Below are 72089 nucleotides of genomic sequence, written 5' to 3' on the forward strand. Positions count from 1 at the left end.
GATAAAACTTGGTATTGTTATTGATAGTTTTATGTCAAGATAAAACTAAAACGTTATATGTTGTTATTATTGGTTTTAGGTCAAGATAATACCTGGTTTTACTTCAAGATATAGCTGTTATACTACCTAAATATTATGAAGTTATGAGTAATGTTTAAAATCATAGTCTAGTAACTTAGGGTCTTAGACATGAAGATTCTTTTGTTGTTAGAGCTATAGGAAGCCATCAATGTCTACATGAGTAATTGTATTCATCAACTAAGATTGGGGATCTTAGCGGAAATCCTCTGAACTGTAACCGTTAATCCTGTGTGAGCGAGGAAGTCGTGTATAATTAGTATACAGGTTGACCACCCCACTTGTGACTGTTGGCTACAGTCAACCAAAAGCAAGTGATGAACTATCCTTTTATTTTTTATTATTCCGGCGTCGATGAAGCGTACGGTGTTGTTTCTCATGGTAAATCATGAGTGTGTTTGTTTCTCATGGTAAATCATGAGTGTGTTCTATCAGAGGTATTATGTCATAGTAGCGGTTACAGGCTCATAGTAGCAAATTGTTAGAAACATTATACCTTGTCATATACAAGTATTAATGTTAAGTATAAGTTTTCCCCTACTTATACCTTAGGATTAAGAAATGTTTAGGTATAACACTTAATTGATAAGTATACTATTATACCTAATATACATACTAAATGTTGGAGAGTCAAAATAATACTTTCAAAACTATACTTTTGAACTTGGAAAATATATTATTTTTATATGGAGTCAAAACCTGTGAACTCACCAACTTTATGTTGACGTATTTTTAAAATGCATGTGTTTTTCAGGAACTTGAAAAGCTCGTATGTATTCGAACAGGAGAAGTTTTACTATTATCTTTCTGTTTATTAAGAAGTATGCCATAGTCAGATATTATGTAATAAATACTAGGAAAACAATAATGTAACTTTCAATTATCAATAAATGTATGTATTTTCTTTAGTATTGTTCAATGTATGTTATATAATTGTGATACGAAAAATGACGTTACACTACCCAGTATTTCCACCGACGGCCGGGGTGTGACATATAGTTTAGGGTTATACTACTTACTACTTCTAGCTCAATGAAACATACAAGAGTCGGTTCATTCATGAGTCATTACTTAGTACTTTAAGAGCATATACAACTATACTAGAAAGATAACATATACAACGATACTAGGATAAGTAACAATACATTACATATACATGAATATGTTAACATAAATGTGATCCACTGTATCGGAGCATGCCTTCAATGTCATGGCCCGAGTTGTAGCCAAAGTCTCTTGGAGGGAGAGCATGATTTTACGTATAGATCTATACTGGATTGACTATCCTACACCTTGATGCTAGCTACAGCCAGACCTGCAGGTCTGCAGGTGCCAAACGTCATACCTTTTTACGACCTACATTGTTGGGTTTCCAGTCGATAGTATGGTACAATTAATCACATAATACCTTAATATAAATCCGGTTTAAGGTAGTTAGTACAGCAGTAGTTCCTATAATACAACACTACAGTACTACATTAATTTACCCTTTACATTTATTTAGTGATCATTTCACTTAAACTTTAATGTACAAATTATATTTTGGTAATGATAGTTACACTTGGGAAAATTACACACTTTTACAAGAAACAAACATACAAAACAGTCATGCCTTGGGAGAAGGCTACTTTTAGTAGAAAATATAGGATTTTCTAGGAGTTACAAACTTTTACAAACACTTACAAACATTCACATACTTTTATTACAAACGTTTACAAACTCGTACTTCAAACCACGTTCAAACGTTTTTGATACAAACACCGACACTAAATACTTATGAACTCGCCAGCTTTAATGCTGATAAACTCTTTCAAAATAACTTGTATTCTCAGGTCATCAGTAGACAGGTACCGAGGCCAACTTTTAAGAAGATGGAGCGCATTCAAGACTCATCTTATATTTTGATTTACATTTTTGGTGTCTATAACTGTACAGAACACACTTGTATTAAAATTATATATTTAATGCAATGGATGATGTTGTTTACTTGTTTGCTATTATACTGTGTTGTGATACTTTACATGACGTCCTCCGCCCCATAACGTTTCCGCCGTTCTCGGTTTTGGGCTGTGACATAATTAAAACTTTATTTCCAATCCCTAGAATTTTAAAAGTTAAAATTCAACCCTTATACTTTATAACATTATAAGTTTAATAATATTTCTATATGTATAAGAACAAAAGTCGTCTTACCATTAGTAGGCCTCATTCACGAAGCCGGTCTATAAGGGGGTATAAGGTTACTGCCTATAAAATGGCATTTTAATGGGTGTCCACTCTCACCCACCACTTCCTTGACTGGTGGAGGGTCGTTAGCCGAACGGGTAGGACAAGGACTATAATTCTCCCTTCATTATAAGTATAATGATAAATACTAAGTAACTAAACACTTATAAATTACCAATCTTAGTTACCTAGGAAAATGTGAATAAGATGCTAATCCATGAAATTACACTTTACACTTTGTTTAAGCCGTTAGTGGAGCGTGTGTGGTTAACCGGCACACTAACCTAGATTTAACAAGGTAGGCAAAGGGTAACTTAATATTTATCATAGTATCGGTGGAGCGTGTGTGGTTATTTGGCACATCGATTGAGAGGTAAATATTAAGGGTACCAAGTATATTTGCATGGTTACTTAACACCTTGTTTTGTGATCCTCGACATCCCAGTCACAAAACCTGAAGGGCACACTCGAGATTGAAACATGTCATTGAAAAGTTTAATGAATCTCAAAAGAATCTAGGAGTTTCAAAACCAATTAAAACCTAATAATACATTTCGTTTATCTTGGTGGAAATTGGTGAATCATCATTCACCTACCTTCAAAAATACTTTATAGCTTGGATTACGGCATCCCTCTTCCAAGTTATAAAATAGTTTGTTGGGTCCTAGCCTTAATATTTCATATTGGGTGTTATATTAAGGACTTAAATCAAATTTACTTGAATTTCTCCCATTGTTGATGTATAGTTTAGGCAACAATGATCTTCCCAAATCAAGCTTTCCTAATGAATATGACTTCCCGAGTTTGGCTCATGGAAGTCATACTTTTCTTCCTCCACGTCCTCCAATAATTCTCCCTGACCCACAAGTTTAAGGACTTGAAAAGTTCAAGATCACTCAATCCCTACTCACAATAAAACATAAAATTGGAAGTCTTGTGTGCACTCATGTCTTAGAACTGAAGTCACACAGTGATAGGTTGAGAATGTTGGGTGTCGTTGTCCCAAGGAAGTTGGCTATTGACTAGGTCTTTTAGTCACTTCCTGAGTCATATAGAAAGACTACTATGTGACAGATCACGACATGACCCTAGTGGATCTTTCTTATTTGCTTATTGCTGCTGAATCAGAAATGATTTGGTGCAATAGTCAAGCAAATATGGATGGAAGGTCTATTTCTAAAACTTCCATGGACATGGACAATGGTGACATTGGAAGTTCAGAAAAACTTTCTCTTCCCAATGGAAAGGGATCGGCCTTGGTCAACCCGGTTGACCGGAAGGTAAAGAGAAAGTCTAAGTCTAGAATAGCCTGTGTACCATTCCCAAAGAGTCTATATGTTCTTAGTGTGAAGAAAAGGGGCATTGGAAGCGAAGCTGCCCAAGCTACCTGAAAGAAAGAAGAATCAAAAGTTTTACTCTGCTTTTGGTAAGTCCACTATCTAACTCTGTTAAGTTCCTAGTTGATGATTCTTAATACAAAATCTGACTCGGTTGCATTTTGATATTTAGCAGGATCAAGCAAAGGAAAGGAAACTTAAAGAAAGAGTATGTTGAATTTGATCGCGAAGATGGATTTCTTTCGCTTGGTTGAAGATTGAATTCTTGAGCTACTTCTTAGGAGTTATGATAGATTGCTAGGAAACATGTAATAGCATAGTTTTCATTTCAAGTTGCATTGTAAGGAAAAAAATTCCGCATTTTAAAATAAATAAAAGTTTGTTTTACTTTATTTTTATCTCCTTATAATGGCATTCATGAAAACTTGATGTTTGTATGTTTATAGCAATATTGGAAATATGAATTTGATTCTATCATTTGTGGTAGTGTCTAAATTTACCAAACAAGGAAAGATTCTCATCACCCAAGTTTCAATTGGACCGAAACTTGGAATCATACAAGGTGTTTAGTGTGATGTATGAGAATTTTCAACTTTGGAAAATTAAGACTAGTTCCGTGTTCACATGTATATGTGACTCAAGAGAAGGACTAAGGGATCAAGTACACATTCTTGTGCACTAGCCAAAGTTCACCACAAAAGATGGATAAGACTATTCGTCATGATTTACTAAGGTTTAGTAAATATGATTATACTTACAAGCTTAAGTATAATTCTGAGACATTGGAAAAGTTTCAACGTATGACAGAATGAATAAGAAGAATCAAATTAGGCAGGAGGATAAAAGTTTCTCAAATCTGAAAAGATGGGAGAGCACTTTAGTATCATGTTTTAAGATCATCTTAATGATTTTGAGACCTTATCACAATTCATCCTCTAAGTGCATTCTGATAGTTAAGAAGAGGAGTTATGAATTGTTGAAGTGGTTAAATCAAGAAGATGATTCATACATGGTTCCAAAAACAATTCTTAGAGTTATACTCTAAGATTTTAACTTGAGTGACATTTCTTAAAGAAGGTTTAAACCACTAGTAAAATGTAAGAGTAAAAGTTATCTACTCTTGTACATTTGAAATTGGTAAGTTGTGATGTTTTGGATAAAACAAAGACCAACTAAGGCCAATTGTGTTAAGTGTCTGTCTTGATTAGAATCCACACTATCTCTTGAATATTTGACAAGAAAGTCTTATAGGCCAAGGAGACAGTGGGAGTCTAAAAGATCCTGAAAGGGTTTCAAGAAGTAATCAAGAATAAAACATGTATTTCATCACTAGCACACAACTAGAGGTTTATAACCTACCGTATTGACATTTCTGTGCCCATTCCAGTTAAGTTGGCAATACATTTGAGTTCTACATGCTCTCAATTGTTTGCATAGCTACTTGGAAGCAATGACAGGCCCTTGAGATGCCAGGTGGCAAGAAGTTAAGATTGCACAAGTTCAATCCATATGAGTTAAGATTTGTCACTAACCTAGTCTTGTGACTATGGTTTGACAAATTCACATGGATAAGAACACATGCACCATAAAATCTAAGTCTCATAAGGTTTCTCTCCGATTCATGACAATGATGGTGAGGAAATTCTTTCACTAAGTAGATTTTAAGTAGATAGCAATTGTGATATTTACAGTTCTCAAAGTCGTTAGTGGAGCGTGCGTGGTTAACCGGCACACTAACATTGACTTATGAGAAATGGCAAAAGGTCTAAAAATTTGAGACTATGATTATGGCATCCATTTTCATAGTTCTGAAATTGTTTAGACACACCTGTGATCTATCTAAGATAAGGTGTATGATTTTGATAAAGTCTTATCAAAGCAATCTAGTATCAGAAATCTGAACTTTGGTAAGAATGTCAATAAAGTATTGACTTCTAGAGGTCCAACTATTTTCTAGATACATGTCAAATCTAGTAGGAGCATAAGTGTTATGCTAATAATCATCATGTTAGTGGGAGCATGATAATTATGATAAGTATTGCAAGTTATCAATGTTAATCATAAAAAACAAAAGTTTCAATTCCTGAGGTTGCAAGGGTTGAAAAAGTTATTTTGCTATAATTAAGGGAGAGGAAATTATACTTCATTTCAATTCTAAAAAGCTTAGATTGAGTTTATAATCATTTTAAAGAGCTTATATTGAGGTTTTAATCACCTTTAGTCATATATATATATATATATATATATATATATATGAATTTCATGTTGGATTGGTTCAACTTAAGAAAATTCTATACATTGCGTTCTCAAAATTCGATTATGATTACAGCATCCCTTTTCATAGTCAAATTTTGAGAATATGGCAAACAAAAATTATTATGGCAAAAGACTGGTCTAGAACCATGTCTTTATGTAAAACATCATGAATCGTGTCCCATTTATTTTGGGTACAAGATCGATTACATGTGCTATAATATTTATCCTTTATGAATTGTCCAAATACCTTGGGGCATTAAGGGGAACAATGTCTAGAATTGGATATGCTTAAAGTGAATAAGCAATTGTCAAGGACAATCTAAGGTTTACCAAAGATTGGTTGCTCAAGGACAGTTGAAAGTATACTGTTAATATTGGAAGGACCATATTGAGATAGTCTGAAAAGAGGCAACTCTTGTTCAGAAGTGGTAGTCAAAATGGGAATATAGAGTTGTCTTCATAGGTGGAAGCAATCTGTATAAGGTTAAAGAAACTTAATGCAAGAAGCATGTTCAAAGCAATACGCTTTGAATTTGAGACATCATTTCCATTGAATTGCTTTCCATTGGGATACTTTGTAATGATTATTGCCAAGTCTTTGTGGATTTGTGTATAATCATTACTAGAGGAACAGTGCATATAAGTTTAAAATCTAAACTGATTTTGATAAATGATAGGAATTTGGAATTCTTACATTTAAGACAAGGATTTGGGAGTGTGAAAAGAGAATCATTAAAATTATGTTCAATTGATCTAGTTCACAACGAAAAGGATCATAGACAAACATAGAGTTCATACTTGGTGTATGGCAAAGCTATTGTTTAGAAAACATACTGTACATGCTTGGAGCATAGGACACCTAGTGTGTTAATTCAAGTATAAATTTGATAAAACCGAAACAATGAATAATGAGTAATCAGTATGGTGATAAATAAAAAGTGTTTTATTTATATTCATAGGTTTTCATACCATATTAGATTCATTTATTCATGTGTTTCACTTTGCATGTTTTGACTTCCATAATAACTAGGTTATTCTTCCGGAATGACTAAGTTATTCAAACCATCCACAGTCGGTCATATGTTGGAAGTAGATATGAATCAAGACTATCATGGGTTGGCTTGTAGAGGTCCAAGTTGGTGGAAAAAGTTGCTCTACAACACTCATGAGTGCTCATAAGTTCTGAGTATTGGATTCAACCCACGCTCATTTGAATCACTTCATGGATTTTATCGCGAGTGATCATGACACGATAACATCTTATATTCTTCAAACCTAGAGATATGAGTTGTTACTATGAGTTGGTTGTACATTGATTGCATGAAAACGCATTCGGTAACTCGATGTTATAAAACATGCCTTTGTGTATGATTCAACAAGTAGTAGAACAAGCCATATGAGTCGAAGTTTATCCATTCCTTTTACCTTCGGGATAAAAGCGATATCTGTGGGGCCCTCGATGATTTAATGATGACACATGTGAGTGCTTGGCCAAGCCAGGACTGATTTGATTTGTTCAATCAGTCAGTCGTAATAAATCGGAAATCGGGAAACAACAAATGGACAGAGAGAATGATTGATAATCCATGTCTCAGTCCATATGATATCTAGAATGGAGGAATATATGATCCCTTATCTAATGGACAAGTCATTGAAAAAGGTCAGAGTTCGTTGACAAGGTCAGAGTTCGACAGCAGCTTTAAAGCTACGATTGCCAGCTAGGTTTTGAAGTCATACTCAATAACAGTTTTAGACTTATCCAAGTGGGATACTATTGGATTAATGTCTAAGTCCATAACTATATTTGGTATGTACTTGACCCGACTCGGCATGGTCCATCTGGGTTGCACTTCACCGACACAATTTATATGGATAGTCTTTTGAGAATAGTATATTTATGATTATATTAATATATTATAAGTTCTAATATATTAATATGGAATCATATTCTTTAATTAGTATTGATCAAGAATTAGTTTAGAATTAATTAAGTGATCAAAAGGAACTAATTAAATATGGACTCATATATATATATATATATATATATATATATATATATATATAGAATGGGCCAAGTTCATTTAGGTTGGGCTAAGCTATCATGGATAGTCCATGGAGTTTTAACTCATGGATCCTATGAAATGAAAGGTCATGGGTATTAGGGTTTACATGGATGTAACCCTAATCCTCCATACTATATAAAGAGGCCTTTGGCACAAGAAATGGCACTAGTGTGTAAGGACATAAGAGTGGGCCGATTTTAGTGTGCATACATATTCTCTCAAGTTCTTCCACGGTGTTTTGGTGATTTGTGATTCCACTTGAGGCTTCCACACTATTGGGGCTAAGCTCTTAAAGCTTGAAGACATCAAACTACATCAAAAGGTATGTAATCTAACTAGAACTTTGTAGTATAGGTGCTTCATAATATGCTAGTTAGGATGAAAGCTTGGAATATTTAATATTTGCATGTATAATAGAGAAAACATAGATCCAAGGTTTATAGGGTTGCATGTACACCATAGGAGTGCTAGAATGCTTAAAACCCATCACAAATAGCTAGGAAGAGGTATATGTTGGGGTTAATATGTTAACATAAGGAACTTACATAACCAATTTGTTGGAATTGTGTCACTTTTGTGAGAAATAAAAATGGAAGGACCAAATGTGACAAGTAAGGAAAAATAAAAGCTAGTTAGTGGGTCTCCTCTTTCATTTGGTTGAGATGAACGTTTTTAATAGGGGGGAGTGTGGTTTTGATGAATACGTAGTCATCTAGGGTTTCGAAATGAAGTGAACAACAAGCAATCCAATATAGGGGTCTCCATTAGTGAATTAAGGTATAAATCTCCCTCTCTTCTTTAGAATTTGGACCTAAGGTTTGGAGTTAAGCTTCAAATCCTATGATGGTGATTAATTTGATGACTAGATGATAGATTCATGATAGTTTTTGTTTTTTGTACTCCCATTATTCATTGTACCAAACTCTATTTGGTTCTGATGGAGATTTGGTATAGAATTAGAGCTTCAAGCTTCAATAATGGTGAAATCTTATAACTTTTGTTTCAAATGAGTTTTAAATGTGTGGAATACTCTCTATATCACCATGAGATTGTCAATTCATCATTTATTTATTACAATCAATCATCAATGGGTATTTCAAGCTCTAGTTTCATGATTGGGTTGTACAATGGCTATGATGAGTTATACTCTAGCCCCTATCCATAGTTTTAGAACCTTTAATAAAATCAAACACCTTGGAAAAGATTTATTTTAACCATAACTTTCAAAATTTAATTTGAAAACGAGTATACATATATAGTGACATTTGCATTTTCAGTATTTTTCCTTTTTAGCCCTCATTTAAAAATCCCTTGCAAAATTGGTCCCTAACTCAGTACATTGGGCGTACTCTAGGAGTACGTCGGGCGTACTGGCTTGATATCCGGATCGCAGAGGCACCCACATACATTGGGCGTACGTGTAGGTATGCGAGGAATACGGTCAGCAGGGCCAAACCCTAATTTTTATGGTTTATGCCCTATTTAAACATGTTACGCTGCTCATGCACTTTCTTATGACCAGTCTTCACCTCTCCAAACCCTAAGAACGAAACCCTAATTTCCTTTTGAGTGTTTTGAGCTTGGAAGTGAACTTTGAAGGTTTTTGTGGTGATCTTGAAGGAATAAGAACTCTTGGAAGTTGCATTGGTGTGGCTAGAGCTTGTAGATCCAGAATCATCACCAATTTGGAAAGCTTTTTGTGGTATAAAGCTCTTATATTGATGGTTCATTTTGATAGATCAAGTTAGGGCTAGTTTTTCTTCTTTTTATGGTCCTTTAAGTCATGCATGAGAGTATGAGCTATTCCAGAAGCTAATGATGGTAAATCTTAGCATTTTTTAAGTCCCTTGCTCATAAAAATGCAATCTTGGTAGGTTATATTGGACCATGCATGAGTTAGGGTTCTTATTATGGGTGTTATTGAGTAATGGGTCCCATTAAGACATGTAAAGGAGTAAAGTTGCCAACTTTACATGTTAAGACATCATTTAGGATCATATTGAGTATTGGACATAGTGTCTTAACCAATTAAGCTCTTAATGGCGAAGTTGTGCATGTTGTGGAGCACGATGGACGTACCCAGCTCGTACGCATCGCGTACTAGCCTAAAGAGGTGTACGTATGGCGTAAGTATGATTACGTCGGGTGTACTAAGTAGCCATTAACTTTTGTTGACTTTTGGGTTTTGAGTTATAATTGGACTACTAGGGTTTTGGGCCTTGTTGGGCCACTAGTCTTTCGGAATTTGGGTCATTGTTAGGCTTTCGGCCTTCTTGGATTTGGGCCCATAATGGGTTGTGGGCATCATTTTGGAATTTAGGCCATATTGAGCTTTTGGGTGTCATTGGGCGGAGCTCGGTTATGGATTGTGACCTAATTATTAATTAGGCTATTATTTGATGAAATTTAGTGTGGAGGTTTCCCGGATGAGCAGTCCGATCATTTATCTGGTTGTTCAGTAGTTTGCAGTGAGTCTCATCACTGTGTTTGGCTAGTCAAAGGCACCAATGTCGGCCTATGATTTATTATGATTACGATGCTAGTTGTTTGTGTGACTCTTGCATGTGTGGTATGTGATATGAATACCGGATGGGGTCCGATGTCAGTCGAGGCCTGATAAGTGTATTGTATGTTATTTATCTTAGTTATTCTTGCATGTATTTTATGTGTATGTATGAATGTCGGATGGGGACTGACGAATGTGATGGAGCGGGGCCCATCTCATATTACTAACATATCTGTTCCGAGAGGCGCTCGATGTCGAGTGGGTCCCGGTGGTTGTCGGGCATGGTACATCGTATGTTGATATGTATGGTATAAGGTGTTTTATGGAACTCACTAAGCTTCGTGCTTACGGTTTTCTGTTTATGTTTTATGTACTTCCGGATCAAAAGGGAAGCGCGGGGTGATCGCATCGCACACACACCAATACACCATGATTTCCGCATTATATGACTTTGATGTATTGAGATGATTGATTCGCTTACTCTTATTTTCCTTTATGTTTTATGAACTTGTTTGGTTGGTGGTTTTATTATTATGAAAAATGAAATTTTTTGTCTTGAATTTTGGGACGTTATATATATATATATATATATATATATATATATATATATATATATATATATATATATATATATATATATATACCATTAAATATCATTTATAAAGAAGAAATCATTAAAATCATTCTGCTAAAACTTTTAAAACATATTATTAGAGTTACTAAAAAAGTTTCATAAACCAAAATATGGAAGTCATGACCCCTTATTCATATATCAAAATATAATAGAAATACTAATAATGAAAATCCACAAGAATGCAAAATATTGTTTGCAGTCATGTTAGGTCCTTTATACTTCTACCTTGGAGGTTCCTAAAAGGATTAATAAACAATAGGTAAGTGAAAATTCTTAGTGAGCATACACAATATTCACTCATTATATTACTCATATACCATCACATAATACATATATTCACATAATCAAATAACACAAGTTCTAAAGACATATTGTTGGTACTAACTTCCTTCTTGTTCCGTCCCCCTTTTTTAGGAATAACCCATATTCCCCATTTCCCGGGAATAAGATAAAATTATACATAATTATATATTCAAGCAAAGTCACCATAATAAGTAAGTTAATGTAACTCACAAAACAGCATATGTGTTTGCCTCATCTATGGTTTTTGTGGCTATTTATGAATAAACCCTAATTTTTGGCTATTTTTTTCTAAGTCATTAAGATATTAGGCTATTTTTTTACATTTCTCTAATACATATTCTTTCAAGTGACAAAACTATCAAATGCATAATTTATAATTAACCCGACTAACCTGATTGACCCAACCCTATTAGCCCGAAACTTAATTGACCCGAACCCGACTAACCCATAGCTTAACAGGGTCGGGTTTTAGGTGAATTTCTTCCTCTAAAAACCGCTAATCCAACTTGAATAACCTTAAATCCGATCAATTGCACTCGATTAACACCCTTAGAAAAAAAAAAAAGTTAACTTAGGTGTAGTTTCTTCTAGTCTTGTAGGACCCGTACTACACCATCGTATTTTAAACTAATTTAGCAAATTAATCAAATCTTCTGTTGATTACCAAACCATATGTATCTCACTTTATCCATGCACGTTTATTACAATGTGAATGCAACAAATATTCAAGGATTTACAACAAATTCAATCATTTTCATCATTATAGTACAACATTATTGAATTTATATTGACTTAGAAACCAAAACATGGTATTACTAATTAGAATCAAGAGAGCGACATTCTATAAAATATGTACAAAATAAAACAATCGATCTGACTAGTTGTTCAAAAAACAATCAATCTCACTAAGATCAGAACCAAACATCCAAAAATAACAACAAATTTCACCACAAAACCAAATCATTTTCGCTCTCCTATTTCTTAATCTCAGTTTGATATGATTGGTATCAAATTTCAATTATAAAGTTGTAGGGCCCTCTGCCCGATTAGCCATTGTAGGCTCAATTAACTGTTTTAAAGAAAGTGAAGGAAAAGAATGCGTTTCAAGTGGTTGCAATTGAAAATGATCCCAGATTTTTTCGGGGTTTGTAGTCATTGATCCATCATAGCCTATGTGTGTGACATGCTTTACATCCGTTGGAAACCCTATTTCCATCTCGGTCTCAGTCTTTATGTCCTCGATATCTTTGTATGCTGAAAAGAAAAAAGTGTGAGATGTTGTTTTCTTTTTAACTTTGTGAATTTAACAAGGATATGACTTAATCTGGTAATATATTTTACCTATGTTCGAAAGAACTACTTAATAGATCAAATTGTGGATAAGAATATTTCCATATAATAGACCTGACCCTAACATTTTAGAAGCCATAAATCAAATTAAGGCCCCATAAAAAATTTCTTGTAAAGGGTTTTTAAGTAAATTCACTATTATTAAATTCAAAACTCAAAGTTTATAATAGTCATCTTGTAAATTTTCTACATGAGCACCATATGCAAGTCTTCACTCATTAACAGTAAATCAAAATTATTACAAGCAATTCGAAGATAAAAACCAACACACTACTATTTTCTAAACATCATCTTCTAGTATTTTTATAAACAAATTCATCTATCATAATTCCATAATCAATATTTTCAAGAAACTTGTTTTCAATTGGAATCAAAGTCAAAGCATTTAATATTTCTTGAGACATGGTACATTACAAATAATATTTTAAAAGTTTTAGTTTTAATAGCTTCTTTATGCAATTGTGATGGGAACAATCAATAATATTTTGCATGCTTGCCAAGAAACATGATAAGTGTTTACCTTTTTTAGGAATATTAGTATTATGCTAGATGTATTATGTTTAATTGATAAATTCTTTTGTAACAATTCCAACTAATTGAATAAATAATCATTATCGATGTTTCAGATATGTCAATTTGTAACCTCTTTTCAGGATTTTGCAATTTCTCTTTAGTTCATCAGTAGACTTAACATTTTCTAGTTGTGAATAGGAAACCAAAAATGTCACCATATTGTTTGTATTGCTCAAACCTTTGCACCAATGAACCAATAGCCTGACCGATTATGTAAACAAAAGACTGAAATCTTGAATTATTCTTGAGGCGAAAATCATATACTAGTTTCGGTGACTCAATGTCACTCTCTTCAAAAGATATTTGCTTAAAAATTGTTCTTTTATTATTTTTCTTTACAAATATCAAATCAATTCCTAAATCAAAGCTATAGATCTGACTCAATTTAAAGCCTTTTTCAACTCATGCTCTTGGTAGTGCCTTAGATATATAAATGCCTTTATAATATTTGTATTTAATTTCTACTTGATTTTAATAATATATCTAAAAACCTAATTTTTTTATTGTTAATAAAACATGAATTAGATTAGTAACATGCAACTATAGTTTAATAATGTATTTTTTTTGTCTTCTAAGTTTTTAGTAATATGTTACTAAAAGAAATTTTCCATAGGAAACACTTTCTAATTAGAGTCACTGTGACCGCACCACCACTATATGTTAAATCCTAACCTTTTACAAATTTTCCTATTTATTCCTTCCTTTTTCTCAATGTGTTTTAAATATTTTTTAAATATCATCTGAAAAGAAAACGACAGAAGAAAACGAACATGAGTATGGTACTATGGAAAGATAATGTGTAGCTATCCACATGATTTTTCTAAGGAAAGAAACAATGGTGAGAGTGAGGTTACATTTGATGGATGCTATAACTTTGCCACATTATCAAGATTGGGATTAAACCGCAACACTCTTACCTACCAAAGATTTGAGTAATGATTTTCAAGAAGCAACTCATGTTATGCTCGAAAGTTAAAAGTTGATTTCTATTTCCAAACATTAAAACAGATAATTTTTTGTCATATTGGACTAACATTTTTTTTTGTCAAAACAGCTTAACATGGACCTAGTAAACATCCCATTTAACAATACTTAAATAACTTGTGTTGAAGACTTAAAGTGCTAAAATCTTTATTTTTATTTCTTTTAATTTCTATTAATAAGTAATATAGTAGATATAATTATAGAAAATACTATTAAAATAATAATTTAATATTTTTAATAAAAGCAATTGAGGAGCTTGTAAACTGACCCGTTTTTCGATTTACCCATTTAACCTCTTGTGAGTAAAATTTCACTCGAAGTCACTTATTTTTCTGTTATACAAACACTCCATGAACCATTTGCGTATATTAATTATGGTGCACACCAGAAAACAAAGATTATAAAGAAATCATGGAACTTTTCACTTACCAAATACTCGAGCAAAGCTTCTGAACGTGAGTTTGACTAGCTTATCCATCACCGTGGTGATGTTAGATCTTCTTGGAGCCACATAACTCCAAGATCTCTTGAGTTTCACCATTGACGAACTGCTTTCTCCCTCCACCACCATGCTTGTTGCAACCTGGTTCGATTCCGCCATTGCTTTCGTCCTTGATTGGCTGGAATTCTTTTCACATGTAGTTATCTGAGACAAACATCCCATATAAAAAGGAAGAACAACAAAACTTGTTTTTTTCTCTTTCATGGCGACTAAGAATCTTTGTCACCAATCTAAACTTAATGGACCTAAGGGCTACAAAGAATAGATGAAGAGAAGGTTGTTGGCAGCTATATATATGACCTTTCTAATTGGCTATATTGACTTTGTAAGCAAGCTTCCATCATTTTTGAAGGCAAAACTTTTTCAATGGCAGAAATTGTTAAATCCAGAGGTGGAAAGGTATATTGAGTTGTGTATTGTGCAATGGAAGTTGTGGATTGATCTGGATTTGGGTGTGGAAAATCGAAAAAGGTGATGAATTGGCACTGGTAATTAGTTACGATGTAGAGTTCAACCTACTGAAGTTGTGATTGTTGGGCTAATTGAGGAAGGGGTTTTGGAGCCCACAAACCGAACTATTTGTCATTATGCTTTGATTGTCTTAATGATTTTTTAGGTTTAGTTAGTCTATCACATCACCATCTTTTTGCATATAGTTCATCAAGCAGTTTCAATCTTAATCCAAGAAAGTGATACTCGAAAGTAAATATTAGAGTAAGTTACAAGTTTGATCCATATAGTTGGGATTAATCTTTATTTTTGTCCAACTTTTGAAAAATTGATTAGTTTGGTCATTGTGATTGCAAAATCTATCGTGGTTGGTCTCTTTTGATACGTAACATCCCGATTAGGTTAAAACTTTCTGTTAAATCCGTTGTAAAAAGATTTTTTACCCTAGACTAAATTTTTAGAACCTCGATATATAGCATCCCGATGTTGAGGTAATTTCAATTTAGCCCCTATGTATGAAGAAATATTGCACTTTGGTCCTTGTGCATGAGAAAGATTGCAAGAATGACCCATGGTGGCATTTTGGTGATTTTGGCCAAAGAGTTAGTACGTTGGGCGTACCGGGGGGACCCTAGTACGTTAGGCGTACACTGCGTACACAGGGCGTATGTGATAAATCCTCAACCCCTAATTTTTAGGGTTTGGTCCATATATAAGCATCATTATCACCTCACTTTTCATTCCTTCATCAACCTCCACCTGAGAAAACGTCCCTCTAGCTAACCCTATGTGAGAAGAGTGCATCTTGAGCTCATCTTTGTGTTTTGGTGATATTCTTGAAGAAGAAGAAGAAGGTGATGGGAAGACCTTAAAGCTTGGAAGCAACTTAGATTTGGGATTCTCTCCTTGCTAGCAACATCCAGGAGGTAAAAAGTGTTGGATTTAGTGTCTAAGTCCATAACTATAATTGGTATGTACTTGACCCGAGAGTAGAATGGTCCATTTGGGTTGCATGGCACCAGAACAATTTGTAAGGATGGACTTTTGAGAAGAGGATATTTATGATTTATTAATATATTATAAGCTCTAATATATTAATATGAAATCATATTATTATTTAATTAGTATTAATCAAGAATTAATTTGGAATTAATTTAGTGATCAAAAGAGACTAATTAAATATAAGGGGTTGATTTGGTAAATCAATCATTCTTATGGTGTGGGCTTATGGTTATTTAGGATGGGCTAAACCAATCTGGTAGTCCATGGAGGTTTAACCCATGGATCCTAAGTAAGATGAAAAGTCAGGCACATTAGGGTTTATATGGATGTAACCCTAATCCTAGCCACACTATATAAGAAGACCCTAGGCTACTAAAATCGGCACCTAGAGTGATCTTTAGAAGAGCATAGCCGATTTTGTGTGCAAGTAATCCTCTCTCAAGTCCTCCATTGTTGGTGGTGTTGTGTGAAGCATTTGAGGCATCACATTTGGGGTGCTAGGCTCTTAAAGGTCCAAGGAAACAAGCTACAAGAAAAGGTATGCCAACTAACTAGTTTTGTTATACAAGTACCCATGTTTTGCATGCTAGTTAGGATAATGCTTTGGAAAATCAAATTGCATGTATAATTAGAGAAAACATAGATCCAAAGCATTTAGGGTTGTATGTGCACCTTAAGGTTGTTAGAGTGCTCAAAACTCATCAGTGGTATTAGAGCCTAAGATTGTTTTCTATTATACTTGATGTTTTATTGGCTTTCAAAGTTGGAAAAATCGAATTTCTGCATTCTGATAGGTGTACTCGTCAATTCCACTGGGTGACTCGACGAGTCCATTCAGAAATTGACCAACTCGACGAGTCCAGTTCATGCACTCGCCGAGTTGGTGCTCCTGTGTGCAGAATTTCAAGTTTTTGGCATAAATTGGATTAGGATCATTACCCCAAACTGTTTTTGAACCATGAAATCTTTTTTTTCATAAGGTGATGATCATGCTTGTCCAATTAAAAGATAATTGTCATAATTTCAAGATTTGTATTAGTTTATATGATTAGGCTAATTTCTTGAAGATTGATGATATGAATTATCTTATGCTTATGAGTTTAACTAGATCATGTATGATTTATTAGATTATTGTGTTGATTAAATTAATGATCTAAATGGTTTTAATAGACTTCATAGCTTACCCTCAGGTTATGGAACACCAAAAGTTTTTTCTTTAAAAGTCATTAAACTCATAAGTTAAGAAAATGAAAGGTTTTGAATAGTGTCAAAACTTGTCCTCAAGTTTTGGAATTTGTAAAGTCATACTTATGAATATTTTAATTCCAAACCCTATAGTTTTAAAAGTTTAAAATTCAACCCTTATACTATTATAATATTATAGGTTTAATAATTATATATATGTATAAGACAATTCAGTCTTACCGTTAGTAGGCCTCATTCACAAAGCCGGTCTATAAGGGGGTATAAGGTTACTACCTATAAAATGGTGGTTTAATGGGTGTCCACTCTCACCCACCGCTTCCTTGACTGGTGGAGGGTCGTTAGCCGAATGCGTAGTATAGGACATTAATTCTCGTTAAAAGTATAATGAAAATTATAAAGTAACTAAATGTTTTATTAAATTCCCAATCTTAGTTACTTTAGGAAAATGTGAAATTGATGCTAATCCATGAAATTGCACTTTGCACCTTGCCAAGTCGTTAATGGAGCGTGTGTGGTTAACCGACACATTAACTTGGACTAGTAAGGGTAGCAAAGGGTAGCTTGGTGTTTATCATAGATCGATGGAGCGCATGTGGTTAATCGGCACATTGATTAGGTGATAATGACATTAATTTGCATGGTTATTCACACCTTGTTTGTGATCCTCGGTATCCCAGTCACAAACCTGAAGGGCAATAAAGATTTAAACATGTCATTGAAAAGTTCAATGAATCTCAAAGGAATCTAGGAATTTCAATCCAATGAAAACTTAATAATCTATTTCGTTTTTCACGGTAGAAATTGGTAAATCGTCATTTACCTACCTTCAAATATTTTGAAAGTTGGATTACGGCATCCCTCTTTCAAATTGTAAAATATTGAGTTGGGTCCTAGCCTTAATATTTCATTTGGATGTTATATTAAGGACTTTTATTTAATCTAAACTTTGTATTTCTTTCTTTTCAGATGTCTTCCAACACTGCTTCTAGCTCTAACCCTACTAGCTCCTTCTCTCTCATGAACTTGTGTGGGAGAGTCATCTTTGATGGTTCCAACTTCAATGACTGGATTAGGAACATCAGGATGGTCACTCGAAATGAGGACAAGGAATATGTCCTAGACAAGGAGCTTAAGGAAATCGATGAGTCTTCTGCTACTCCTGAGGAGATCGCTGAGTTTAGGACTCATGAGAAGGATGCCACCAAGGTGTCTTATATCATGTTGGCCACCATGACAGTTGAACTCCAAAAGTCTTGTGAGGACTTCCACCCTTTTAAGATGCACCAAGACCTGATGGAAAGATACCATCATAGTGCTCGTCAAGAGATGTATGAAATTATCTCTTCCATGATAACAACTAAGATGAAGGATGGTGAACCCATCACGACCCACTTGTAGAAAATGCAAAGGTTTGTGGACCGTTTGCTAAAATTGAATGAGAACTTCGATGAGGAGCTGGCTACAGATATCATTCTACACTCCTTACCTCCATGTTATGATCAGTTCCGCATGACCTATCATATGAATAAGGAGGATGTCACACTTAGAAAACTTCAATGGATTTTGAGGACTGCTGAAAGTAGCCTCAAAGGTAAATCGGTTGTTACTACTCCTACCACCGCCCCTATTCCGGAAATTGGACAAGGGAAGGGGAAGAAGAGGAATGCTCCCTCTAAGATCTGCAAGGGAAAGTCTATTGATGGATCCTCTTCAAGTGGGACCAAGGATGGTTCTACTGCTCCCTCTACCATTCCTAAGGAAGCAGAGTGTTTCTATTGTCATGAGAAAAGGCACTGGAAGCAAAGTTGCCCCAAATACTTGCAGGATGTTAAAGATAGGAAGGTTAAGGCCACCTATGAAGGTATTTATACTATTCTATCTAATAACTCATCACATTCTTGCTCTTGGGTCCTTGATACAGGTTGTGGATTTCAGATTTGTTCTAATGTTCAGGGCCTAAAAAGAAGTAAGGATGTGGAGCACGGGAAGATAAACTTGATCATGGGGAATAGGAAGGTTTCACTTGTCACCAAGATTGTAGTTTACTCTTTATTGCTTAGTAGTGGGTTAGAGTTAGATTTGAATAATTGTTGTTACTCGTGTGAAATGGTGAGAAATATTATTTCTTTTCATAGTTTGTACAAACAAGGTTTTAGTTTTTCATTTGATAATGAAATTGGAACTATTAATGCTTTTTATAGTGGTGTTTTTTATTTTAAAGCATTACCTTGTAATGGTGTATATGAAACTGTGATGGTTGTAGACAACTTAGGAAATAATGTGTTGCACATTGATTCTTCCAATGAATTGGATAAGGCATGCTTGTGGCATTGTCGTCGTGGACATGTCAGCAAGAAGAGCATAGGCCAACTCCAAAAGGCTAGAGTTTTGGAGTCATTCGACTTAAGGTCAGATGACACTTGCGAATCTTTCTTACTTGGAAAGATGACCAAGTCACCATTCACTCTACTTGTGAAAGGGGTGAAGGTTTGTTGGACATCATACACACCGATGTGTTTGGATCCTTGAGAACCGCCACAAGAGATGCCAACCGCTTCTATATGACTTTTACTGATGATTACAGTAGATATGGTTATGTCTACTTAATCAAACATAAGTTAGAAACCTTTGAGAAATTCAAAGAGTTTAAACAAGAAGTGGAGAATCAGCTGGGCAGGAAGATAAAGATACTCCAATCCGATCGAAGTGGTGAGTATCTTAGTATCGAGTTCCTTGACTATCTTAAGGAATGTGGAATTGTTTCATAATTGACGCCACCTAGGACACCACAGCTTAATGGTGTGGCTGAGAGGCGCAATCGAATCTTGTTGGACATGGTTCGTTCCAATATAAGTCGAGCTTCGTTATCTATCTCATTCTGAGGGTATGCCTTAGAGACTGTCGCCCATATCCTTAATCTAGTCCCAACTAAGAAGGTTGCCAAAACACCTCACGAGATGTGTACAGGGAAGGTTCCCTCGTTATCTCATATCAAGGTTTGGGGTTGCGAGGCTTTCGTGATACGCGAGACTCACGACAAGCTCGAACCTCGTAGTGAGTTGTATTTTCATCAGCTGCCCACTGAAATGTTTTGGTTATCTCTTCTACAAACCGAGTGACAATGTTGTCTTCGTTGCGAGGAGAGGAGTCTTTCGCGAGATAGATCTCATAGGCCAAGGAGACATTGGGAGGAAAATTGACCTTGAAGAGCTTCAAGAGCCAAGCAGTGAAGGAACCTCAAACACTAGCAATCAACTTGAGGAGGAAACTCCTGTTGAGTCGATTGATGAGTCTGTACCTTAGAGGCGTTCCAGTAGAGTTAGTGTTCCACCTGTGTTATATGGTTTCCATATAACATCTGAGGTTGATACATTTATCAGTGATAGCACACTAATAAATTTGAATGAACCTAAAAACTACAAGGAAGCCATGGCAGGCTCCGAGTCTGCTAAATGGAAAGAGACTATGGACAGCAAGATTCAGTCCATGTATGACAATCTAGTTTGGAACTTGGTTGACAGTGTACCGGGTCATAAGACAGTCGGGTGCAAATGGATGTTCAAGAAGAAGGCCGACATGGATGGGAAAGTACACACATACAAGGCGCGACTGGTTGCGAATGGCTTTACTCAAACTCCAGAGTTGACTATGATGAGACCCTCACCAGTAGCAAAATTTAAGTCTATTAGGGTTATGCTAGCCATAGCTGCATTTCATGATTATGAAATATGGCAAATGGAAGTCAAAACCGCTTTCCTTAATGAATAGTTGGTTGAGGATGTTTACATGAGTCAACCAGAGGGTTTTGTCGACATAAAGTACCCTAATAGAGTGTGTAAGCTTGAGAAATCCATTTATGGATTGAAACAAGCATCTCGTAGATGGAATATTTGTTTCGATGAGAAGGTCAAAGAGTTTAGATTTTTGAGAAGCGAGGATGAGTCATGTGTATATGTCAAAGATAGTAGGAGTATAGTTAGCTTTCTGGTGTTGTATGTGGATGACATAATTCTCATAGGAAATGGCATCACAACCTTGCAGGAGATTAAGTTCTGGCTTGGGAAGTGTTTCTCTATGAAGGACCTCGGAGAAGCTGCCTATATTCTTGGGATAAGAATATTGAGAGACAGAAGTAAGAGACCAATTGGACTTAGTCAAAGTACCTACTTGGAAAAGGTGTTGAAAAGATTCAGCATGATGAATTCCAAGAAAGGTGACTTACCGATCCAGAGCAATGTCAAGTTGAGTAAAACTCAGAGTCCGAGTACAGAGGTTGAGATAGTTGAGATGGGTCGAGTACTATATGCTTTCGTTGTTGGCTCGATTATGTATGTTATGACTTGTACTCGCCCTGAAGTGGCCTTTCCTTTGAGCATGGTCAGCAGATATCAAGGGAATACTGGCAAGGCTCACTAGACTGCGGTAAAGAACATTCTCAAGTACCTGTGGAGGACTAAGGATTGGGTCCTTACCCTTAGTGGGAGTGATAACTTGAGAGTGGTGGGGTATAGTGACGCCAGCTTTTAGACCAACAGAGATAATTTCCGCTCTCAATCGGGATAGGTATTTACCCTGAATGGAGGCATAATAACTTGGAAAAGTTCCAAGCAAGAGACAGTAGCTGATTTAACTTACGAATCAGAGTACATAGCAGCAAGCGAGGCGGCTAAGGAGGCAATGGATATTTTCTGTGACAGCGAGAGTGCAGTTGCCTTAGCCAAGCATTCAAGGGATCATGACGGATCCCGGCACATCGACAGAAAATATCACTTCATAAGACATCGGATAGAAGAAGGACTCCTCGTAGCAAAGAGGATATCGTCAGAGGAGAACCCAACAGATCCCCTCACGAAGGGACTGAGTAGGGTTAAGCACTTACAGCATACAAGGCGCATCGGGCTGAAGGACGATATTAGTTTTAATGATTAGATAGTTTTGAAACTTGTAATAGTTGAAAGAGTAAATTACACGAATGGTCCCTATAGTTTAGGGTAATTTACGCGTTTGGTCCCTAACTTATTTTTTAATTCGGAAGGTCCGTACTGTTTGTTTTTGTTACACGCTTGGTCCCTGTCTTACCTAAGAAAACTATTTTGCCCTTGATTTTTTAAAATATTTAAATAAACACACCCCAACCCCAACCCCCCTCACTTGACCCTACATATCCTACAATTTTTTCATATTTAAATAATAGTTTTTTAGATAAGACAAGGACCAATCGTGTAACAAAAACAAATAGTAGGGACCAAGCGCGTAACAAAAACAAACATTAGGGACTTTCCGAGCTAAAAAAGTAAGTTAGGGACCAAGCGTGCAAATTACCCCAAACCATAGGGACCATTCGTGTAATTTACTCTATTTGAAATGTAATTCACATTTGATGATTAAATAAAAGGTGTTTTTTATTTATAAGTAATGTTACTATCTTGTGTCAATCATTTACTATTGTTTCACTTTCCATGTTTTGACTTCCAGAATAATTATATTATTCAAACTATCCACAGTCAATCATACTTTGGAAGTAGGTATTGAGGCAAGATTGTCATGAATTTTGATTATAGATTGTCAAGATTGCAACAACATTCATGAGTGCTCATAAGGTCTGAGTATTGCATTAAACTCACACTCACTTGTATCACTGATTCGTAAGTTAAATCATCTTATCTTGTATATTTAGCCATTTCTTCATTTAGGGCATTTTTGGTCCCAACTATGATGATTCTTAAGCATGGCATGCTATTAATTGGATAAGTCGTCCTTTCAGACCTAATGAGGGGTCTTGAGTCATAAAAATGTGGTCTTGATGCTTAGTTTTTCCCCATGCATGCTCTAGAAGGTCTTAAGGTGTTAAGCAGTTGGGATTTTGTGTATTAAACGCTTATTGGGCATGCAAAGTCATAAAGTTGGAAACTTTATGACTCTTAGTGGTATTTTGCCCTTGGATCTGCATTTGGACGTAATAAGTCGAACTATTAAGCTCTTAATATGGAAAGTGTAACTTCAGTGCGTACGTCGTACGTACATCTGTATACGCTAAGCCTACGAGGTCAATTGCCCAACCTCAGTCAAGGCTCGAGTACATCCCGTGTACATCCGAAGTACGCCTCGCATACGAGGCCTTAGCTGACTCGACTGGGTTGACTCGATGACTTTGACCTTTGACTAGATTTATGACCAAGTTACCTAGGGGTATTTTTGGTATTTGATTTGTAAATTAAAGGATTAGGTTCTTGGTTTTGATTAGGTGATCGTTGAGCCAATTTTCTGAGCAGAGTTTTATTCAGTTTGCATTTCGATTGAGAGATGAGTTTTCCTCATTGTTCCTATAGGTCAAAGGCACCGATATCGGCTCACTAGATTGTGTATCCTAATATATAGGATGTCGTTATGTTGTGGTATTCTGTAGATATGTCTGTTTGTCTGCTGACTGGTCTTTTGCTCATTTGTTGCTAGATATGTGTTAATTGCTATGTATATGTCGACATGATATGGTGGGGTCGAGACTGTACTACTTTGTGTTGTCAGTCAACAGACAAGGGCATTCCAACCGAAAGGTTGTGGATCCAGTATGTATTGGCAATCCAACTGAAAGGTTGTGGGCCTGGGCATTCCAACTGAAAGGTTGTGGGTCGGGGGTAATCCAACCTGGAGATTGTGGACCCATGATTTGTTTGGTTATATGTTTATGTGGTGGTATTTTAGGGAAACTCACTAAATTTTGGCTTACAGTTTTAGTTTGTGTTTTTAGGTACTTCTGTGGATCGTGGGAAGGCGAAGGTGTGATCGTACACAGCTTCATGTTTTTATGTCATCGGGTCTTGGGAAAACTCTGATTTGAAATAATGACTTTTTTTGTAAAAAAAATATTAACTCATGGTTGGTTTTAAAAAAATTATTGTGATTTTGGAGTGTTACACGATACTTAAGGGACCATTTCTGAAAACTTTGAGTAAAAATGAATAAAACCCTAAATCTAATTGTAGCAACCATGTTTAGATATTGCACCAAAAGTTTTCCGGTCATTGGCAGCTCCCCCTCCTTCCTAGTCGTCAGCCCATCACCGGACATCACCTCCGTCTCCATCATTGGGCACTATCTCTACCTTCTTATTCCTCTATTTATCCTGCTTACCACTCCGTCATGGCCTCACCTTTCGGTTGGATCTCAAATGGGTTGCTTGAAGTGCAAACTGAATGCATATATAAAAATAGTTCCACGTTTTACCTCTTCAATTCCACCGAGTTTTAAAATTCGGGTATAAACGAAATAGTATGCATATAAAAACATGTATTCAATATTTATCTAGTTTTTGTAAATAACTTAACTCCTCTTAGAGTTTAGATGACCGGTATTTCACCAACATGGCAACACCTATAAAACCCTCAAAATGCTCTCAACACCCAAATAAATAATGGTGTTATCGAACTCATATCCACAAGATAAACAGATGTTTAACAACTAATCCTCATGTATCAAAGTAAGTGTTAAGTCTTACCCCCCCCCCTAGTTTAAATCCTACAAAATAACAAAAACTTAGATATTTCAATCATATATAATAACAAAATAGAACGTTAAACAGACACATTACCCATGTTAACACTAATAATGCAACCAAAAGTCTTTGAAAATTTGTTAGGAGAGGAAACAAAAGTTTGTGATACACGATTACTAGATTTCAAATAGATCTTATAAGTTTATCGTCGTTACACAATAATTCAACCCTATATTTGCATGGATGTCGTAAATTTTGTAGTAGGATGATCCAAATAAATGAAGATTACTTGTAAAGGATAAAAAAGATACTTGGAATTAGTATACATATCAGTAGTAACCACAACACTATCATAAGATTAATGGCAAATAGGGGTGCAAACGAGCCAAGCTACTCACGAGCTACTCGAGATCGGATCATTAAAAGCTCGACTCGAAATCGATTTTAAACGAGCCCGACCCGAGCTCAAGCTTAATATTAAGCTCGTTTATTAAACGAGCTCGAGCTCAAGCCTATGTCATTAAGCTTGATTAGGCTCGCGAGCCTAAACGAGTCTTTATATAATATAATTTAATATTATTTATATATATTAAAATAAAAACATATTAGGGGAATTATGGATTTAGGGTATTAGTAAACGAGCTTTTTAACGAGCTCGATCCGAGCTTAAGCTTATTTAGACACGTCACATAAAAAACGAGTCGAGCCCGAGCCCGAGCCGAGCTTGTATAATTCTTTACGAGCTCGAGCCGAGCTCAGTACAAGGAAGCTCGAATCGAGCCGAGCTCGAGCTCGAGCCTTATATAACTTAAACGAGCCCGAGTCGAGCCTGGCCAGGCTCGGGCTCGGCTCGGCTCGTTTGCACCCCTAATGGCAAATGACGATGTTATGACATTTAAAACGATCTTGGATAGTTAAAGTCGTTACAAACTCACTTGGCCAGTTTTTAGGATGGTCGGATCCAAAATTGACTTGGTTAGTTTTTATGATGTTCAGCCAAAAACTAACTCGGTAAGTTTCTCCTCATAACTAACTTTGGTCGATGTTTAAGTACATGTTCACAAAGTAACTTTGTAACATAAATTGTCTTTTACAAACTCACTTGGCCAGTTTTTTATCCACTTCCCGCTATTTTTAATGTTTTTTCATTATACTTGTAGTATGAACATTTGTTTTTGTTTGGGGTGTTTCCCCTCAAATCATGCCCAATTGATTAGTCAGACAATGACAAGGGAGATACCTCTTGAGCCTGTGTGGGGCATGACCTCTTACCCTCGTCATGTATTATGTTAGGATCAAGATAACTTTATATTAGTATCATGTACCATCTAACTTGCATTATGTAACATCCTGAAACGAGGGTTAAACGTTTTACCATGATGTTGTTATTACCATCTTGCTTAATGTATCTTTGACGAGTAAATAGGACATATATGTTTGAACACGAGAACTAGAGATGGAAACCTCCCCAAGATGAAATATAGTGTATGTGGTATTTTTGTATATTACAATTTATTAGTCTAGACCTTAATCTAAATTATTTTGAGTTTAGATATGTATTTTTTTTTTAAAAAAAATGTTTTAATTGAGAAGTGAAAATATGAGACTTAGTGTTTTTAGGGTAATACTTGGATAAAATAAAGTTTTGTAGTTTAATTGTGAGAATGAAATAAGTTTTAGGCTAAAAACTTTTAGGGTTTATGACGCCATCATTCTTGTGCAAACTAAGAGGGAGAAGAGAGAAACCATGGAGTTTTTTTGTGTAAAATTTATGAGAAAACGAAATTTCAAATTTGTTGGTGTTTTTTGTAACGTCCCAAATTTCAAATCAAATTTTTTTCATTTTTAATTAAGAGTAATCATCCAAATCTCATTCCTAAAAGTATGATAAAAACAACTATTTGTTCAAGACATGTCAAATCATATTCCAAAACCAAAGTAATAACAAGATAGTAAAAATCAAATCAGTGGAAGTCTCCAAAATCGATCCATGGATGCGATATAGTCATGTCGCGCCTTTTTAAACTTGCTATCAGAACAACCTGAAAACATTTAAAGTTTAAATCCTAAGCACAAAGCTTAATGAGTTATCCAAGATACTACATATCCTTGAGAATTCTATATATGACATAATCACAGTCTTACACTTTCTTTCATTGCTACAGTCCAACTTTAGCCCAACCATAGTTTTTAATATTTTCATACTATAGTCTTTCATGCAAAAAATATGATCAAATCATAGTTTATCACAGAATTGTTATGATCCAATCATAGTCTTTCATATAATTGTTATGATCCAATCATAGTCTTTCATACAGTTGCAATGATCTAATCATAGTAATTAATACAAAAGTCACAAAGACAATTTATCAATCAAAACATATAATTTTATACATAGTATAATGAGAAAAGTCACTTAATAATAAAACTATAGTCACTCTAACATAGCTCCTCGAATCAGCTAGTATGAACCACCTAAAATGAAATAAAGGTCCAATCTCAGTTTATAGCTCAAAACCAACCAAGTTTGACCAAAAGTCAAGCTTGTAAAAAAGTGAACAATAGTCAAGTGCATCGTGATCCTTTACCTGACACATCGCGGCCACTAGGAGACAAAACAGTCACGACCGACCTTCACGAATCGCGTCGCGGCACCTACTGGTCCATGTCGCTAACTACATCCAATAGCTTATTCCATTAAGCTCTCAATCACTTAAATCCATAACTCAAAACTTCATATATATGAAGTTTCCAACTTTATCCATTTCCATGGCTCACTGAAGCAAAAATCTAAACCATAACTCTAAATGAGTCCTAAGTGGCCAAAACCTCCATGTATGGATATATTGGACCTAAACAAGCACTCCAACCCATTTACAAACGTTCATAAAACATCACAAATCAGCCTTTGGTACTTGGATTTTCCAACTCCAAAGGAACAAGGCCAAAAAGGGACTAAATAAGGCTAAAAACTTGGATCTAATGCAACACAACCATAAACTTTGGATCTTGATCACTTACAAAGGTTCAAAGCAAAGATAATGTAACATCCTGAGATTTTGCAGGTATTTCTGAATTCTCTTTTATTATTATTTTGTCATTTGTAGTCCCTGGGGGTTAAAGGAGTCAACCCCTGAGAAGCCTAAGGGCTAAAAGTTGCAACTTTGGGAATCAAGAGGGTACACTAAGCGTACATAAGGTACGTTGAGCGTACTAGGCACGCCCTAGTACGCTGGGCGTACTCACGTCAAGTGGAAACCCTAATATTTAGGGTTTGAGTGTTATATAAACAACCTTATGAGCTCATAACCCTCTCTTACCTCAGCCTCCACTGTTTAGAGTCATTTTCCCCAAACTCTAATCATTTCCTTGAGTGTGTGAGCTTATAGAGTGTATTTTGAGTAGTTGGATAAGAAGGTGTTGCATCAAGGAGTTGGAGAAGAAGAACAAGCTAGTAGATCTGAAGTTGTTTGGTGCCCTAGAAGCTCCAAAAGGTAAAAAGCTTCAAACTTTATGCATGTATGTTATAGATCTTGTCATTTTAGCTTTAAGGAACCATTTCTTGTCCCAAAAATCTCAAGTTGGTGCACGATATGATTTGGATGAAATAAATTGTCCTTCTAGACTCTTGAAGATGTCCTAAGTGAGAAAAATGAGGTCCCAATGGCTTAAGATGTCCCATGCATGTAATAGAAAGGTCTTAATGGATTAAGACCATGGATTAAGAGCCTTTTGGACGTCCTTCAAGACTTTATGATTCTAAGACACTTTTGGTCGATGGATCTGAAGTATGGGCTTAAGTACTTAAGTCATTAAGCACTTAAGAGAGTTTTGGTACAGACTCGCGTACGCCCTGCGTAGGGATCAATACACCCCGCATACCGAGTCAATGGCCCTGTTTTTCAGTCAACGCGAGATGCAGTACGCCCCGCGTACCATAGGGGTACGCCCAGCGTACGACCCCCTGTTGGGCTTTTGCAAGTTGGGCTTTAGGATTGGGCCACCTTTTGGACTAATTGGACTTGGGCCTTGCTGGGCTTTCTGAATAATGGTGTTTTGGGCCAATTTTGAATATGGATCTTGGAATAAGGCCCAAATAGGGAGTTGGGCCCAATTTGGAAAATTGGGCCAACAATGGGCCTTGCATATGTAGGCTTATGGATCATCGTTTGGCATTGGGCCTTGGCCTAAATTTGGGAAAGAGGAAAAATGGACTATGAATAGTTATAGGACTCTTGGTCAAGATTTATATTCCCATTTATTGACTTAATATTCATTATCGGATAGTTTGGGATTTTTGGGGAGTCAGCGATTCGGGAGTTCGGTTCATCAGTTAAGATCGACATCTGCGAGGTGAGTTTCCTCACTATACTCAAGGGTCTAAGGCACCAAGGTTGGCCCTTTTGGATTGTTATCCGGATATGTTATATGCTTGAGTACTATATGATCTGTTAGATCAGTATCCTGGTAGATAGGATGGTATATACTATTATGATCCGTTAGATCAGTATCCTGGTTGATAGGATGTTATATGTGGTTATGATCGGTTAGATCGGTTTGTATGTCTATAGATTGTTATTTGGTTATCTGTTATATGTGCACATGTTTGATTGACGGTTGAGGCTTACCTACTTTGTGCGAAAGCCAATAGACCTGGGCATTCCAACCCGATGCTTGTGGGTCGTGAGTATTCCATCCCGAGGATAATTGGACTCGTAGTATGTGGGCATTCCAACCTGTTGGTTGTGGGTCTGGGGTATTCCATCCCGAGGATAATTGGACCCATAGTATGTTGTCATCCCAACCAGATGGTTGAGGGCCTGGGGTATTCCATCCCGATGGTTGACTGGACCCATAGTATGTTGTTTGTGGTTATATGTGTATTATTGTGTGTATGGGTATTTTGGGGGAACTCACTAATCTTTGGGCTTTTAGCTTCAGTTTTGTTTTAGTTACATCAGGTGAGCGCGGGAAGGAAAAGGCATGAACGTACAACTCCTCATGTTTATGACTTTGTTTCTGGGATACTCTGATATTATATTATTTTGAAAATAAGTTTTGTAATGATTAATGGTTTTGAAACATTTTTTAAAAGTTTAAATTTGACATGATTTTTATGGGTGTTATAGATAAAAGGTTGAATCTTCAAGGGGAAAGACAACCACAACATAAACAACACTTCCAAGAGCTCATTTCACCACCAGAGATCCACTTCAAGCTAAAAAAACTCATAAGAATGCTCTAATGGGGCTAGGGTTTCGATATTAGAGCATGAAGACTGGAAATGCGCTTACAAATCTCCCCCACTTGAATCGGTTTTCATCGTTGAATTCCACTTCTGCAAATAATTATGGGTAATGCTCGCACATATTTACCTCAGGTTCCCAAGTCCACTTAGAATCCTTCTGGTGTTGCCAATGCACCTTCACCAACCCAATCACCTTATTGTGCATGGTCTTCATCTTCCTCTCCAAAACCGTAATGGACTCTTTACATAATCCAGGCTCTCATTCACCTAAATGTCCTCCAAGGTACAAGTGTTGACTTATATGCTAAGCACTTTCTCAACCAAGAAACATGAAAAGTGTTATGGATCTGAATGAGCTCCTTAGGCAGCTCCAATCGGTAAGCAACCTTTCCCACACGAGCAATGATCCAAAATGGCCCAATATATTTGGGGCCCAACTTACCCCTCTTCTAAAATCGGATGACACATTTCCAAGGTGACACTGTTAGCAGAACCAAATCCCCAACCAGAAATTCCAACTTGGAACGGCGTCTGTCTTCATAGCTCTTATGTTGACTCTACGCAGTCTGTACCGTCTCACAAACCCGTTGGATAATCTCGGTAGTATGGATCACAACATTCATGCTCCCTAATATCGTCTAGCCAACATCACCCCCAACAAATCAGGGTCCTACACCTCCTCCCATACAACATCTCAAAAGGAGGCATACTAATATTAGCATGAAAATTGTTGTTGTAGGCGAATTATGCCAGTGGAAGATACGAATTCCAACTCTAACTGAATTGGTAACAGAAGCCCTCATCACATCCTCAAGTGTATGAATCGTCCACTCACTCTGTGGCAATTGTGAAATTCCCATCACCAATCGTCACTAGAGATCAGCATCAACCAATGATGATAATAAAACTTTTCATATTTCAGGAAAAATATGATCAGTTAGATAATAATAATAGGATAAAAAATAAGTAACCAAAGAGTTATATCACTTTTAACAATGGTCAATGTATTTGGAAAGTACACAACAAAGTGAACCCAAGGATATAATCTTTGTAAAAATCTGACTCTGATTAGAGGAGTTATAACTTTATAAAATATAAAAACCAAACGCGTTATAATGTTATTAATGTCAAAATGGTATAAAGAAATCGGCTGAGTTTTGGCTAACGTCATTAAAAGGAAAATTGTAGTACCCCGAGAGATAAGGACTTTGAAAGGAAAAAGTTTAAAAACGGAGTTCGTATGAAGGAGATACAATGTTTAGAAAAATATAAAATACGTGTTAAAAATAAAAGTTAAAAATTTGGCAACGCAACATTAAGGAAAGTTGTAGTACTAGTAGAGAGCTACACAAATATATATAAAGAATGTATGAAATTGATGGGATTTATGCAAAACATATAAGTCCTATATGTGCATGCAACCCTAATAATTGATCTATGTTTTCTCTAATTGAACATAAACTTGAACAACAAAATAGAAACCCTATAACACTAGCATATTTTCAAAAAATACAAAAAGGGTTAGAAGAATCATACATTGATTGTTATTTAGTAATAACAATGAAAAGTCCTTGTGTTGTTAAATCCTTTTGAGAGAAAGTGTCATAAATGTCACGCCTGTAGTGGTTCACACCCAACACTAGCAAAGTAAGATGATTGAGAAGGAGGAGAAAGGCTAGAAAATTCGGCTATGTCTTACAAGAAGCAAATGGCCGAAAATTCTAGGGTTAAGGCTATATATGCAGTGCAGTCAGGAAACCCTAGATAAGCCTTAATCCAAGATTATCTTAAACCGGGTAATTATCCACTTTCTTGTTTATCCACCAGGGATTATTCTACAACCCCTTAGGCATGAAGAAACCGTCCAAGCCTAATGGAGGATTCTAGATTGCCTCTTGCTCAACTATTGAACAGTTGTACTTTAGTCCCTACACTTTCAATTAATTCCTTTAATCCGAAAATTAATTCCAATTAATTTCTGATTAAATATTAATTAAATATTACTATTTCTAATTAATATATTATTCTCATAATATATTAACAAATTATTTATTTCAATTTATTAATCAAATAATAAATCAACCTCTTTCTCTAAAATCATTTTGTCTAGTTGCTAGTTTTGAGGGCAACCTAAAATGACTGTGCTACTATCAATTTAAGTATATACAAATTATAGTTATGAGCTTAAACACTTAATCCAACAGAAACAAGATTCGTATGAGGAAGATATGAACTTTTCAAAAAGATTTAGAGGTGCACGCCAAGTGCGCACCATGCTCGATGCGTACGTCTAACATCGAGATTCGTCGAGATTAGGGAGACGTGGACCATCAGAAATGTGACACTTGGCAAACTCTGGTTGGAGCCACGAAGCAATTGCACATCACGCATGAAATGTGTTGCGTGCACAATCAATATAAATAGAGGTGCTCATTTTCTGATTTTCTCACACCAGAAACTCTCTATTTATCTCTCAAGCTTTTTTGGATGTACTCCCAATGGCACGAAGCTTTGGATGCAATAGCTTGGATGCTTCAGAATACACTAATAGAGTGAGTTCACGACCCCAATTTCACTATTTTAAATGTTTTACGGGGGAATACATGCTTATCAAATTATTTTATCAAAATATATTTATATCCATAAATATCAATCATTTTATAAAGCTTAAAGCCTTAGGATAATGTGGCTATATATATTATGCCTAGTTGTAAGCTATGATATTATGCCTAAGTTTTATGATGCCCGATAGTCTAGGAAGAGATAATACTTAGATGTTAACCAAATCCCTATGATAACATAGTAGCTAAAAGTAATGATAGTCAAATATAGGAATATGCATTATACCTAATCGTTACTCTGTCCAAATATCTGTTTTCAAATCACCATAATTAGGGTGTGTGTGTGTGTTGTGTGTGTGTGTGTGTATATATGAGATCTAAAAGATATAACTATCAAATATAAAATAAAAGGGTTTATATTATAATAATTATAGGAAATCACTAAGAAAGGTAAAAGATAAAAGATAAAAGATAAATACATAAGGTTCATGTGTTAGTGAGTTGTTAATATTCATCTGTTAGCCTTGATTAAATTCGGCTTCCCCGATACCTGTAATCATTAATCTTGCGAGAACTAGAAATATGTGTATAGATCTATACAGAGATTGTCACCCCCACCTGCGATTGCTAGCTACAATCCATGAAGGATAATTCTCTTATTAATCATTATTCGACATCTGATGAAGCGTTGTGGTGGGATAATCACTAGTCAAACTATGTTGATTATGAGGTCTCATGGTAATATATTACAAACACCTTAGAGATCCGTCGTGGTGGGATAATCACTAGTCAAACTATGTTAATTATGAGGTCTCATGGTAATATATTACAAACACCTTAGAGATCCGACTACCATTAGGGACGCCTTATAATGGTAGATAAAATACGTTATGGTTAGTTAAATATCCTACAAATATAGTAAATTAGGATTAACAAAATACCCTAAAGGTAATAAGATAAGATCGTTAGATATCCCACAAAGATATTAAATTATGATTAATAAAATATGCTAAAAAGATAATAAGATAGGATTAGTCAAGTATCCTAAAAGATAAGAGATAGGAAAACCAAGAATTTAAGAATCAGAAAATTTCTAGAAAGTTTTCAAAAGAGTTTATTATCATTTACCTCAAAACTTGTGAACTCATCAACATCACGTTGACGTTTTCAAAAATCACATGTGTTCCTAGGATGGAGTGAGATAGGAAAACCAGGAATTTAAGAATCAGAAAATTTCTAGAAAGTTTTCAAAAGAGTTTATTATCATTTACCTCAAAACTTGTGAACTCATCAACATCACGTTGACGTTTTCAAAAATCACATGTGTTCCTAGGATGGAGTAAAGATCAAGTCAAAAAAGGATTATCACCTTGAATACATATAGGTTTTCGTTTAAATAGGTAGTTATGGTTGGTGCTCTGTGATTTGGGAAATCTATGTACCGTCACCACTCGGCATTTCCGCCATGGGTCGGGGAAGGTGTGACACACTCTGACCAACAGTCTGATGATGATAAGTTGTACTGAAATGGAGTTGAGTACCCAGATCCTCATGAAGAAGTAGACAAGATAAATGATTATATGCTTAATCAGATGTCGGGTGATTCACGGACATATTTAAGTTCAGACAAATTGTGTAATTTTGATCGGTACACTTTTATAACCTAAGCGTTGTACTCACCTGATGTTTTAAACTCGATAAAGTTGTCAGTAATACCCAATCATGAATTAAAGTTGAAAGTAGGGGATCTTGTAATGTTGTTGTGTAATATTGATCAATCTCTCAAACTATATAATGGGATGGGCATGTGTGTAATCAACCTATCAACACGTGTGCTTGAAACAAAAACCATTTTAGGAAATAATGTTGGAACGTGAACGTTCATACCCAGAATTCGTTTAAATCCATATGATAAACAAATTTCATTCAAAATTATCTGCAAATAATTCCCTTTGGTGTTGTCTTTTGCAATGACAATCATTAAAAGCCAAAGTCAATTGCTTTCTAGAGTTGGGTTATTCTTGCAAAAACTTGTGTTCACCCACAAACAATTTTATGTTGCATTGTCTAGAGTAACAACCAAGGAGGGTAAAGGTGCTAATCATGGATAAAGAAGGAAACCTATTAAACACAACGACCAACGTTGTCTACAAGGAAGTACTTTAAGGTTTATAAATACCAAATTTGTCATCAAGATTTGATTCACAACATCTTTTGTGTTTATTACATTTAGTAATTTTTTATGTTAATTCCAATCATCTGTTTATATTTCGTATAATTTTTTTCAAAACAATATTATTGCACCAGTGTTCACACGGGCCTATCACCTAGTATATGATTATGTAAGAAGCATGTTTATTACATTTTGTAATTTTCTTTGCATTGATCCCAATTATCCTTCCTACATTTTCAACATTTTTATTTGTTTTATATTTTTTTGGAGAATTCAGACGTCCGTTTTAATAAGAGATGTTTATATTTTCAAAAATATATTTTAAAATGTTATTTCAAATTCGCCAATGTTTCATATTAGATGATAGTTTAAATTGTTGGTATAAGTGATAATTGTGTTCGTGTGTATATCCATACTATAGGTCCAACCCATTTTTGTTTGTATAAGCTTTTGGCGTGTAGATTTGTATATATATTTTTTCTATGGTAAATGAAAATGATTATGGAAAGATATCCCTTATCATAAATCTCATGTAAATTCAATTACATAGAAGAGTAGGATCTCATTTAAGTCGTCAACAAAATATCTTCGGTTTTCGATACTATCCCATAACAAGTAGCGGATCTATATTAGGAAAAAATGGTGTCATATTTATTATGGTCATTTAAGTTTCACATAAGTTATATCTTAATTCACCGTGGTAAAGAAAATGAGAAGAGGTGGTAACTTGGCAACGGAGAAAAGCGAGTGGAAAAAAAATGAAATTTAATACACCTACAAATGCAAATGATTTTCTCTCTTTTCCACTATGGCGGTGTTTGTCTTTTGTAAAAAAAAAACGTCTGTAAACCTCTTATTGTTGCGTTGCGTAGCACTTTGTATCCCATAATAGATTCTTTTTTCGCAGCCTTTGAAGTAGAAAACCTTTGTTGCGTGTCATCTGTTTGGGGCAGCACTTTAGTTATCACTTCTAGCCTCTTCAAACTTAACCCTAAAAAATCGGCCTATCACCCTAAAAAAAGCCGCATTTTTTTTCTCTCATGAAGTCGTCTTCCCCAATCGATCGCATCAATCCCGACGGAGCTTCCTTCCCACCGGCGTTCCATCCACTCCAGCGTTCCCTCCTCCCGGTCACCCTCTCTTCCAGTCGTCGGCACCGGTCTTAATATCGATAAGTTCTTTTTTTTGTATTGTTGTTGAAACAAAATTATGCCATGGTTAATCTTCAATTTTTCTTTTTTTTTTATTGCTGGAGCAACTTCGATTTTCCTGCTTCATCTTAATATTTTGATTTTTCTTATTAAGTAGTTGATATCTTTGTTGTTGATGAATCTTCATGCTATTGTTATCAAATCTTTGATGATAGTGTTTTTTTATTGTGTTGAAATGTCATAAATTTATACTTAAATGTCATATTTTTCTGAAATTTTGTTGAATTATTATTGAAATGTTGCTGAAATTCTGCTATGGTATTAAAAAATATTTTCAGTTTATTAAATCAACTTATTTTAATTTTTTTATATTTGTAGCAGCCTGTAGATATTAAAAAAAACAAACACGTTTCTTATTATAATTTGCAGCCGTTGGGTCCACCTCTTCTGCTACAGAGGGTAGCAGAGATAATCCGCAGACTTTATGAATTTTTGCTTCGAAAAAACAAACAGCATCTATGTAAAGTTGAAAAAATGTTTGTTTTTACAACATATATCGAGACGATATAATGGCGTACTTACAATATGTTTAGCTCCACATCAACTTATCAAAGCCTTTAGCTAGCCACTCCATGAAATAGAAAAACAAATGAGTGCAACCCCATTTGTGGAATACAAATACAACTAGCTAAACTACAAATACAACTAGCTAAACTCAGAGGGTGTTTGGATAAATTAACTTATAATTTATTAGCTTATTGTTTACTAGCTTATTGCGGTGAGAATAAACAGTTTTTGCAAAAGTGTTTATGGTAGGAATAAGCAATAAGCAAGGGGATACTTATTAAAATAGGTCTATTTAGTTTATTCACCACAATAAATTGATTTTTAAGGATTCTTATACAAACATTTAAACTCAGCTTATTGTAGTGGAAATAAACAATAAACAATAATTTTTTTTTCCCTATCCAAACACCTGTTTTGCTATACCTAAATCTCACCCTCTTTTTTTCCCGATCAAAACACCCTCTTAACTCGCTATACCTAAATCCCACCATTCGTTTTAAAAATTGATCATTTTAAGTCTTCTTATTCAACAATCTTAGCTCCACCTTGCCACAACATTGATTTTCAACCTTCATATGCTCGGCTGCTGGCTGCTACTTGTACGTGACTGTTTGGGCTAAGCAACTTGCTCAAGTCGTTGGCTCTGTCACGTAGCTCCATTTGAACTGTATTTGAGATTTGGAGTAAATGGAGAACTAGTTTTCTTAGAAAAATGAACCGAAAACTACTTCATAACCAAATATATAATGGAAACTCAGATCGAACATAGGTTCAACTCCCGCCAAATGATGTCTCTCTTTTCGTAGAAATCCCTACAAGAGCACAACCTGATATCTGGGAAACACTAAACACATATGGATTCTTTTAACTCTAATCTCCTGCGTCTTTCAAGATTCTCGGATCCTTCCCCTTCAGAATTCTTCAGTCACTAAAACACATCACCGCATTTTCCAGCTTTTCATTAACACCAATTATTGACTGCAAAGTGTTTGATGAAATGCCACAAAGTATTCTGTGTTGGAGAAATCAATGGAAGTGTTTCTGGGTGGGATTCAGTTTATGTCTTACTTCTTGAATCTGTTTCCTTGGGTTTTGGGTGTTTTTTTTTTTTTTGTTCTTGACATTACTTGTTTTCCATTTAAAGGGTTGCATGGAATTCTTGTTCAAGCAAAAGATGACACATCACATAAGATTTTTAGATGTAAATACCCTGATGACATATCACAAGCATGTGCAAAGATAACCATCTACATGTCAAAACTTAACTAATTGATGTTGAATTCTGTTCTTCATCGATGTTTATTAGTTAGAATATGATATTTATTGGTTGAATTAAAGAATCTAAGTTAACTCAAAACTCAAAAGAAAGACTACACTACATATGATGCATCAAGGCTCTTTGGCTTTGAGATACTAAAACTGTTTTCAGGCCTTAATGGGCCCCTTTATGTTTCTGTCATGGACAAAACAAGTCACATGAAACTGAGGGTATCTTTGTCCCCTGTGTCAGTTACCAAACAAACTACACTTAATAACCATGTTTTATATACTTATTCTTGAATCTTTGAACCCTTCATGTGACACTGTTATCTTATATCCTCACTAAGTCACTATATCACACTTGACTTATGTAGTATTAGGAAGTGACTCACAACCTAACACGTTTGAGACCTTTGAGTGTTTATTGTAGGGACACGTATCATAAACCTTGTTGTTGGATTCTGGACATGAAATTAAGTGTGAGCACAACGTGTGAACTTGTGTACATACCCTACCATGTATACATGATACATGGTTTGTCTATAAGTTGCAATTTATGTATTTGTAGGGGAATAAACAAATTGATATGAAAAAATAAGGTCTTATATAGTTATATATAGTTATTTGCATTCGTTTATTAGTGTTTTCGGTATGTGGGTCTGGTTAGGTGACTTGAGAAGATAAGAAGATGCTTAATAAGAGGAGAAAATTAAGATGGGCCCCATTTCAACCTGCAATTAAGTTTTCTACACCATATGGACCGAAATAAACTTATCGGTTTAATTTTATGTTCAAGATAGTTGCCAAAGAGCTTAAAATGATGACCGAGGCCGTATTTCTTTTGTTCTTAGTAAGTGTTCTTTGGGTAAATGATGTTTAAAAAATATTTGAGCAAAGGGCTAAATGCAAGAACAGCAATATACTTTCATTAATTTTTTATATTATAACATTTTACTTTCATTTTTCTTCGTATTACAACATTTTACTTTAGCATTACTGCTATAATTGGGTAGATTTTTCAAAATACGATGTCCTAATATGAAAAGAAATTGAAAGTACAATTCTATGATTTGTCAAACTGCAATGCTTTGATAAGCAAGAAATTGGAATTAAAATTTTATAATGGAAAGAACTTTAGAATGCTATATAAACAAATAAATGAAAGCATGTTGCTATTTCTTTCATTTAGCTTTTGAAAAAATGACAATTCACTTAAGGAAATGGATGGAAAAAATAAATGAAAGAAAAACTATAAAAAGTTAGGACTTAATGAAGAAGGCATCATTTCCCTAACTTTCTCTATTAAGCACATGTTTTTGCATTAAATCAAAAGAAATACAAAAACATAATACTTGGTAATTGTAGAAGCAAGCAAAGAGTTTTTATGGTTGAAACCTAATTCACTTAAACATGATATCAACTAGTAACCCCCAATTTCTAACAAGGAGTACACCCAAAAAAAAACTTTAAACGACCGAAACTTTATTAAAAATAACCAAAAAGATGTGCTTACATAAATACGAGAACATAGCAAGTTAGATCATGCACATATAATGGCATAAGTCATGTGCTAACATACAAATGACTACATCAAAACAAAAAGGGAGCCTTCTAAAGCTTCCAATCCATTATATGCCAACAACAAACAACGTTATAAAATGACAATTTTTCCTATTCTAATCGCTTGACAACATGGTCAGGGGGTTACATTACCAAATCAAAAATATATCTCTTTATAGCTTAAGCCCTATATTAGTGTAATGTTTACCATGAGAAAAGATAAATGCTCAATGGAAATGCAATCATGTTATGATTCTTGATTTCAACTAGATGATACTATAAAAATTCCAACTTGATATAGTGCTCATTCTTACAAGATATAGTGTTCCTTTTTAAAAATTTTAAAGAACACTTGTTACTTTGCATAGAAAAGCCAAGTATGATGGTTAAAAAAACACCAATTACTTGTGTTATTTTGGTTCTTTCACTACATATATAGATAAAGAAGCTCCTCTACCTCAAAGATAGTACTTCATAAGTCTTATGAGGCCTTATTAGGGCCCCTTACATGTTTCTGACATGGACAAAACAAGTCACATGAAACTGAGTGTATCTTTGTACCCTTTTTGTAAATTACCAAAGAAACTACAAATAATAATCATACTTTATTCTTTTACCCTTGAACCATTGAATCCTTTATGTCATATGCCAACCATTCCCTCATTGTCCATGTTAATATGTTGCAATGTATGCAAAGCTTATATGAAAAACTAAAGTCCTATTTGTTTTCGCTATTAATGTTTTCATATTGTGGGTCCCAGTTAGATGGTGTGGGAAGATAGAATGATGCTTAATATGAGGATAAAATGAAGATGGGCCCGTTTTAACGTGCTATTGATTGAGCGTGCGATTAGCCACAAGTAAGCTTTCTATGCCATATGGACTTAAATAAACTTATTGGATTATTTTATGGCTCAAGTTAGTTGCTATGTTGGGTAGATTTTTCAAAATTTAATTTCCTAAAAAGAAAAAAATTGGAAGTACAATGCTATAATATATTAAAATTGTCGAAATACAATACTTTAATAAGAAAGAAATTGAAAGTATAATGTTGTAATAGAAAGAAATGAAAGTACATTGCCATTCCTCAAGAAAATAACAACATGCTTGAGGAAATGGAAGTAAAAAGTAAATGAAGGCATCAAGGCAATTTGTAAAAAGTTAGGACTTAATAGGGAAAGCCTCACTTCTCTAACTTTCTCTGCTAAGTTTTCTTTCGCATTAAGTCAAAAAGAAAAAAACACCTAGCTAATACAGTCATTTTAGTTAAACAAATATAGTTAGGTCTTTTGATATTATGAACACTCATGAATCAACTTTTCCTCCTTTTTTAGAGGCCTAGTAAGATGTAATACAACATTGTGATGGGCAAAGATATTATCATTCCAAAAATGACCCTGTAAAGAAACAAAATGGATTAAGAATTTGATTATTATAAGATCAAATTACAAAAAATATATATATGACTTACGCAGTGCTCAAAACGTGAAACAAAATGGATTAAGAATTTGATTATTATAAGATCAAATTACAAAAAAATATATATATGACTTACGCAGTGCTCAAAACGTCTGGATGCAAGTTGTACTCACGAGCAAACACAAAGGGCACAATCCCTTGTGGTAAAGAAGCTTGAACAATAGAAACTTGTAGGATAGTGCCTCTTAGACCTACACCTATAGAAGCAACTGCCATCACAGCGGGTCCCGCTACAAACCTTGCCACCATGCCATAGGCTGCTAATCTGTTCCCACATGCTATTAGCTTCGGTTGTGAAGCCATGAACAAGCCTTCAACATTAAAATAGATGTAGGTTTTTTAGTTAAAAATGTTGTTACAACATTTCACTAAAGGCATGTTAACTTGTTTGTTAACAAACAAAACAGAATAAGTTATACTACGTTTGACATGCATTGGACTATGACTGTTGACTTAATGTCAACAAGACAAAAATGCAAATTTTTGTTCCACCCAAAAAGGTGAGACAAAGACTTGCTTTTGATCTCTCATATATGCAAAAGACGTAAATGTCCTTTCTCATCGTGATTATACAAAATATCCCTAGAAAGCTTGTTCAGTTGGTTCTATGTCATTAAGTCAACACGAGACAGTACTGGAGTAGATTGGACGAGACCTGACAAGCTTTCTAATGCTATTTTATATAATCACGATGAGAAAAGACATTTATATCTTTTGCATAGACGAGGGATCAACTGTCCCACCTTTTTGTGTGGAACAAAAAATTCCAATTTTTGTTCCATTGACATTAGTCAACAGTCCAAGTCTAGTGCAAACCAAACGCAGTATAATCTGTTCTCTGTTCTAGGGTTTGTTCATACCTAGACTGAACATTGCCATTCCTAGGCCAGCATCTGAGAGAATGGTAACTGAATTTTCAAGAATCTGTGGCTTCTTTATTCCCCATCTGCATTTTATCATTAAAAAAATTAAAAAATTAAAAAAATAAAAAATAAAAAAATAAAATAAAAAGTGTTTCCATCTTGATCTTTAGAAACACAAATGCTTACCTGCAAGAAGCAAGAGCCCAACTAAGACCAAGTATGCTCGCATACGAATTAGGGTTTTTCACCAGCTTAAAGCATACCATTTTCAAGAGTTTCTTTAACATTGAAGGTGACCCCTGAGACTCAATAATGTTTGGTTCTTCAACACTCTCGGCTTTCTCATTCTCTCTATTGCATACTTCCACCGATTGTTCACATACACCTGTTATTAATTCAGAAAGAACGACTTAACAGAGAAACCCAGAGAAAAGGAGACTTTCCTAAAAAATACCAACTTTTTTTTACAAATTTTCATAAGGGGTATTTTCTTTATTAAACATCATTTATCCAAACAGTACTTACCTGGAGAACTGCAACACCTACAACGCCAAATAAACAAATGCAACTCTCTTTTATCATCATCAACCGCGGTCGCGATTGCCGGTGCCACCCTATTTAGACTCTGAATCACATTAACAATATCATCTTCATTTCGCGTAGTTCTCTCCACCCTTTCTTGAACTTCCCAAAAACTTTCATCATTTCTCTGACTGTTACTGTTACTGATACTGCTACTGTTATTGTTACTGATATTGTTACCACCGCCACTTGTCAGTATCAAATTCTTAGCTTCTCGATACTCAAACAAGAACAAAAGCAATGTGTACCATATTATACACTGCAACACAACCGCTTGAACCATGATCGATTCTTTATCATCACCATACATCGATTTCAAAAGTGGGATTCCCATAACAAGTGTGTTAGGAAGGGTAGAAAGGGAAAACATCGTGATAGCCCAATCTAGACTTCCATTTTTTGACAAATTTGTCCATAAAAACAAAACGATTAATGTCAAAACCTTTGAAACACCATCGGCTGCTATGAATTTGAGGTTCATTTTATACGGATTGATTCTTGAAATGAACTCGAATGAGAGAAGAGGAACAGCAAAAATGGCGACAAATCGGTTTATTCCACCACATTGTTGTGGTGAGAAAATGTTCCATTTTACAGATGCGTATGCTAAGAACATTGTTACGTATAAAGGTACAACTGCAGTAAGCACACTGTACAAGTCATCGAAGTTGATCATTTTTGTGTTTGGAGGGAAAATGGGTTGGTTTTGAGGAGTTGAGTGGGAGTTTTTATGGTTGAGGCTTTGAGGGAAGATGGATTTTATGGGTCTTAAAAGGGTTTAGGAATGCATCTGTGAGTTGTACTGTACAAGTGTTAATAACACGGTAACTATAACTACCAATTGATGTCAGAAGAGTGTACACGTCACTGAAAGCTGATATTTGATGTCGTAAATATGTTCTAATATGCATTATTGAGTTGTAAGGTACAAGTAAGAAGAGCAAAGTCAACATAAATGATGTTAGCACACTGTACAAGTCATCGAAGCTTTTGTCAAATGGGAGTTCACTTTGTACTTTGTTTACTGTTTAGGTTGTCGACATTTATTTTGGGTGTTTGGATGTGTAATTCATATTTAATTAGTGATTTTATATTGAAATTAGTTGGTTATTAAAGGTTTGGTAAGTTGTTTTTAATTTTGGTTAGAGTAATTTCATTTTTAGTCTCTATGATTTTTTCAGTTTTAGTCTAAAAACTCTTGTAATTTTGGTTATTACTTGAGATTTTTGTAATATTTTTTCATTCCAAACGTAATGAATATATTTTTTGGACCAATAAATTATAAGCATCAAATGTATTTAGGGACAAAATTCGTTATTTTACTTGGAATAGAGTAAAAGAACGATATAAGAACGGACCAAAATTTGAAAGAAAAAAAAAACTATAATGGATTAAAAATGTAGATTACTCTTAGTTATTTAATTATTTCAAATTAATTTATCATTTGTCACATAATTGAGAAAGAAAAAAAAAACTAAGATATTTATATTTTTATCATTAAAAATAATTGTTTGAAAGATAAACTACATTTATTTTAAGAATCTATTGATAATATATATATATATATATATATATATATATATATATATATATATATATATATATATATATATATATATATATGACCATGCATGGTAGACCATTTTTTCTTCATATTTTAAAATACTTCCATAATATAAAAGGTGTTTCTATTAATTCTTTAAAAAAACTCATAATTTTTCCAACACTATGTATCTTTACAACAATTTCAAAAAATACAAGTGCATCCAAATACTATTATCTTCTACGATTCATTCTAGTAATAAAATTATGTGATTATGATTGTTCATATATCGTATGATCGCTTTCATATTACACATGCACACATCACCTTAAATTATATGGTGCAACTAACTACAACAATACTTGAATTGCAACATGGACCATGGTTCAATATTCAAATCTAACCACCCATCATATGAACCCGACATTGGTTAACCGGGTCGGCCCACCATGGAATAAGAAGTAACATGATTTTGAAATTGTGGGACATGAATCATTATGAAAGAATTGGAAATTAATTAAGAAGGGAGAAAAAGACAAATTTGGTAATAAATGAGGGACTTGATCAAAGAATCGAAAGATTGTAAACTTGTTAATAAATTGCACATAGTTTTGCAAGGTTGGTGCTTGACATATCCATGTGGGTGTAACCCTGGTTGATCTTTGTAACCACATGGCCCCATTCCCACATTTAACCATTGTACCTTTTTGTCATTGACATTTGTACTATAAAATTTATAATTTTTAGGTGTTATTTCAGAAATTAATTATGGGATTGCATGTCTCACCTTATTTAATATTAGAAAAACATGGTTTAAGGAATTATGTGTTTTAAACATGTTGTATACTTATATTATTTGGACATTTTCTTAATTTGTGTATATCATTCTTGCATAAAGGGTATATGCTAATCTTCATTTTATTGGATGTCCCTTAACCTAAAGGGACTTAATTGCAAACATATCATCTTTTTAAGAACTTCACACATTCAAGTCATGTCTATTTGGGCTAAATGAAAAAAACTATAACACATTTTTATTTACTTGTATATTCTAGCATCAACTCTTAATATACTTCGAAAAATCTATCTACTAATAGATGTGATACTTTTTGCATTTAAATGATGGTTTTATATGGATAAATTTTTCTAAGTATAATAATATATTATAATAACAAAATAAATCGCTACTATAAACAAATCAATACAAACACATTACAATTTTTCGCATTTGATTGGTTTGTGTTCCCATTTTCTTAAACGTCTTATTACAATTTTGTAAAAAAAATGTTACAATAAGAAAAAATACAGAAACTACATTGCTATTCTTCAATCTTGCCCTAATAAATAACTATACATTTTGGATAAAAAAAAGTATTAAAGTAAACTACAAGTTTAGTCCCTGTAGTATACCATCTGTTTTGGTTTTGGTAAACGTGTTACCATATGTAAAATTACTATCTTACCCTTATCATACGAAAACTTTATTGGCAACCGGAGGATTGACCCTACAAACCTCAGCATTGAAACCGGAATCCATAAAAAACAAAAGCCAAGCGCGCTGCTGTTCAGAAACCCGATCTCTCGGCCCTTTAACTTCAACAAGCTTAGCCTCACCGCTATAATCGGAATGGAATCGCCAGAGTAACAAATCCGGCATGCCACTAGACCAACTCCGGTAATCCTGCGCCAGGTGGCGACAGATGGACGCCAGACAACCGCCACCAATGCATGACACAACCGCTCGAAGCTCAGTCAACGAGTGTCTGTTCCAGTTAACGCAACGACAGGCTGTCCCGAAATGTAATTCCCATGAAGTTATCAACATCTCTTCACCCATTCCTTGTTGGATTTTTACTAGTAAAGATTCTATAATGTTTTTCCTTGATTCATAAAAATAGTCCGTTTCCAAATCTAAAGGTGATGTTTGAAATCTGGTGAGAAAGACATTGGCCACGTCAGCAAAGATGGCATCCCACATAAGAATCCCGAAAACAGTTAGCCAAATCCCACTTTCTGAATGAACTCCTTTCCAATAACCACCTTCTTCTCCTGCGTAATACTGTAAAGCAAGCTCCTCTACCCCACATTGTTCTCCATCTTCTCCATAAAACCGGCTTTTTGTTCCGGTTTTACAATTTAATGGCCTGCCTTCAACATGGACCTCTGGAATCTTCCGTTTGATGGAGTCTGAAAAGCTTGGAACTTTCCATCTTCTTGGTGGTTTTCCTAACCGGAGCACCCGTCTTTGTAATGATATTTTTGACCCGGCCCGAACCCATGGGTCATCCAACCCGGTTTCAGCAACGGATAGGCTCTCGTTGACCCGACCCAGATGCTCCAAATCAGTGGAAAGTCTCAATGTCCAATACCCTCTTCTTCTATCATTACGAAAGTTAAGTAGCAGGCGTTTCAGCAAATTAATTGCATCATTGTACCTGAGTGGAAGTAAATTATCTCATCCTTTAAAATCACATACAAAAAAAAAAGATGAGAAAAATACCATTTTGCCCTTACCTACGTTCAGACTCAAGAAAAGAAACACCTAATAAAACCACCTTGGAGTAAACCCATGAAGCAGAAAAGCATTGAAAAGGTGCAGATGAATTTTTGGAGGTTTGAATGGATATATGTGAATCAGATATTGCAATACATTTTAAGACCATTGATGAGTTATTTTCTTCAAGAGATTCATCCATGATTTGTGCAACTTCAAGTGCCTGTTGACATGTTACAATTATAGATTAATAAGGATACAGGATATTTGAAATAAGTGATAATAGTATAGTGTAATTAGTGTTACCTCTTCATAAGATAATAGATCATTTCGGTTAGAAAAAATCTGGTCAGTGATTACACAATTGTAAGTTGGATACTTGACAATTCCCAAATCCACAAGTAAAAATGCTGACAGATCTTGTTCCCCATTACAGAAGAAAAGCCTCTACATGGAAACAACTTAAAAAGTTAGGGTGTGTTTGGATGGAATGGAATGGAATGAAAAAGAAACAGGAATGGAATGAGTGATTACGTTCCTAACATGAGACCATAGTACACTACCTCAACACGCCAAATTAGCAAATCAGCAGCTGGAGAAATACGTATGCAAGATCCTGTTTTCTCCAAGACCATTTTCTTTAACAATAACCTACAGTATAAAAAGTATACATAATTGATGATTATAACTAATATAGAGAAGTAATTAATTACACATAAATTGAGTTGAGAACTTGAAAAAATCTCAAGACCTTGATTTCTCTTCATATGCAGAAAGAAGTGCAGAAATAGAATCCTGTTTGCGTGGACTTTGACTGTGTTTCTGAAAAGATGATGAAATAATCTTGCTTAAGTCTAATAGTTGAATATCTTTTTTTATGTAGAAAAAGATTAATATTATTATTAAGTGATAAGAATATATGGCCCGTATCTGTCCACACAGTAATTCTTTTCCTGTGTGGTCATCAGAAGCCAATAGATAAATTTAGGAGCATAACTACAGTATCAACCAAATTTAGGAGGAACCTTCTAGAATGCTCCATCAAGATATAATTTTGGGAAGAAAAAAAGGTGTTTGATAACGTAATCCAGCTTTGAAATAATGCAAACCTTTTTAATCAAAGATAACATTTCCCGTAGTTCACCAACATTGAGAAGATTCAAGATTCTTTCAAAATCATCTTTATGTAATTCACTTGTGGTTTCAGTGGAACAAACATAACCTCCTGCTGCATGATGACAAGATAAACAATCTCATCAAGGTCATAAAAATTTGAACTTTAGCCTTATGTAAAATTATTTCAATACAAAGTTAAATTACCAGAGAGTTCCTTCACTGCTGATTGGTGATCCAATATTTCAGCATAAGATATATTAGACATCCGAAACCATGGACCTGGAGTAAGAAATATAGATATATAATTATATATCATATCTACAGAGTTTTCAAATTACTGAAATGAGTGAAATCTGTAACAATAATAATAGGACATGATGATCTAATGTTTAAAGGAGAGATAAAGTGACACCTTTTCGTGTATAAAGACGAATAAAGAGCTTTTGGCTATCATTAGAAAGCAAAAGGAAATTTTCTGCAAACAGAAAACATACATAAGGAAATATTAGTATGGGATTTTACATAAACATGGGGCATTTATAGATGATGCAGAGTATGATATAGGTACCTAAAAGGGTCTTTTCATCATGTGTGAAAACATGAGGAGTTGTCCTCAAAACCTCTTGTAGCAACAGGCAAAAGTTTTGTTGGTACTTCATCATGCCAGGAGGGGATTCCTCACTTAATCTGACAGTGGCTAAAACTTGTTGACATAATGACTTATAGAGTTTAACTTTTTCGCCTTCTATTTCACTATAAGGAGTCTTTTCTTGACACCAAATCTGAATTGGAACAGCAGCATGAGAGTGTTCAGGAACAGACATGATACGACCCTGTAGTACAATCATATAGTCAAAAAAAGACACTTGATTTAGCAAAAAATCAGTAGCATTCGAGGGAAATTCTATTATACCTCAAAGGTCAAGCCAAATGTGTCCATTAGTTTTGACAAATGTTCAGCTAGCTCTCGAGGTATATAACCAAGCACTTTATTGCATTCAGATTCTCCAGAAAGAACCTGGATCAAAACCATGTGATTCTTTAAACATTTGCAAGACATTTGAAATCATACTGTAACCAATACAGTAAATAGATTAACTAACCTTAATGGCATTAGGGTCCTTAATATTTTCAGGATCTCTACAGAAGGTAATACTTGTTTCTGTATGTAATTCCCCTTCTTCACCAAACTTTCTGCCAACAATGAAGGTTGCAAGAATCTTCCCAGATATGTCATCATCCAAGTCACCACTCTCATTTTCAGAGGCCTCAATCTCAGAAACCAATGAAGGAGAATTGACTATTCCACCATAATTTACAGTGTCATCATTCACTGAGATTTCGGCTGAACCATCTATATTAACAAGTGAAGCATTGTCTGAACTTGAAGATGACTCATATATGATACTGTCGGTTTCCTCAGTATCAACCTCAATTAATTCTGTTATATCTTTAACATCACTGATAATGTTGGACTTTGTATCATCCGATTTGGTCAGGCAAGCTTGGACCTTTGATCTGGGAGAGAAGTTGAACTGGAGAAGTGTCTGCTGGCTTAATTTTCGTTTGGTCCCTCTTGTTAAACATGCATCTACAACCAGATGCATCTGTAAGATTCCAGTAGAGTGCAAATGTGTAAAACAAACTAAAAACTCATCAAGATAAGATTTTCCAAAATCATAGAACATATTAAGCTTACAATAATGATATATAAAACCAATAAACAAACACTAGAATGCATAGGCCACTTAAACCAGTAATGAAACTTCGCTCTACGGATTATGCCTATGAAGTGAATCAAACTAGACATCTCCTGATGGAAGAGAAATTCCACCAAGAACAGGTATTGACAATAGTTCGGACGAAAAATTCCCAAAAAGAAAATAAAGGTGATCATAAGGAAGAAATTCACGAAAAAAACAGGTTAATCCAGAAATACTCAAATGTAAGTTGGACTGCAGGCATACCTAAATGAGAGTTGATCATGTACTCTTCTCCTCGAACCTTATTCCCGCAAACCGGACATGTAACCTTATCGGAACCCGAAGTCCCCGCCAAATTATCATTGCGTTCCTCTGACAAATCTTCTGCTTCATTTTCAACTTTCACGAGACTCGAAGATAACTGAAAATCAAAACAAACAGAATCCGATCATAATATCGCATACATTAGTATATTATAACCAATAACCATCATGTATGACTGATTATGAAAAAAAAATTGAAAAAGACGAACCTGAATGGGGTCTGACAGAAGAGATTGACGATTTGGGAGGAATCGTCGGCGCTTGCCGATTAATCTGATCAAACTTTCATGTCCGGTAAGCATCGTTCGATTACTATTTGACTTTGACCTAATTTTCATCTACTTCCCTCTTTTTTGCTCGAACAAAGATACCTGTGAATTTATTTGGGCGTCTTCATCCCGCCAAATCGAGGTAATGTTCAGGTGAGCTAAGGCGTATGCTTGCTTCTGTGTTACCGCTCTTGCTTTTCTTTTTTTCTTCAAAATATACTCGACAGGATGAAAAGAATATTGGTAAATGTGGTTGTCCACTTGGCCCATTTAGTGTGGAGTACTAGTTCCATTTGGGTTATAGCCCATTTTGTACCAAATTTTGTTATGATTTAGGGATAATTAAATTCTAAACGAAATTTTCATTTTTTTTTAAATATGAAAATAGTAATAGAACGAATCAAGAAGTATTTTAAAAATATATTTTACCCGGCTTGATTATTTTTTATTGAAATTTATAATAATAATATTAACCTAATATATTGTTCTAGAGTTAGCATTATCAAGATCAATTTTAGTCTATTATATGGAACTATGTTTTCATTACTTCCATCCTAGCAAAAAGATGTTTGAGAGAAAAACCTTGTTTATAGTAGTTACACACTAGAAGATTAAAATTAAAGAATATGATGGAAGAGGCATGTGTAAGCATCAATGGAAGAGAAGTCATAATAATGATCATCAATTCAATAGGACCAAATTAGAACACCCCAACCGAAGTCAACTGACACGCATTAATGCAACGAGGTCAGGTTTCCCCGACAGAGGAAGCAGATGTCATGGTCCTCATGGATGCTCGAAGTGCATGGTGATGAAGTCGTGAAATAAGATGTTTGCATCTTCTTCGTTGCTATTTGTTTTCTTGGAAAGTTGCAACATGATCTTGTCTTAGAGTGTTGATCGATGGAAAATAGACACGGTGGAGATATATGGAAGCAGAGAAGTTCTGGGAAACTTAATAGTAAAAGGAGCTTATTCTTCAATGTGGTGGTAAATGAAGCAAGAAGGGACAGAATGAAGAAAGGGCAGAGCGTGAGAAAAGAGAAATTGATTCAGATTGTTTGAGGCAGAGTAAAGGAGGCAAGCAGTTGACGCCGTATAAGTCAAGAACATTGAAGGCGGACTTTCTATTGGTGAATGGAAACAACTCATGTTATCGTTTGTTTGTTTGTTTGTTTGTTTTTGAAATCCATGTATGAGGTCACAATGTGATGAGGGAGAGGGAAGGATGAAGGAGGCAAGTAGGTGGCTAGAGGAAGCTCCTCAATGACGTGTATAGGTTACCGTTCAAAAGGTCTTGCATATAGGGGTCTCTCTCTCTCTCTCTCTCTCTATATATATATATATATATATATATATATATATATATAATATAAAGCTAACATTTTTCCTTAAATCTCATCCATTTGAAACTCCCAAGACTATATAGAAGCATTTTTGCTCAAACCACATTCATTTGAAACCTCCATCTTTTAACTAATACAACTCAAAAGTCTTCTTAATAATGAGTTAACACTCAAATGTTTTATAACTTATATTATGTTTAATAAGCACTTAATGAAACGTTTACTATAAAAATACCAATCTTTTGGGTAGACATATACAAATCACATACAAACTTCATAAAGAAAACAAGATCAAATATTTTTGTGTTGGTTTGAGGTCTTATGACCACTTTTCAAGATATATTATTATGTTATAGCTTTTAATTTGTAAGTTTGTTATATACTAATTAATTTTATATTTTTCTTGGTTTCGGATATATATTATCGATCATATTATATACCGTGATGTGGATAATATGTAATTAGATATGTTATATACCGTGATCGGATATATATTATCGTTTGTTAAGTACCACTTCTAAAGAGTAACTAACTAAAAGTCGTGAATATTTTAAATTTTCCATTTAATCTGAAAGATATATTTTTCTTTTTACTGCATGTATTTGAAACTCTCATTACTTTTCAATTTTTTTCTAATGATTATATATTGGTTAATAATATTAAATAGGTGTAAAAGGCTAATTGTAATCCTAAAGGTAACTAAACTTTAATATTAAATTAACATATTTTACTTCTACTTAGTTTTGATATGTTATTTCTTAAATTGTCAGTTTAAAGTCACAACTTTTGATTGATTTGTATAAAATACTTAAATTGTGTAGCACCCGGTTCCTGGTACGTAAATGTTATTTGAGTATTTCCTTTCTTTTAGCCTTGGACTCGGCGAGTCATAGGTCCGACTCGCCGAGTGGTTGCGGGACCCGGGACACGTTTAAGTTGGTGACTCGGCGAGTCACAGCTGTTGGATGAAACCCTAAGTTTCAGGGGTTTGCACCCTATTTAAAGGACTTATCAGCCCCCAAGCCGGCCCCCATTGACCCTTAAAGCCCTGTATCTCTCGTTCTAAGCTATTCTTTGAGAGTTTGAGGTTAGTGGGTGTGTTTTTGAAGGCTTTGAAAGAGGAAGGAAGTAGATCCAGAAGAAGGGAAGCCATCCAAGCATTATTTGTGTTCTTCCAGCAGTTCCTTTGAGGTATAACCCGTTTTCCCCTTGATTCTATGCTTAAAACTTCATTTGGGTCCTTCTTGATCAAATCCCCAAGCTTGTATGTGCATTGTATGTTGTAATAACGCGTTTGGCCTTTGGATCTAGGCAAGATTGAGCTCCAGGGGCTCAGATCTGTTAGCTTTTTGGCCCCATGTTGCTTGTTAGTCCTAGATCTACCCTTTTGAGACATTTTGAGCCCTAATATCCATATTGGTGAATATCCACACGTAAAGTTGGAAACTTTACGTGTGATTCGTGTCCTAGAAGTCCAGATCTATGAATGACATGGAATGGAATCGAGCAAATCCGTGTATTCAGTAGGTACATGGCAACGACTCGGCGAGTCGTTCATATGACTCGGCGAGTCTATTCGCGAGTCTCCGAGTTTGTCCCCTTTTCGTAGTGTCGAGTGACCAGTGAGTCACGGGGTGTGGCTCAGTGAGTCGGAAGCTTAACTCATCTATGGAGGTACTCGGCGAGTCAATGCCCTGACTCGACGAGTTCAAGGAAATCTCCTTAGATCAAGATCAGACGAGTTGTTCATACAACTCGACAGGTCGTTGCATGAGTGTTCTTCGGATGAAGATGGACTTGACGAGTTGTTCATACAACTCGGTGAGTCTTCGCATAAGTGTTCATCGGATGAAGATGAACTCGGCGAGTTGTTCATACAACTCGGCGAGTAGGATGAAGGACTTAAATATTGGTTAAGAAGGTGAACCCGTCGAGTCGTCGCCCAACTCGACGAGTAGGACCAGGATTCAGGGCAGTCGTTTGCGTAGGGACTCGGCGAGTTGGAAAGCCAACTCGGCGAGTCGAGGTCAACTGAAAGTTGACTCTGACTTTGACTTAGGGCAAGGTCAGGGGTAAAATGGTCATTTTACCCAAACGTCAGTGAGCAGTGTTTGATTGAGTATATTGTGGGAATTGCAGCCGAAGGGTTCCCGGAGCAGCAGCAGCAATAGTAGGTGATCAATTCCCACACAGACCAGCAGCTATTTCGGGGTGAGTTTCCTTTCCAGTAGGAACGGGTCCAAGGCACCAAGGCCGACCCGTGTAGACGAGATGCTAGTACTAGAGTGTGGGCCGAGCCCGTATCTCTGGGTTTAGTCAAGTATGATATATGTGTTAATATGATAGAATTGCTTATACATGTTGTCTGCGTGATACTTGTATGTTATGGGTTGGCGGTTGAGTGTGGGCAGGGCCCGTATCTCTCTGAGGTTGGAGTGTGGGCTAGGCCCGTATCTCCCAGATAGCGAAGTGTGGGCAGGGCCCGTATCTTCACAAGTGTGGGCGAGGCCCGTATCTCCCGGCTAGCGAAGTGTGGGCAGGGCCCGTATCTTCCCGAGTGTGGGCAAGGCCCGTAACTCCTAGCTGAACAATGGTTATTATATGTTGCATGGTATGTGGTATTATGGGGGAACTCACTAAGCTTTGTGCTTACAGTTTTCAGTTTTGGTTTCAGGTACCTCCTCAGCTAGGGGAAAGGAGCCGACGCGGTAGCGACACGTCACACACACACTCTCCGGTTTCCGCATTTACGAGCTTCATTGGGATTTGTGCTCTGATATTTTGATCGAATGTATGAATTGGCTTTTAGACATGGTTCACTTGTGTGATAACTTGATCAGACAATGTTTTAGCTTTTAATATTTTCTAAAAGTAATGTTTTTAAAACGAAATTTTTGGTCATGACAATTGGGTCGTTACAAATTGGTATCAGAGCCCTGGTTTGAGGGATTCGGGCACACCTTTGGGAGTGTCTGAACTCAAATCGAGGGATTAAAAGATTTTCTAAAAGAAAATGTTTTCTAAAATTTAGAAAAGAGTTTTGAGAAAGAACGAAGTGTGTGATGTGCGCGACCGGCCGAGCTCCAGTAAGTATCCCCAAAGTACCCATACAAGTTTATGTTATGTTTATAAGCTTTTGTAGAACAGCATGCTAGAATAGGACTAAGGATCTAGGAGTGATGCCTTATGTGCTTGCTTTATGTGTTCCAGTTGTATGAGAACTTGCATGCTAATTGTTGAATAAACAGTAAGTAGGATAGCATGCTTAGGTTATGCCTGGTAGTATGAGTTAGTACTTTATGCTAGCTCAGTTCCTGAAAGTAGATAGAGTTAATTGAGATTGTTACCCTTATCTGAATGTTGCTTGCTTCGTGCTTCGTGGGACTCTGAATAATGGGAGTTAGCCATTAGGCGAATGCGTCACGTCACGTGTGACCAGGGTTGAATAATCTTAGAGTGTCGGATTTGATCCTACTGCGCAGCTCTTGTTTGAGTCCAACCGTCGTAGGGACGAGTCGGGTACTCGAAGGATTATTTGAGCCTCGTCACATGTGATGGTATTCGGGTAATGGCTAACTGGCATTACAAGGAGGCCTGTAGCAGCTGAGGACTGGTTAGAGTGAAACTAGAGATTTCCCTAAGGCAAGCCTAGGATGAGTATAGCAGTGATCAGCAGTAGCGAAAGGGATCTGGTGGAGTCGAGGCAATCCTTGAAGAAGGTACGGATAGATGTGGAAGGTAGTATGGGCCCGTACTACTGAAAGCAGAGGATCCGTACCCGAACCAAGGATGGCCAAGATAAGACCAGGGAACTTGTAAGTAGATGTGATCCCTCAGGGAGTATCAGTATCACTAATGATTGTTGTGATGTATTGCAGAATGGTGGTGCTTCGATCGAGGCCGGTAGATGGCGGTTCAGGAGAGGGGTCAGGTTCGGGATCAGGTTCCGAGCCAATTGATGAGGGGCTACGCGAGTTCATCGCGTCAGAGATCACCAGGGGTATCCTTGAGTCGACTCCCATTATCTTTGGGTCGATCAAGGAAGGGATCATGGAGTTGATGGAGGATCGCCTTCGGGCATTCAGGAGTGATATGGCATCTAGCCAGTCAGGATCTCGCACGCTGTCCTTCAAGGACTTCAGGGGCAGCGGTGCACCGGATTTCCATGGGGTGAAAGACCCCATTGTTGCCAGGCGATTGATTGCAGACATCGAGTCTGCCCAGTTGACTAGCTTCTGCCCCGAGGGGTCGAAGGTGAGGTATGCAGCAGGATGTTTACGGGACCGAGCTCGGGATTGGTGGGAGTCAGTGGGTGACTCGTTGGGAGCCTCAGCTATCGAGGCTATGACCTGGTCGGACTTTGTGACCAGGTTCAGGGCAGAGTTCGCGCCGGCGGTCGAGCTTCAGCAGCTGGCCAGGGAGTTTCTTGACATGAGGCAGACGACGGAGACTGTGGCGGAGATCACCGCCAAGTTCCGGGAGAGGGCTTTGTTGGTGCCCCAGTATGCCGGTGACGAGGACATGAGGAGGACTTGTTACCATGATATGCTACGAGCTGACATCTGGGAGCATGTTAGCTTTTCGGCTTGCCCTACCTTGGACTCCATGATTGCCAGGGCGAGGGAGAGAGAGATAGATTTGGAGCACATCCGGAAACGGAAGCTAGAGGAGGGTCAGGCAGGAGGGGCTTCGGGGAAGAAGCCCAAGGGATCAGATGGTAGGCCGAAAGGCCAGTCAGGACCGAACCGCTGCGGGAAATGCGACAGGACGCATGTGGGGGCATGTAGGATGGGTTCAGTAGGCTGCTACAAGTGCGGCAAGGCAGGGCAATTTAGCAGGGATTGTACTGCTCCAGTTTCAGCTATTCAGACATCGGAGTTGCTGTGTTTTCACTGCAACCATAGGGGCCACAAGAAGGCAAATTGCCCCCAGTTGACAGTTTCAGCGCCAGTGAAGGCGCCAGCTCCAGCGACCCTGCGGATCACGGATGGTTGGCAGGGCAAGGCAGAGGCTCCAGTGGTGAGGAGTCGGGCATTTCAGCTAACTACCGAGGAGGCACGCGCCGCACCCGATGTGGTGACGGGTATGATTCTTTCCCTCTATCTTATTTTTATGATGTTATGTTATTGATATGTGCTCTGTATGTATTAGGATCGTTCCATGTGAACGGCCTCCCAGTCCAGGTGTTATTCGATTCGGGTGCATCCCGATCATTCGTTTCCCTTGCGCTTAGCAGGAAGTTTCATGAGTCATCGGGCGAGTTAGATTGCCCTTTGGAGGTGGAGATTGCTGACGATCGATCGGTGCGAGCATCGACGGTATTTCGAGATTGCGTGCTGTGTTTGTTTGAGGAGCGCTATTTGGTAGATTTGGTTCCCATTCCGTTGCGTGGGAACAAAGTGATTATAGGCATGGATTGGTTGAGCCCTAATGGGGCGGTGATAGATTGCGCGCAGCAGCTAGTGCGGGTCAGGACCCCAAGCGGGGGAGAGTTAGTAATTCATGGTGAGAGACCCCAGTATGGACCCGCCGTATGTTCAGCAGCGAGGGCTAGGCGCTACCTTCAGCAGGGATGCGCAGGTTACGTCGCGTATGTGATGGATACCCGGGAGACGGGTAAGGCGACAGTGAGCGAGGTTCCGGTGGTCCGAGACTTTGCAGACGTCTTCCCAGAGGAGCTTCCTGGGATACCTCCGGAGCGACAGGTGGAGTTCAGGATCGACCTTGTTCCTGGTGCGGCTCCGATAGCCAAGGCACCGTATCGGTTGGCTCCTCCCGAGATGCAGGAGTTGTCTACGCAGCTACAGGAGCTGCTAGAAAAGGGGTTCATTCGTCCGAGTAGTTCCCCATGGGGAGCCCCGATTCTGTTTGTGAAGAAGAAGGACGGATCGCATCGGATGTGTATAGATTATCGGGAGCTGAACAAGGTGACGGTGAAGAACCGTTACCCGCTTCCGAGGATTGGTGACCTCTTTGACCAGCTTCAGGGCGCATCTTGGTTCTCCAAGATTGATTTGCGTTCGGGTTATCATCAGATGAGGGTCAGGGAGGAGGATATGCAGAAGATCGTGTTTCGGACGCGCTATGGCCATTATGAGTTCGTGGTGATGCCGTTTGGGCTCACCAATGCTCCTGCCGCGTTCATGGACCTCATGAACCGCGTATGCAGACCGATGCTGGACCGGTCTGTGATAGTCTTTATCGATGATATCTTGGTTTATTCTAAGACCCGGGAGGAACATGAGGAGCATCTGAGAGAGGTGTTAGAGACCCTGAGGAGGGAGAGCTTGTATGCCAAGTTCTCCAAGTGTGAGTTTTGGTTGCGCGAGGTGCAATTTCTGGGACACCTCGTCAACCAGAACGGGATTCTGGTCGATCCGGCCAAGGTCGAGGCCGTGATGAGATGGGAGGTTCCGAACTCTCCATCTGAGATTCGGAGTTTCCTGGGATTGGCAGGCTACTACCGGAGATTTATCCAGGATTTCTCCAAGATAGCCGTGCCCCTGACGCGGCTGACGAAGAAAGCCGTGGTCTTTCGGTGGGGACCCGAGCAGCAGGCTGCATTTGAGGCGCTGAGACAGAGATTGTGTGAGGCGCCGATCTTAGCCCTTCCAGAGGGCGCAGAGGATTTTGTGGTTTATTGTGATGCGTCCATTTCTGGGTTGGGCGTGGTGCTGATGCAAAGGGGGCATGTCATTGCCTACGCTTCGAGGCAGCTCAAGCCTCACGAGGCGAACTGTAACACCAAGATTTCCAAAAACAAAATTTTTATTTAAATAATCAATTTAATATTAAAAACACTTGTTTAAAATCGTATTCACATTCGAATTACAAAACATGGTTTCATTTTCATTATAATAGAAGACCAGGATCCTCCAAAACACAACTCTTTCTTCGGTGTGTACAATCGAACCGTTGCCATCCCGCGTTACTGTAAGAACCTGAAACAACATAACATAAACAACGTAAGCACGAAGCTTAGTGAGTTCCCCAATATACCTTACGCACATACGCCATCCGGCCCGGACCGTTCGGTCCACATAACATTGCCTTCCGGCCCGGATCTTTCGATCCACATAATATCGCCTTCCGGCCCGGATCTTTCGATCCACATAATATCGCCTTCCGGCCCGGATCTTTCGATCCACATAGTATCGCCTTCCGGCCCGGACCTCTCGGTCCACAAGATAATTGCCTTCCGGCCCATACACATATATAACACATAATACAAATACTCTAACACATAAAGCACATATATCACATATCATACCTGACCTTTCTGTCACATAATACCTTGCCTTCCGGCCCATATATAAGCATGTATAACACGCGTAGCAGCTAACTTCCCATTCATAGCATATAAACATAACACACAACATACTTGACCTTCCGGTCACACAATCAAACCCTTCCGGGTGAGGTATAGTGAGAAGACTCACCTCGTAGTACGCAGGCTATAACCTCTTCGAGCTACTCGCGCACAATCCGCTAGCCCGCAGGTTCCCTATAATACCACAGCCCTAGTTAATGATCTTATCAAACAAGACAACTGACCCCTCTAAGATATATACAGGTCAACGGTCAATTTTGACCGGACTCGTCGAGTACAAAGGGTAACTCGACGAGTATAGGCATCCTGACACCACTCGCCGAGTCTGAAGAACGACTCGACGAGTTCCAGTAAGTCTTCAAGCTACTCGCCGAGTCTGAAGAACAACTCGGCGAGTCCTAGTGAATCTCCAAGCTACTCGCCGAGTCTGATCATTGGACTCGGCGAGTCCTCGCCATGCAGTCAATCAACTGCCTCCTGTAATTCGCATGATTCCGCAATATATAGATATGGGACTTCCTGGACCTTTACACATACTATTACTGGGATTTAAACACTTGTAACAACTCTATAATCTATCAAATCCTTAAATGGGTTTCCTAAACCCTAGATTCGTGTACAACACCAAAACTACAGAAATGATCCGAGAATTACCTGGAAAACGTGATCCCTGCGTCCCCAACCTTCAGAGCTCAACCCCTTGATCCTCCTTTGATCACCACCTAGCCTCTCCTTGCCTATCAACCTCTTTAAGCTTCCACTAGCCTTCACCCTTGCTCCAGATGCCCACAGCCGTTTAGGTTATCTTCAATCGGCCAAAAGACGAGACATGACGGCCCTAAAGACATTATATACGATCCAGAATCGAAACGGCTAGGGTTTCAGCTGAACAGCGTCGACTCGCCGAGTCCCTAATGGACTCGTCGAGTCCAGTCGCGAACCCGCGACCAAATCTGCGACCCTACTCGGCGAGTCTTGCTCCAACTCGCCGAGTCTCCCCTTTAAAACACCCCAAAATGCAATTTAACAATACTTTGAGATTTTGGGCTGTTACACGAACTACCCGACGCACGATTTGGAGTTGGGGGCGGTGGTCTTTGCCCTCAAGATTTGGCGGCATTACCTCTACGGGGTTCGATGTACCATCTACACGGACCACAAGAGTTTGAGGTACCTCATGGATCAGCCGAATCTGAACATGAGGCAGCGTCGATGGTTGGACGTGGTGAAGGATTATGATTGTGAGATCCTTTACCACCCGGGGAATGCCAATGTGGTGGCCGATGCGCTTAGCCGCAAGGCGGAGCCTATCAGGGACGTTTGCATGAGGATGACCGTGGTGACTCCCCTGTTGGAGCATATTCGGGAGGCTCAACAGGTGGCTATCAAGGAGGAGCATCGGAAGAGCGAGTGTGTGGTGGGTCAGGTTTCCTCCTTTGATTATGATAGCCGAGGACTTTTGACACTACACCGTAGGGTGTGGGTGCCGTATCACGGAGGCGTGCGTCAGATTTTGATGGAGGAGGCGCACAAATCCCGATTCTCTATTCATCTCGGGGCGACGAAGATGTATAGGGATCTTCGTCTAGACTATTGGTGGCCCTGCATGAAGCGGGATGTGACATGGTATGTCGAGCGATGTTTGACCTGCAGGAAGGTCAAGGCCGAACATCAGAGACCGCATGGCAAGATGCAGCCGTTGGATGTCCCACTGTGGAAATGGGAAGATATCACGATGGATTTTATCACGAAGCTTCCCAGGACCGCACGTGGAATGGATTCGATTTGGGTCATCGTGGATAGATTGACCAAGAGTGCTCACTTTGTCCCGATTCAGGAGAGCATATCGGCCGAGAAATTGGCCGACATCTACATCAGGGAGATTGTGGCACGGCATGGGGTGCCAGTATCGGTGATCTCGGACAGGGATGTGCGTTTTACTTCCAGGTTTTGGAAGAGATTCCATGACGAGTTGGGCACTCGTCTGCATTTTAGCACTGCCTTTCACCCGCAGACGGATGGGCAGAGCGAGCGGACCATCCAGACTCTGGAGGATATGTTGCGGGCGTGCGTGCTAGATTTTGGTGGTAGCTGGGATACCTATCTTCCCCTGTCCGAGTTCTCCTACAACAACAGCTATCACGCGAGTATCGACCGCCCTCCCTTCGAGATGTTGTATGGACGGAGGTGTAGGACCCCGATCTGCTGGGGTGAGGTTGGCCAGAGAGTCATGGGGAGCACCGAAGTGGTGCTCAAGACGACTGAGAGGATCCAGCAGGTCCGGAGCAGGCTTCAGACTGCTCAGAGTCGGCAGAAAAGTTATGCCGACAAGCGTCGATCCGACTTGGAGTTTCAAGTCAGGGATTTGGTTCTCCTGAAGGTGTCGCCTTGGAAAGGCGTCATCCGATTCAGGAAGCGGGGCAAGTTGGGCCCGCGATTCATTGCACCGTTCAGGGTCGTAGCCCGGGTGGGCAGGGTAGCGTATAGGTTGGATCTGCCAACCGAGCTCAGCCAGATCCACAGCACTTTCCATGTCTCTCAGTTGCGAAAGTGCCTAGTGGACGATTCTGCGGTAATACCCTTGGAGGATATTCAGGTTGATGACAGCCTGAATTACATTGAGCGTCCAGTCGCAATCCTCGACAGGAAGTCGAAGGATTTGAGGAACAAGAAGGTGGAGCTAGTGAAGGTGCAATGGCAGCACCGCAAGGGTTCAGAATGGACTTGGGAGCCGGTGGACGAGATGATGGAGCATTATCCCGAGCTGTTTCAGGATCGAGCAGCAGACTTCGAGGACGAAGTCTAAAATAAGTGGGGGAGATTTGTAGCACCCGGTTCCTGGTACGTAAATGTTATTTGAGTATTTCCTTTCTTTTAGCCTTGGACTCGGCGAGTCATAGGTCCGACTCGCCGAGTCGTTGCGGGACCCGGGACACGTTTAAGTTGGTGACTCGGCGAGTCCATATCCTGGACTCGGCGAGTCACAACTGTTGGATGAAACCCTAAGTTTCAGGGGTTTGCACCCTATTTAAAGGACTTATCAGCCCCCAAGCCGGCCCCCATTGACCCTTAAAGCCCTGTATCTCTCGTTCTAAGCTATTCTTTGAGAGTTTGAGGTTAGTGGGTGTGTTTTTGAAGGCTTTGAAAGAGGAAGAAAGTAGATCCAGAAGAAGGGAAGCCATCCAAGCATTATTTGTGTTCTTCCAGCAGTTCCTTTGAGGTATAACCCGTTTTCCCCTTGATTCTATGCTTAAAACTTCATTTGGGTCCTTCTTGATCAAATCCCCAAGCTTGTATGTGATGGGTTTTAGGCAAAAGAACAATCCTATGTGCTCATACAAACCCTAATGCTTGGATCTAGGTTTCTCTATTGTACATGCTTTGAATCCAAGACTAATAAACTTAGATCTAACATATTATGAACTGAATTAGGGTTTATAGAATTACCTTTGATTGTTATATAGCAATAACAATCAATTCCTTGCTTGGATTGGCCTTAGAAAGCTTAGTGCCTCAAGTGTTGCACCTCTAATGGAGTCACAAACACCATATACAACTTGGATGAAGAGGAGAAGAAAGGGGAGGCACCAAAAACGGCTGGAAACCCTAATGGAAGACTTGTCCACGTTTTTGGGGCATAGGGGCCCTTTATATACATGTAGGCTATTAGGGTTTACAACTAGGAAACCCTAATTTGACTGCTTAGGCCCTAAGCAGCCCATGGACTCCTTAAACATATCCCTTGGACGATTTCTAATGGGCTTCCCATAGAATTCGTCCAACCTATATATTATTAGGTGATCCATAGCCCAATTATAATTATCTTATAATTACAACTTCAGTCCCCTAAGTTTAATTAATCTCTTTTAGCCACAAAATTAATTAACAATTAATTCTTGACTAATATTAATTAAACAATATGATTTCTCCCTTAATATATTATTCTCATAATATATTAATAAATCATATTTAAACCTTTCTCTCCTTAAATCATCCTACATATTGCTATGGTGAAGGCAACCCAAAAGGACCATGCTCATAATCGGGTCAAGTACATACCAAAATAATTATGGACTTAGACACTAATCCAACATTCTCCCACTTGGATAAGTCTAATAACTATTTTCCGTATGACTTCAGAACCTGATTAGCAATCGTAGCTTTCAAAAGCCGCTGTCAACTCTGATCTTATCAGATAGCGTGTCCTTTAGATAAGGGATTATATATTTCTCCATTCTCAAGATATCGTATAGACATAAGACATGAATTTTAATCATTCTCTCTATACTGTTTCCCGACTTCCGATTTATGACGACTGATAACAAACTACAATTGAACACATCAACTTAGTCCCGGCTTGGCCAAGCGCTTAGGTGTCATCATTAAATCATCGAGAGGCCCATAGATATCGCTTTTATCCTACTTTGGGTAAAAGGAATGGATAAACTTCGACTCAAATGCTTGCTTGCATTTATTAATCGAATCACACACAACAATAAGTTTTATAACACCAAGTTACTGGTGTGTTTACTTATTATCAATGTGTAACCGACCAACAAATAACAACTCACACGTCTCGGTTTCAAGAATATACAATATTATCATCTCACTAATCACTCGTGATAAAACCATGAAGTGATCCAAGTGAGCGTGGGTTTAATCCAATACTTTAATCTTATCAAAGCACTCATGAACTCTGCAGCAAACTTGTGCTATGTCTAAACACTTCGGACAATCTACAGACAGATTCATGACAATCTTCCTTCATACTTACTCCCTACGTATGACCGACTGTGGATGTTTGAATAACCTAGTTATTCTGGAAGTCAAAACATGCAAATTGAAACATAAGAATAATACTTAATCCTATATGGCCTCAAACTTGTGAGAGTAAATAAAACACTTCTATTTAACCACCATATTGATTACTCATTATTATCGTTTACTGTTTCAGAAAATCAACTTATTACTCGAATTACAACAATAGTTATCCCATGCATAAAGCATGCACACTATGTTTCCTATGGTCCTTACTTTGTGAAATAGATCAATTGAAAAACCTTTTTAATGATGCTAATTTCACAATTCCCAATCCTTATCATTAGTGTAAGAACACAAGGTTCTTGCCACTACTAGAATATGCTAGATTCTAACATTTTACGCAACGATCCTTTCGTAAAGTCATAGCACAAAAGTCACCAAGACTTGACCAATGAAATTACAAAGTACTCTATCGGGAATTGTTACAAGACAATTCTATAGACGTGAAGTCTCACATTCAAAGTACATTCCTTTGCACATCCTTTTTGCATAAAAGTTTCTAATCTAGACATAGATTCTTAATGTGCAACTCCCAATATGGAAACATTTCCACATTTGCCATATGACAACTCATTCTTAATAGAATCTTATCTGTTCATAATAATGTCGATATGGTCCATTCAATACCATACTTCCAACTACTCACAAGCGAGCAATCCTTAGTGAACTTTGGATCGTCCTTTGATAATTGTTTAATTATTTTAGTCAAAACCCATTCTAGTCCTTTTTCCCTCTTAATGCGCTAGACATTTGAAAATTTTTAGAATGGTAAATTATTATAGCATTTGCAATCGATCCTATACCCAAAGTGTATCGGACACGATGCATAATGTCTCACATAAAGATATGATACTTTACTAATCTTTTGCCATAATATTTTATGTGTCATGTTCTCATAATTCGAACTATGAAGAGAGATGCCGTAATCATAATCGAATTTTAAGAACACACAATGTACCCTTTGACTGAAAATATTAAAATTTCTTAATCCAAGCTTTAGATTTTGAAACGAAGTATAATATTCTCTCCCTTAATTATAGCAAAACAACTTTTCAACCCATGTAACTTTGCAAATTTGAATCTTTGTTTTTCTATAATTAATATTGCTAACTTGCAATACTCGCCATAATAATCATACAATCATAACACTTATGCTCCCACTATCATGATGATTACTATCATATAAGCATAACACTTATGCTCCCACTAGCTTTGACATGTATTCAGAGAACAAATGAAGTTTCAGAAAACAATGCCTATTGAATATCTGAAATTCATATTTCTAATACCAAATGCTTCGATAAGCCTACACCTTTGTCTTAGATAGCTCATATGTGTGTTTAAACAATTTAGAATTTATGTTACTAAGTTCCAAATGTTCAAACTAATTGCCAAATCTCACAATTCGAACTATGGAAAGGGATGCCGTAACCATAATCGAATGTGAGAATACAATTTTCACAATCGCTATCTTCTTAAAACCACTCTTAGTGAAAGTATTTCCTCACAGTCATTTTCATGAAGGAGGGAATCTTATGACACTTAGATTTTATGGTGTATGAGTTCCTATCCATGTGAATTTGCCAAAACCAAGGTTTGCGACAAATCCAAACTCATATGGACTGAACTTTCTTAATCTTGATTTCTTGCCTTATGGTAACACGAGTGCCCACCATGTCTTCCAAGTAGTTTAGTAACTTGTCCTTACATATCAATGTACTTTCCATCGACTAAGGCTCTAGTATGCATTCAAATGAGAACTCATAGAACTCACATACGCAATTAACTTAATTGGAATGGCACAGAAAACAAGATAATGTCAGTACGACAGGTTGTAAGCCTCAAGTCGTGTGCTAGTGATGATCGATAAGGTTTATTCTTGATTTGTTCTTGAAACTTTTCAAGACCATTAAGACTCCCACTGACTCCTTGACATATAAGATTCTCTTGTCAAGAAACATTTCTTGACAAAGCAAATATTCAAGAGTTAGTGTAGTTCTTATCAAGACAAAACACTTCACACAATTGGTCCTAGTTGGTCTTTGTCTTATCCAAGACATCACAACTTACTAATTTTAAATGTGCAAGAATGAGAAAACCTTTTTCTAAATTCCACATTTGATGAGTGTTATAAACCTACTTAAGACTTTTCACTCAATGTCACAATCTTGACTTTAAGACTTGATATTGGAACGAAGTATGATTGACTTATTGATTTAACCATTTCTACAATACTTGATTCCTCTTCTTAGACATGCAATTGCACTAAGACTCACTTAGAGGATCTATTGAGACATGGTTCTTAATCTTTAAGACTTATCATAACACACAATAAAAGGTACTCTCCCTTCTTCTTAGAAAAGAGAAACTTTTATCTTTCTGCCTTCTTGATTCTTCTTATTCGTTCTGCTATTGATTGAAACTATTTCAGTTAACTCAGAATTATACTCAATCTTATAAGTATAACCATATTTACTAAACTTTAGCAAATCATGACGAATATCTTTGTCACTCTTGTGGTAGACTTGATCAACGTACGACCTAGTGTACTCGATCTCCTAGTCCTTCAATTGACACTTTGCCAAAGAATTAGTCTAAGTTTCCCAAATGTGAAAGTTTTTCATTCATCATTCAATACACATTGCATGATTCCAAGTTTCTGTTCAATTGAAACTTGGGCGATGAGAAACTCTCCCTATTTGGTAAACTTTTTGACATTTCCACAAATAACACAATTAAGAATCAAATCCATTATTGCTAATAATAGAAACATTCAAACATCAATTTTTCATACATGCCATCACAAGGATAAATAAATAAGATAAAATCAAAATTCATTTTATTGCGGAAAAAATTTGTCCTTACAATGCAATTCAATTGAAAAACAATGTTATTACATATTTCTTAACAATCTATTCTAACTCCAAGTAGTAGCTCAAGAATCCATTCTTCAAGTAATGCGATCGAAATCCATTTCTTCATGATTAGATTCAACTCACTTCTTCCCTCAAGCTTCCTCTCTTTTCTTCGATCCTACAAAACATCAAAATGTAATCTTATCACATCATGTATTAAGAATCTAGAATAGGAACTCAAAAGAGTTAGATAATGGATTTTACCTGAAGCAGAGCCATACGTCTTGACTCTCCCATCTCTTAGATCTCTCAGGTAGTTAGGGCAACTTCGTCTCCAATGCCCTTTCTTTTGGCAATAAAAGCAAATGGACTCCTTTGGCACAGTACATCGGACAATCACAGACTTAGTTCTTTCTGGACTTCCAATGTTGCCAGTGTCCATTGAAGTTTGGGAGTTTGATTCATTAGACAAATTTGCTTGACCAGCACGCCAAATCATTGCTGATTCAGCAGCTATAAACAAATAGGTGAGATCAATTAGGGTCACGTCGTGGTCCATCATATAGTACTCTCTAACGAACTCACTATATGATTCAGAAAGTGACTGAAGAACCCAGTCAACAGCCAACTCACTTGAAATCTCGACACCCAACATGCTTAACCTATCAATGTGTGACTTCATCTCTAAGACGTGTGCACACACAGGTTTCCCATCTTCGTGTTTACTCGCCAAAAGGGATTGAGTGAGCTTGAACTTTTCAAGCCTTTGAACTTGTGGGTCAGGGAGAACAATTGGAGGAGGAAGTGAAATTAAGCTAGTCCACATTGATCTCTCACTTTGAATCAAGCTTTCACTTTCATTAGGAACACTTTTTCCTTGGGATTCGGGAATACACCGGTTAGACATCTACAAAACGGGAGAAAATTCAAGTTAAGTTGATTAGAGTCCTTCATAAAACACCCAAAAGAGTCATTAAGGCTAGGATCCAACACAATATTCTACAACCTAGAAAAGGGATGCCGTAATCTAGTTGCAAAATATTTGAAGGTAGGTAAATGACGATTTACCAATTTCCACCATGAAAAACGAAAAAGAAGTTTAAGTTTTAAATGAATTGAAACTCCTAGATCTTTTGAGATTCATTGAACTTTTCAATGGCATGTTTAATCTCGATTATGCCCTACTATTTGTGATTGGGATGCCGAGGATCACAAACAAGGTGTGAATAACCATACGAATCATGTGGTGCACCCAATGCTACAATCACCTAATCAATGTGCCGGTTAGCCACACACGCTCCATTGATGTATGACAAACATCGAGTCACTCTTCGCTACCAATGTCATCCCCAAATTAGTGTGCCAGTTAACCACACACGCTCCACTAACGTTTGACAAGGGTACGAAGTGTAATTCCATGGGTTAGCATACAATTTCACATTTTCCTAAAGTAACTATGATTTGGGAATTTGAAAAAAGCATTTAGTTACTTTGTACTTCATTATACTTATAATGGAAGGTTTCTGTCCTATCCTACCCGTTCGGCTAACGACCCTCCACTAGTCAAGAGTGCGGTGGGTAAGAGTGGATACCCATTCAATCGCCATTTTATAGGCAATTTCCTTAAACACCCCTTATAGACCAGCTTCGTGAATGAGGCCTACTAACGGTAACACTGACTGTTTACTCATACATATATATAATATTAGACTTTTAATGTTATATATAGTATAGGGTGTATTTTACACTTTTAAAATACTAGGTGGTTTAATTTAGTAAAATTATACTTTTAATTTAATTAAATGTAAACCAAAACTTAATGGGTTTATTAAATCACTTTTAATTATACACTTTAATTAATTAATAAATCATAAGGGTGTGATTTGAACTTTTTCAAATTACTAGGGTTTTAGAATTTAACATTTCAAAAATTAAACTTTTAATCAAATTTTAAATTCCAAAACTTGAGGAAAAGTTTTGAAACATTTCAAAACATTAGGGATCAAACAACAAATAACTCAAATTAAACAATTAATTTCATAATTATCTATATTTGACCTAATCTTATTTTAGTCATTAGATAATTACCAAATAATTTGAAATAATCCATATTTATCATATAAACAACCAATATTTAAAAGATTTGAAATTATCTATTGTTTTGGCAAGGATAATCACTAATTTAAGATAAAAATCGGATTTTAACTTCAAAAAACGAATTAGGTATCAAATCCAAGTCAAAACAGCAGCAAAACCCCGGAATTTCCTCTGTCTGACCCCTGGACTCGCCGAGTTCTCCACTGACTCGCCGAGTCAGGTCGGGCAGAGCCCAAAAATCGATTTTCCAGCAAATAAAGCAGTTAAGCATCACATACAACTGAAACCAATCAAGGCTCTGATACCACTAATGGGTTTTAGGCAAAAGAACAATCCTATGTGCTCATACAAACCCTAATGCTTGGATCTAGGTTTCTCTATTGTACATGCTTTGAATCCAAGACTAATAAACTTAGATCTAACATATTATGAACTGAATTAGGGTTTATAGAATTACCTTTGATTGTTATATAGCAATAACAATCAATTCCTTGCTTGGATTGGCCTTAGAAAGCTTAGCGCCTCAAGTGCTGCACCTCTAATGGAGTCACAAACACCATATACAACTTGGATGAAGAGGAGAAGAAAGGGGAGGCACCAAAAACGGCTGGAAACCCTAATGGAAGACTTGTCCACGTTTTTGGGGCATAGGGGCCCTTTATATACATGTAGGCTATTAGGGTTTACAACTAGGAAACCCTAATTTGACTGCTTAGGCCCTAAGCAGCCCATGGACTCCTTAAACATATCCCTTGGACGATTTCTAATGGGCTTCCCATAGAATTCGTCCAACCTATATATTTTTAGGTGATCCATAGCCCAATTATAATTATCTTACAATTACAACTTCAGTCCCCTAAGTTTAATTAATCTCTTTTAGCCACAAAATTAATTAACAATTAATTCTTGACTAATATTAATTAAACAATATGATTTCTCCCTTAATATATTATTCTCATAATATATTAATAAATCATATTTAAACCTTTCTCTCCTTAAATCATCCTACATATTGCTATGGTGAAGGCAACCCAAAAGGACCATGCTCATAATCGGGTCAAGTACATACCAAAATAGTTATGGACTTAGACACTAATCCAACAGTATGTGCATTGTATGTTGTAATAAGGCGTTTGGCCTTTGGATCTAGGCAAGATTGAGCTACAGGGGCTCAGATCTGTTAGCTTTTTGGCCCCATGTTGCTTGTTAGTCCTAGATCTACCCTTTTGAGACATTTTGAGCCCTAATATCCATATTGGTGAATATCCACACGTAAAGTTGGAAACTTTACGTGTGATTCGTGTCCTAGAAGTCCAGATCTATGAATGGCATGGAATGGAATCGAGCAAATCCGTGTATTCAGTAGGTGCATGGCAACGACTCGGCGAGTCGTTCATATGACTCGGCGAGTCTATTCGCGAGTCTCCGAGTTTGTCCCCTTTTCGTAGTGTCGAGTGACCAGTGAGTCACGGGGCTTGGCTCAGTGAGTCGGAAGCTTAACTCATCTATGGAGGTACTCGGCGAGTCAATGCCCTGACTCGACGAGTTCAAGGCAATCTCCTTAGATCAAGATCAGTCTCGACGAGTTGTTCATACAACTTGACGGGTCGCTGCATGAGTGTTCTTCGGATGAAGATGGACTTGACGAGTTGTTCATACAACTCGGCGAGTCTTCGCATAAGTGTTCATCGGATGAAGATGAACTCGGCGAGTTGTTCATACAACTCGGCGAGTAGGATGAAGGACTTAAATATTGGTTAAGAAGTTGAACCCGTCGAGTCGTCGCCCAACTCGACGAGTAGGACCAGGATTCAGGGCAGTCGTTTGCGTAGGGACTCGGCGAGTTGGAAAGCCAACTCGGCGAGTCGAGGTCAACTGAAAGTTGACTCTGACTTTGACTTAGGGCAAGGTTAGGGGTTAAATGGTCATTTTACCCAAACATCAGTGAGCAGTGTTTGATTGAGTATATTGTGGGAATTGCAGCCGAAGGGTTCCTGGAGCAGCAGCAACAATAGTAGGTGATCAATTCCCACACAGACCAGCAGCTATTTCGGGGTGAGTTTCCTTTCCAGTAGGAACGGGTCCAAGGCACCAAGGCCGACCCGTGTAGACGAGATGCTAGTACTAGAGTGTGGGCCGAGCCCGTATCTCTGGGTTTAGTCAAGTATGATATATGTGTTAATATGATAGAATTGCTTATACCTGTTGTCTGCGTGATACTTGTATGTTATGGGTTGGCGGTTGAGTGTGGGCAGGGCCCGTATCTCTCTGAGGTTGGAGTGTGGGCTAGGCCCGTATCTCCCAGATAGCGAAGTGTAGGCAGGGCCCGTATCTTCACAAGTGTGGGCGAGGCCCGTATCTCCCGGCTAGCGAAGTGTGGGCAGGACCCGTATCTTCCCGAGTGTGGGCAAGGCCCGTAACTCCTAGCTGAACAATGGTTATTATATGTTGCATGGTATGTGGTATTATGGGGGAACTCACTAAGCTTTGTGCTTACAGTTTTCAGTTTTGGTTTCAGGTACCTCCTCAGCTAGGGGAAAGGAGCCGGCGCAGTAGCGACACGTCACACACACACTCTCCGGTTTCCGCATTTACGAGCTTCACTGGGATTTGTACTCTGATATTTTGATCGAATGTATGAATTGGCTTTTAGACATGGTTCACTTGTGTGATAACTTGATCAGACAATGTTTTAGCTTTTAATATTTTCTAAAAGTAATGTTTTTAAAACGAAATTTTTGGTCATGACAATTGGGTCGTTACAAATTGTTAATTTAAATAAAGTGTTAAAGTAACTACTTAAATGGAAATTTTAACTAAACATAAAGAAAATCCAATTACTATTTTGTAAATAGTTATAAGTTATAAATTATAGTGTTAAACGTAAAAATTAAATTGTAATCCCAAATCAATTAAAATATTTCCTAAAACTATTTTTATTAATATTAATAATTTCTAAATAAGTATCTTACAAATAACTTACAACGATAATAGTTCAAAGTAATATTCTTACCTTTAAAAACAAAAACAATGTTTAATGTTTTATATAACAACAACAATAAAAATTAAAAAGTTAATCAAATGAGGTTTTTAAAATCTATTTTTTTAAGCTAATTAATCATAACAACAACTATAAATAATATTAATTAATATACTCTATTTAATTTTATCTATAAGTAACATGCTGATAGAGTCCACTAAGACGATTAAGCCTATATAGTTTTAATAAATTTAATATGATCATATATATAAAAATAATCAATAATTTATACTAATTTAATATAATAATTATTATATCAAAGTTAAGTATGACATTTTTATATTTAAACACCATATATTTTAAATTTATAATTGTATTTCGTGTATTTTTTTTCTTTCACCACATTAATTTGAAACTCTCATGCAATTTTCCTTTCACAACACTAATTTGAAACTCTCATGACTTTTCAATTTCTTTCTAATAATAATTATAATTTGGTTAATTAGGTTTAATAAATATCAAACCAAAAGTGTAATCATATATAAACTAAATTTTAATATTAAAATAATATATTTACTTCTACTTATAAAGTTATGTTTTTTTAACTTTTAACATGTTATACTTTAATTAGTACCAATATATTATTGGATGTAAACCATTATCATTTTAAAGATATAATTTTGGAAGACAGTTTGTATAAAATACTTAAATTATTAATTTAAATATAACATTACACCGTCAACTTAAATATAAGTTTTAGTTTAACATAAAAAACCTAAAGAATATTTTTTAAATAGTTAAAAGTG

The 72089-nt window shown here is 36.8% G+C and overlaps 3 protein-coding genes across 5 annotated transcripts; all 3 read right to left on the bottom strand.

Moving 5' to 3' along the window:
• Nucleotides 1–12284: 12284 nt before the first annotated feature.
• LOC111896955 (CRIB domain-containing protein RIC4) lies at nt 12285–15299 on the bottom strand. The gene is made up of 2 exons (XM_023892930.3): nt 14740–15299; nt 12285–12657 (listed from the first exon to the last, which is right to left on the bottom strand). The coding sequence occupies exons 1-2, from the start codon at nt 15014–15016 to the stop codon at nt 12422–12424; spliced, it is 513 nt and encodes a 170-aa protein (XP_023748698.1). The 5' UTR covers nt 15017–15299; the 3' UTR covers nt 12285–12421.
• Nucleotides 15300–40456: 25157 nt separating this feature from the next.
• Nucleotides 40457–43156, bottom strand: LOC111896953 (auxin efflux carrier component 1). The gene is made up of 5 exons (XM_023892928.3): nt 42350–43156; nt 42011–42209; nt 41822–41907; nt 41038–41272; nt 40457–40879 (listed from the first exon to the last, which is right to left on the bottom strand). The coding sequence occupies exons 1-5, from the start codon at nt 43080–43082 to the stop codon at nt 40813–40815; spliced, it is 1320 nt and encodes a 439-aa protein (XP_023748696.1). The 5' UTR covers nt 43083–43156; the 3' UTR covers nt 40457–40812.
• A 1995-nt stretch (nt 43157–45151) lies between these two features.
• LOC111896950 (fanconi-associated nuclease 1 homolog) lies at nt 45152–50027 on the bottom strand. 3 transcript variants are annotated; one of them, XM_023892924.3, is made up of 13 exons: nt 49795–50027; nt 49527–49683; nt 48663–49150; nt 48473–48577; nt 48128–48392; nt 47972–48034; nt 47764–47838; nt 47553–47668; nt 47195–47265; nt 47007–47094; nt 46750–46890; nt 46464–46666; nt 45152–46384 (listed from the first exon to the last, which is right to left on the bottom strand). In XM_023892924.3, the coding sequence occupies exons 1-13, from the start codon at nt 49921–49923 to the stop codon at nt 45418–45420; spliced, it is 2868 nt and encodes a 955-aa protein (XP_023748692.1). In that variant the 5' UTR covers nt 49924–50027; the 3' UTR covers nt 45152–45417. The 3 variants fall into 3 exon arrangements, with proteins under 3 accessions (XP_023748692.1, XP_023748691.1, XP_023748693.1); XM_023892923.3 differs by having other exon boundaries at nt 47553–47671; nt 49795–50026; XM_023892925.3 differs by lacking the exon at nt 49795–50027 and having other exon boundaries at nt 47553–47671; nt 48663–49166; nt 49527–49666.
• Between the last annotated feature and the right edge of the window lie 22062 nt (nt 50028–72089).

This window comes from Lactuca sativa, chromosome 1, assembly GCF_002870075.4.
Source record: "Lactuca sativa cultivar Salinas chromosome 1, Lsat_Salinas_v11, whole genome shotgun sequence".
In the NCBI taxonomy this organism is placed as follows: Eukaryota; Viridiplantae; Streptophyta; class Magnoliopsida; order Asterales; family Asteraceae; genus Lactuca; species Lactuca sativa.

Bases quoted from the DNA above. Each gene is read 5' to 3' on its own strand.
- LOC111896955 (XM_023892930.3), bottom strand. From the start codon at position 15,016: ATGAAAGAGAAAAAAACAAGTTTTGTTGTTCTTCCTTTTTATATGGGA. The intron at 12,658-14,739 runs GTAAGTGAAAAG...TTTTCTTTTCAG, and splicing joins AAGCTTTGCTCGAGTATTTG to CATACAAAGATATCGAGGAC.
- LOC111896953 (XM_023892928.3), bottom strand. From the start codon at position 43,082: ATGATCAACTTCGATGACTTGTACAGTGTGCTTACTGCAGTTGTACCT. The intron at 41,908-42,010 runs GTAAGCATTTGT...GATAAAATGCAG, and splicing joins TGGGCTCTTGCTTCTTGCAG to ATGGGGAATAAAGAAGCCAC. The intron at 41,273-41,821 runs GTATGAACAAAC...TTAATGTTGAAG, and splicing joins AATGGCAATGTTCAGTCTAG to GCTTGTTCATGGCTTCACAA.
- LOC111896950 (XM_023892923.3), bottom strand. From the start codon at position 49,923: ATGAAAATTAGGTCAAAGTCAAATAGTAATCGAACGATGCTTACCGGA. The intron at 48,578-48,662 runs GTTAGTTAATCT...GTTTTGATCCAG, and splicing joins AGGACCCTAATGCCATTAAG to GTTCTTTCTGGAGAATCTGA. The intron at 46,891-47,006 runs GTAGTGTACTAT...GTTTCCATGTAG, and splicing joins TGCTAATTTGGCGTGTTGAG to AGGCTTTTCTTCTGTAATGG.